Source organism: Saccostrea cucullata, unplaced genomic scaffold (genome assembly GCF_032062105.1).
Source record: "Saccostrea cucullata isolate Sc308-1 unplaced genomic scaffold, CSIRO_AGI_Scuc_v1 ctg1378, whole genome shotgun sequence".
NCBI classification, from domain to species: domain Eukaryota; kingdom Metazoa; phylum Mollusca; class Bivalvia; order Ostreida; family Ostreidae; genus Saccostrea; species Saccostrea cuccullata.
The window spans coordinates 135,413-207,501 of record NW_026922879.1 but is presented as its reverse complement, the minus strand read 5'-3'; the positions used below and the strand labels follow the sequence as shown (position 1 = coordinate 207,501).

General features: G+C 32.5%; 3 long non-coding RNA genes across 4 annotated transcripts; 1 reads left to right on the top strand and 2 right to left on the bottom strand.

Moving 5' to 3' along the window:
* Positions 1 to 16,525: 16,525 nt before the first annotated feature.
* On the bottom strand, positions 16,526 to 19,559 carry LOC134262673 (uncharacterized). Its single transcript, XR_009991060.1, has 6 exons — positions 19,377 to 19,559; positions 19,089 to 19,194; positions 18,734 to 18,861; positions 18,375 to 18,480; positions 18,095 to 18,222; positions 16,526 to 17,358 (listed from the first exon to the last, which is right to left on the bottom strand). It is a non-coding gene; the product is annotated as an uncharacterized LOC134262673 (long non-coding RNA).
* Positions 19,560 to 19,633: 74 nt separating this feature from the next.
* Positions 19,634 to 20,870, top strand: LOC134262666 (uncharacterized). Its single transcript, XR_009991057.1, has 3 exons — positions 19,634 to 19,893; positions 20,339 to 20,432; positions 20,575 to 20,870. It is a non-coding gene; the product is annotated as an uncharacterized LOC134262666 (long non-coding RNA).
* An 18,292-nt stretch (positions 20,871 to 39,162) lies between these two features.
* LOC134262672 (uncharacterized) lies at positions 39,163 to 55,398 on the bottom strand. Of its 2 annotated transcripts, none has more exons than XR_009991058.1 (5): positions 55,112 to 55,398; positions 48,164 to 48,371; positions 41,160 to 41,312; positions 40,856 to 40,918; positions 39,163 to 39,612 (listed from the first exon to the last, which is right to left on the bottom strand). It is a non-coding gene; the product is annotated as an uncharacterized LOC134262672 (long non-coding RNA). The 2 variants fall into 2 exon arrangements; XR_009991059.1 differs by lacking the exon at positions 55,112 to 55,398 and adding an exon at positions 50,376 to 50,621.
* Positions 55,399 to 72,089: the final 16,691 nt, after the last annotated feature.

Sequence of the window (72,089 nt, the reverse complement as noted above, 5' to 3'; positions counted from 1 at the left end):
CACAAAAGATTTTTTTTCTTAGTTCAAGAGGGATATTACCAAATCATGAATAAATTTAAACTTGACCTTTATTTTCTGGTAAAATACCTGCATTTACAATTCATGCCATATACATAACTCCCTACATATAAAATAATAATTTCCTACCGAGTACAGACCCAGCTCATTGATGCCTTCAAAAGCATAGCAGAAACTTTTGAAAAGTAAGCTAACTTTGCCATTATGTAGAAAGCTAGCTAGCATATAACATATTATATTTTATGCTAAGTACCAAATCCAAGATGACCCTCTGAATTACAACTTTGCAGCACACAACTTCACTGTCAAGACTTAACAAACAAGAGAAACAGGGACCACATTGCTCACCTGAACTAGGAAAACAGAAAATTAATCAATATTGAAAAAATATAAATATGACCAATCACAGCTTTGCTGTTCTTGAAGCTTCAAGAAGATATTCCCACTATGTATTCCTAAATAGATCATCAACCCCCCATTATGGTCCCAACCTACCCATGTGGGCCATGAATTGAACAAACCTGTATATACATTAACTAATAATGATTCCACATAAGTTTCATAATTTCAAGCACAGTGGTTCTTGAGAAGACTTTTTAAATATGTCATTTATTTCTAATTTTTCTATGTGAAATATTAATTATCTCCCCATTGAAGAAGGCATGGCGCTTCAGGGGTGTGCGATTACCATCGCCCTAGGCCCGGGGCTACCAATTTTAGAGGTTGGGCTATTGTAAATCTATACTGTGTTAGCCCGTCGCACTAGTAAATCTAAACATATGTAGCAGAGACAATTTATTGCCTCTGTTGGGAATCGAACCCGGGACCACTGACACGCTAGTACAGTGCTCTACCAATTGAGCTAAAGGGTTAACCCACTAGCCCACGCTAGTAGGATGCCATGTATCTTACTCTACCACATATATAGTTATTTAAATTTCGCTTCGATGAAATAATCAAGCAATTTTTTTTTCTTGTTAAAATTTCGGGGAAAAAAATCCATCTCTATTGAATTGACAGCTAGCCAAGAAAGTGTCTTAAATTTCCCCCTCCTGCTAGTGGGGATACAAGGGGCTTAACCCTGGAAATTTTGAAAATAGAGATGCAAAATCCTTCATTCTGGCATTATTTTGGGTAAAAATTCTAAAAATTCTATGATTGTACCTAGGTAAGACATTTTTTCTATTCAAAAAATTCCATATTTATATTCATTTAGGGGTTTTTGAATCACCTTTAAAGTTTATATTTTGACTTACAAAAATAATAATTATGATGGTAAAACATGTTTGAAAATAAAGTGAACAATTATTAGGTATATTGTGTGTAAATTATAATCATTTTCTTGCTCTTAGTGAGTATTTTGTAAAATTTACAGTAGCTCTGCAGAGCTAGTTTAAAGACATTTTTGGTGGCCCGACCCCAGTTTTCAGGTGTCCCGGGCTAGCATTAGTGTCGAACCCTGTAACGTGATTGTTCGTGTAAGATGTCAATAATAACGTTGCAGCCACTGTATTGTTTAAAGTACCTGTGCATTTATACTCAAGTTTATTATTTACCGGTATAATGCAATAAGTATGTAACATATAGGAAGTTAGGTACGGTTATTGACATATTTACATGTATTATGCAATATCCCTGGATATGCGCACATTTGTTGTGTACAGGAGATAACTCTTAGACTATTTCCGCCCTATTTTCCTATCACAATCTGTGTTAAGATTTACGTCTCTTTTGTTTACATTTATGACGACAATCCTGTGTGTTGAATGTACAGAGGCCATTATTTTCATGTATATGTAACGCGCCATTATTAATTTGCTGGGATGTATTATAATGTGTGATTTACTTGAAGTATCTGGTTTTTATCGTATTTTTTCTTTGTATTTGTTGTAGAAAATCGTCAACATCATATTTCTACATCAAACTTCCCATGTCAAAATCAGTTACCTCTGGTCATGCTTCTTAAGAAGGAATTGTCATTCTTACTTCAATGTCTTACTTCAACATAATGCATCATCATTTCTTATTAAGTGCCACCTTACCAGTTATCATCACCCTCATTAATAATCATTGTACGAATTTACAGTGCATTCAGTGTTTACTAAAATACCTACATAATATGCTCTACGGAACCAACTTTGGGGCAAGCGCAGTTATTTACTATTAAAAATCTTAACACAGCTTTTACTTCCACTATACTCAGTTTATTAAACAAAAATAAAAAGAAATCATTTCACAGGCATCGAGATTCCGAACTGTTTGGAAGTTTCCGACAAAATCAGGAATACCCGAGCCGTTTAAGGGGGCCGACTTTAGTTTTATTGTTCGAAAACTACAATAGCGAAACTCTTCATTTTTATACAATATATAATTTACATTATCTACATTGTACATGCAAAGTTTCGGTGAAATCTACCGTCCATGAATTTTTGAGGTACATGTACAATTTCAAAATACAGGTACATTTATTATAGGATTATATATGAAAATGCCAACTTGTAGCACTTAAAAGCAAATTATACAAATACTACAATAAACATTTAATATTTAATGAGTTATACTTTATTATACAATATATGTAAGAAACACAAAATTCTACTGTCTTGTTACCAGAGGGGGCATCTCAAAATGCGAAAAATTAGCAAATTTTACTGTTTTATACAGTAAAACAAAATATAACGTCCACAATAGATTCACGTGAAAAAATAATAAAAATATTGGAGATATTCTCATATTTTTATGTTTTAAATTTCAAGAGCGTATGTTTATTCCTTTTTCTTTAATAATATTTTTATTACCCCTTTCTTAAAGAGGTACAGATTATCATAACGTCAAAAACACACTGCACTGACGTCAACCTACCTATTAATTGCAAAATCGGTTAAAAAATCTGTAATATCAAATTTTGTTACATTTTTATACCTATAATTTCCTAAATTAGTTTAATTCTAATGCTTAAGCGAAAAAAATTCCATTAAAAATGTAAATACGCTTCATTTTACTATGATGCGCGAACTATTGCGCAATGAAAACTATGGTCGGCCCCCTTAAATGACGATAGTATAACGTCAAATAAAAAGTCCCGTTGACTCTGAACGCAAGAAATAGTTTGTGACATGGAGTTTTCATTAAATCGTTGTTTGTAGTTTTTTCCAAGTAAGTTGTTGCTATGTTTTAACCATTATGTTGCTATGCAGCGCAAAGGGTTACTGGGAGTTTAGATTTTTTTTCACATGGTATGATCAAAAAATTTCTTGGAAAAATGTGCATATTTCAACTCGAATTTCCTACGTTCGTGGACAGACTTCTCGGCCCAACGACACCTCAACCCGTGCTGGTTGACACCTTGGCCCCGGCAGGTCGGCTCAAAATCATTGACACCGAATGCATCTCAGCCAAAGGAATAAAATTTACTTTAATTTGTTTAAATTGGTTTAATTCTTATTGTTTACATTTTCAATAATAATGCAGATTTATGTATAATTAATCGCTATACGTTTACTATAAAAATACGATAAAAAGGGCAGATAATTTCAGTATTTTCGAACAATTAAACCACAGCACAACATCTAAATACAATATCCGTTGATTTCGGAGGTAACAGGTCTATTTATTTATTGACTTAGCTGGTAATTTCGATGCAACATTATACATTATTAATATATTTTTTAGCCATCTTTAAAAATTGTTTGGTTGCTCTCTCGCAACTGACTAAAAGAAGTGCATTGTACAGTTGACTTTACTAATAATTATGTGTAAACAAATAGGACTACACAGAAGTTTATGTCCTGGTCTCCCATTATTTTAATAATAGATTTATTAATACTTTATATTATATACCTCTGTGAGATCCGGTAATCTGATTGGTCAATACGAAGTAATTATTTTTTAATAACGACCGCTGAAAGCGAATAATGACACACGAGCTGCCTTGCTTTCACATTCGGTTTAGACAAACATGGAAGTTCGCAAGTGAGGAAAATTAAAAATATGTAGTGAAGAAATCTGGGACTGAGAATATTAAACAATTACAAGGATATCTGTGAACATTTTTCGGGAATACTTAGCACGTATCATTTCATGGTTGAATTTGACCTTTCCACTCGACGAGTTTTGACGCTGTTTCCGCAATTACGGAGACTAAAGAAAATAAAGACTAACGTGCCATTTATGATTGAATAGTATCGTAGAAGAAATAGGTATTTATATTTTGTCAGTGCATATAATTTCCTCTGCAAGTGTAAACGAGTGCGATTCTCAGTCTGGGGGAGGGGGTACTCTGTGTTATTCAGAAATAGATATCTTGCGTAATTATCGTGCTAAGTCAGGTTAAAATTTATTACCAAAACAAGTTCTTCTGAGTAACATTCAATAAATTTTGAAACATTTGCATTCAACTTATTTATGGTTTATACTATCTCTGTAAACATTAGGAAGAAATACATTGTATTGATAAATTTGGGAAAATATCATTTATATAATATAATAAATATGGACTCAGTGCACGGTCAATATGCATTTATAATGACCCAGGCTGACAGATATTGACTTCAGATACATGGAGTATATCGACCGAGGGCGCTAACATCTCTCATCCTTGGTCATTATAAATGCATATTGACCTACATTGATTCCATATTTATATAGTATCTATCATGATTATACTTCGTTAACTAATCAAATATCTATCATTGATATTATTTTTTTTTAATCATCTAAATATATTAATCTTTATTGTTTGTGTATGCATTAATAAATGTAAAAACTAGAAATATATCTATTGGACATGAATGCCCCGCCGAAGGTATATTAGAAAAGCAACATGAAAATTTGTATGTGTATTAAGTTTGATCAGAATATCTTGAATAGTGATGCAGTTGAATTGCTTACATAAGTATGTATCTGCATATGAAGTTTGATACTAATTTCATTACAGTGAAGTCAAGGTCAAAGGAAATGCCTAGGTCAAAAACTGCTGATGCAGTTGAAAAACTTTTGTCAGTATGTTTCACCAAATGAAGTTGAAAAATATAATAAACTGACTTAAACACAAATGGATAATGAAATGGATAAAAGGTCAAATGAAAGGTCAAGGTATAAACTGATGATACACTTGAAATGTTTACTTCAATATCTGTCAGCTTATGACATTTGACACTCATTTAGGAAAAGTGAGGTCAATGTCAAAGCAAAGGTCAAGGTCAAAATGTTGATGCAGTTGCATATCTCTCATCAATATGTATCAATATATAGAGTTTGATAAAAATATCTAGAAATGATGCCTTTAATTAAAACTGACTTTAACACAATTTGATAAAAGTGAAGCCAAGGTCAAATAAAAGTCAAGTTGTTGATGCAGTTGAATTGCACTCATTAATATGTAACAGCATATGAAAGTTGATAAAAATATCTTGAATGGTATCTTTTCATTAAAGCTAAATGACGTCAAAAGTCAATAGAAAGGTCAGGGGCAAAAATGTTGATGAAGTTGAATAGCTCTTAGCAGTATGTATCAACAAGTGAAGTTTGATAACACTATCCTGAATGGTATGTTTAAAACTGACCTAAACATTTATTTAAGAAAACGGAAGTCATAGGAAAGGTCAAGGTTATAAAATGTTGATCCAGGTGCATAGCTCTCATCAGTATCTATCAGCATATGAAGTTTGATGAAAATATCTTGGATAGATTCTTTGAAACTTAGCTTTGAACAGAGCTTAACACAAAGTGTGACATAAAGACGGAAGCTAGACGAACATGACAAACGCTATATTCCCCGGCCATATTCATGCCGGGGAATAAGTTGCACAACCAGCGGTTGTGTATAACAATCAAGAGAGATCGATTTCCGGTTATGCATTTGATGTAAATAATTCCAGTACACAGGTAGTAAATGTACCCGAGTCAGGCAATAATTGATATTTTTATTAACATATAAGAATGTGATTCCATGAGCAATTCATTTTTCTTTAATTTTACACTCTCTTAAAATGAAATGATCGTCGACTAGAGACTATAGTTGATTTGGAGCAAAGGCTTGTATAGCAAAAATACTGATTGGAAAAAAGGATTTGCCAAACTAGATCTCGCGTTTATCTCAACTAACCTTAAAAATCCACCATGAGTGTGCAACAAGTGCATCCTATCCACCAAAACAGGGACTTCGAATTGTGTATAATTTGACAAATATTCGAAGAATATAACATTTCCTATGCATGTGATAGGATTCCTTTTAAATTAAGTTTGCATTGTTTAGCAGACAAAACATAGAATTCTTAAACTTCTTTTCTAAGATAGCTTAATATAATACATTCAGTCTCAGAAACATTGAGGAGAAATTCATATAAAATTATGTAAATCATATATATTAAGTTAGACGGACGGATATCCCGATAACTATATACCCTCCCACTGTTCAAGGGGGTTATGATAAACATTTCAGTAAGAAAATAATGGTACACCAATTTGTATGGAAAACATTTAACTTAACAACAGATAATAGTTTGTTTACAGGGTCGGTGTATTGATCGACCATAAGATATGAAAAATCTTTCGACATGGGTATCTTTATACCATTTTATTATCAAGCTTGAGCAGAGAAAAAAATACTATAAAAATCAAAGGAAAGAACAATTATCTAGAATGTAACACAATCTTCTTAAGACCTTTTGATTTAATTCTGTTAAATTATGGTTGGACACTCACAGTCAAATCTCTCTTTTTATTTCTTTCTCTCTTCTAAATTGCTCTTAAGCGTAATATTTGGTCTGCTTTCCAAAGGACAATAAAATATTAATAGTTTTGCAAACCGATATCATCGTAGTGCATCCAAACATAAAAATAACAAAATTATAGAATATAAAAATGCGACGATTGCCTGCATTGAGAAATACATTTAAATCATTTAAAAGGTCTGTTGTCAATGGTTTTTACAAGCATCAATGATTATTATTAAGCATCTGGCATTGAAAAGTTCCTAAAACGAGTTGAATTGAATTTCTACACTCATAGTTCAAAATATCAAGCTAAACGATTCTCCAAAGACAATAGATATTTAAAATGAAATACATGAAGATAACATACAATATTTAAGCCCAAAAGTCCACGGTATGAATTTGCTGCAGAGCAAAAACGGATCTCTAAAAGATCATATGTGGAACCACGTACTATGGAGAATATAAAATAATGTCACTATCTTACATAAAGACATTTGAAAAACATAAAGACAAATTTACATGTAATTGTACAATGGAAGAAACAATATATGTTTGAAATGAATAGGATAGGAACATTCCTAAATGTACGCTTACCTAAATGGACGACTACAAAACTAAATTTTAGCAAGGCTCAAATTGGTATGTTTTTCAGAACTTATGATTATCATTCATTAGGGTCCATATCAGTGAAATATTCTGGAGAAGGACGTTAAACAGTAAATAGTAGCATTCATTAGGGCCACTTAAGTACGTGTAGTAAATATATGTATAAGCAATTGAAATTATGCAAACTAGATGTATTGTGAGCCATGATCTCACTAAATGATATCCCCACCTACCATATTAATATAATGACAGTGTCGATGTTTTGCTATGGGAAACCAAAAATATATGTTGGGTCAAAAAGCAAAATTAAAGGTGCACAATGGCAATATTAATAAGAACTGAAGTAATGCACATGAAAATAAAACTCTTGAGGCATATATATTATGCCAACTGATCAATTAATCAACTGTGCTATTAACCACTGATATTTATGTTTAATATCAAATTATATACTAATTAATATAATTATATACTAAATTATGTATTAACCCTTATCCTGCTAATCGCGACTCTGAGTCGCGCTGGCTTATCAGATCAATTTTAAATATATTATGCCAACTGATCAGGAAACTAATTTTTTAATCAACTGAAATGCTAGAATATTAGTTGTAACGATTTCACTTATTCCTAACAAACTACGAGATAAGATTTTAAAATAAATCAAACAATGTTTCATATCAAATTATATACTACTTATATTATTATATACTTAATTATGTATTAATTTCAAATGTTTTATGGGCACCATTTTATTGTGGATTAATCAGAAAAGAGTGATGAGGATATTACTTTCGTTACTTCACATTTTCTATTGTTTAATCCATGATGTTTTATCTTTTTAAAGTTTTACTAATCAAGTGACACAACCTATAAAAAGATTGGGAGTAACTGGAATTGTTCGAAACCAAAAGAAATCAAGAACTCAGTTTTGATATATCAGGGAGTATAATCCACACTTGACTTACTTACACAGTCAACCTCTCCTAGACTGAAAACTGTAACTCTTTCTCTGACTGCATCAGAGATGACTTTAAAAAAAAATGATCAATTTGAATCTGTAATATTTTTTTTAAATACCCGTAGATTGGATTGAATAAGCCATGTTTCAGGTTTCTCCCAAATTTTTAAAGGAGTTATGGAATAATCGCTGATTGTTTTCAACACTTTTTCGTTTCAAACGATTAATGTATCTTAACAATGACAAAAATATCAAAGCCATGTCTATTAAGAAGATATTTCTATATATTCGTCTTCATAGTGCTATATTAAAATATAAAGCAACATATTTTGTCAAATGTTTATGCTCCAATGTTCGCGTAGCTAATGCATCTAAATTTTAGAGAGTTTTCCATACCTTTTCTGACATTGGATTCTTTCTTTTCTTAAATAATCCTTGATTATCAGTAACTGCTCCTTCACTAATAACAAAAATAACGATAAACAGAAAGAAGTCTCATACACATAACAGAAATGTCAAAACACTGCGTCTTAGTCTAGCTCGAAAAAGATCAGTGCAATATTAAGGATATTGTTAAAAGTTTACTCTGATCCAATCTTTATTTAAAGCCCAGAGTAATACAATGCACATATCTGATAAAACACTTAAGATGAATTTCTTTTTCAGTGATTTCGCTGAATGCTGCCGTTATTTAGCCCTTTATTCTGACATTTAAATCCTACAATTTGAATTCAGAATAGGGGTTTCAATGGGTCGCTTTCAAAGTATAGAACTCTGAAATACGACGCTTCATGTCGCTTCATGTCGGAAAATTTCATTAAAAATATTTAGTTGTGAAGAGTTATAGTTCATATACCTCATGAGTTATCAAATATTAAAGTCATTTCATCTTCACTCTAGCTCACTTGCAATGAACTCTCTTTATTTGATAAACCGTGTACGTTGAAATGAATTCCCCTTAGATATTGGAACAGACTCTTTGTAAAAATATACTTGTACTTGGTTGGAACGAAATCGGTTGAATTGAAAATCTCTGTTCATTTCTACATTTTGAGGTCCACTGAACACAAAGTGCTTTTACATTTTTTGTCTGACGAACATCCAAATTTAAACATCTAAGAAAGGTCATTTTACAATCGAAACAGTTTATGCACTATAGTTTGGGGTAAACTTTTTAATATAGTATTATGATGTTACAATAAAGATAGTCTTGCTTATTCATGATACTTCATGAGAGATGAAAATCCTTATACTTACAAAGACTCTAGAAAAAAGACATTTAAATATTTGCAAATGTAAGAGCATGTTTACAAAAATTAATTTAATTAAATTCGATGCATAACAGATATTCTTCTTGTGTCTTTTTGGCTAATTTACTTAGAAACGCCCCTATCCAGCCGTAATATTCTGCACATTTTTAAAATATATTTATCTGCTCTTGCTAAAAAGGAGAAGATTTTTTTTTATTTCTTAAAATTTCTATGGTAAATAATTCATTTTATTTCATATTTAATAAAGAGGGAGTTAATGCATATTTCACCAAGAGATCTGTTTGAAATTCAAATTACTTTATACAATATCTTATAAAAAAAATGCACTGCCCATAGACTCCAATGTATAATTCAAGGTGATATTAATCAAACAGTAATCAAAATTTTGTAAATTCCTTCGGTGGAGCGTTTTTATTCGATATCATCTTCAAAAAGCTACCATGATTCAAAATAACAAAATATTCATTTATTTGTAGCCAAGCGACAAGACTTTTATAAGGTTCACCACTTTATTGAGTTATTCAGTAAACCAATAGGCAGCACTGATATATGCAAAGAACAAAGTATAATAATAAACAACAGCTATAAGTATGTATGTACAAAGTGTATATACTGAATGATGGTTGATGATGTAATCTTTAATAAACCTAGTAGTTCATCTACAAAACCTGAGCGTGCACAACTCTTGATCAAACTACTTTACACTAAAGTCATATATAAGCATATATAGTGAGACCTACACTAAATATAACACATGGTATTATTATATAATCACGATAAAGTGTAAACACTATTATGATTAAACTGGTCAACTTAATATGACACAGATACTGACTTCTAAAATATACAACTGTCCTAATACCTATCTTTACTCTTATTATTATTAAGGAATGATATACATAGCCGTTACAAAATAACAGACCTATACATATATTCAGCCAAGAAAAGTAATAGACTTAACCATGTATCAACACCTTTACCATCAAACTGATATATCATATATCAGGGTCACATGTCAGAGTCTACAGAAACAAGTTATTCCCTTATTATTATGAACAAAAATGACATTAAAATATATAGAAATTCACTGAACATTTGCTACATCATAAATTCTTATTCATACAATCTATTCTACATGTTCAATTTACCTTGAATCACTATTCAATGCATACAAATGAAAACAACTTATCGGTAAACAAACAACCAGGAAACACCTATCAGAATTGATGAATTAGTAATTACGGAATACTATGTACAAATTTCACCAGGTCATGTTTATTACACTAAAACTAGAAATAAAGTTGCAACAACCTCATCATTATGCATAACTATAATCAAGAAGCATATCGCATTTTTACCTACGTAATAATTCTATCAATTCTATCGATCTGCATGATCTCCTAAACTAGTGCACATGTAGCGTCTGGCGGGAAATAAGTGCACCGAATACACAACTCATGTACAAATCATGAAATTCTAAGACATGCATAATTATAATGATTTACAGAAATGCACACTAGGTAACAATTAGCAAATATACATAATACACACCTGTATAACGTTTGTACTGCAAAAATACAAAATGCTAAGGTCTGTAGTTCTGGCTGCAGCGTGACAAGTAATGACGTCAGCCTCGGCTCCAAAATATACTAAAAATTACGTTCTGATAAAATTGGAAAGTGATTACATGATGTAAAAATATTAAATTTGCACTTGTCTACACATTAGGTACAAAATATGGTCGGTATACATTGACAACCGGAAGTTGGTCAACTGCGTGATATAAATTTCACCCAGTCTGGCTAATACATATAAAAAAAAACATAAATTAAAAATAAATTAATAAAATAAAGTATCTCCCATCATGTTACATGTACCTCATTATATTTATCCATCCTTAACTAGAATAACAGGTGTATTATGCGGTAGCCTAGTTATCGATTCTTAAAAGAAAAGAGAAAAAAATAGAGAAATTGCAACTACTAGCCATCCGGATTCCTGTCAGTTTGACTTGGGTTGCATCTACAGATTCTTTATACGGTAAATTTGGTCTAATCCTGACTCTGTGTACTACGGATTTTTGTCCATTCCGTCTATAAATTTTAGTCCCATGCAGTACCTTAATAAATTCATCAGAAAAAAATCTATGTTGTCCGAATAAATATATTTCTACTGACTTATTTAACATTAGGATGTGTTTATTGTGTACACCAAGATAGCTGTCTTAATTTAGATGAGTGTAACAATAAGATAAATATATTTCTGTTGACATTTTTAACATTAGGATGTGTTTATTGTCGACACCAAGAAAGCTGTCTTAGACTGGATTGGATTGGAAACCTCTGTTGCTGAGAGAAAGAATGCAATGATTTATGCCCATTTAAGCAGAACTACTTAAGTTTATGATCAATATGGACAAATGACACATCTTGATTTAAACTTAATTATCCCAAACAATCTTTTATTAATTAATGTTATGGTGTATTTTATCCAAAGTTGTAAGTATTTCCTTAAAGGAAAACTAGATCTCATATTTGTTATGATGATGATCATTACCATGAAAGTTCATTCATAAGATTTTGAGGATTAATAAAGTTACACTATGTCTGAATTTTCAGAAATATCTTCAGAAAACTGACCATCCACTTCTGAGTGTCTCCTGTCTGTTTGAAGGAAAACATGACAGACAGATCAGGATGGCTCTCAGCGTCTAGTTACCCGAGGACAAAGGTCGAGGCTTATCTAATCCATAAATATTTGACACCGAGAAATGACAGTTTTTGAGTTAAAAAAAACTTTTAATATGTTGTTTTGATATAATATATAATCGTACTTTAAATGTTTTGATGTAGGTTTTAGCAATACATAATTTTCTATCCAATGACATGGATTTCTTATCCGAAGATAAAGCTATAATCGAGATTTAGCAATATGTATAGTTTTCTTATATATGGATTTATGTTCGGGGGAAAATTACCACCGATTTTTGGAAAAACTCATCTTATTTTCTTTTTATCACTTATCTTTTTTTTCACTTTACGAGGGCTCTCCGTAAAGTTCATAGACAGGCTGAAAATTAAATAAAAGTTGCGCCATTGATCTCCGTATTTGTAATCCTCTACTAAATATGAATAAAAAATGTAAAATTTTATTCAATTTCAAATATTTAGTTACAATTTTGGCGTTAGAATTAGACTTGGAATGGAGACCCGGAGCACCGCGAAATTTTAATTAAAAAATTATTTATCTCCTTATAAAATTCATTCGTATTTTACAAAATTCTGCAGATATCTGAACGAGCTTTACATTATAAGATAGACAAAAGTAATCACCACAAACCTGCAAAATTTAAAAGTTCAAAGTTGTAAAATGGCTGAGCAATCAGAGTTAGAACATATTAGAGAAACACCGACATCTTACGAACGAACGTAACTCTCCCTAACTTCCCGTATCTCGATAGTTTTCTCGGGACCAGCAATTGTACCCAGATAAAGTTTAAAATCGGAAGAAATAAGTATATGTGTAAAATAGAACGGAAAGTTTTTTAACCACTTGTATTTGAGAATTATTCATGTCAACATTTTTGTAATCACTTACAATGTTTTTAAAAAATGAACAAATAGAAGAAAATACACCGTAATACTTTAGACGGATTAGGAAACACGTTTGTCATGCGTCAGTGATTAAACGTATATACAAACTACTTGTAGTGGCCGCCTATGGGAAAAGGTTACTTTTTACAGTTAGCTTGAAAAAAATAATAAATCCGTGCAATCAAGTAAATAGGTAGTGCGCTTTATAGTGTCTTGTATTGAGAGAGAGAGAGAGAGAGAGAGAGAGAGAGATTCTTTTTTAAATTTATCAAAATATCACTTCAAAGAAATAAACGAACATTCATGGTAGACAATATCTTCTTAGATGATGTATTAAATGGCGATCTTAACTAAATTATCTTGGGCTGCTTTTATCTTAAATATTTGTAACAGGCCTGAAGCATGCAATTTCAGTTTTGGGGGGGGGGGGGGGGGGAGGCACAACCAAACATTTTAAGTTTAGAGTCACTACCAAACAATTCCTTGGGAAGCCAAAATGAAAGATTTTTTATTGAGGGGGCGTAAAGACAAATAATGACACCCATCGAATAATGACCGGGGGGTCATTTTTCAACGACAAAAAATGATTCCCACCCGTAGAAAAAAATCTTTTTTTTTGTAGAAAAAGTGTCCTAGGGGTCATTATTTTATATGTTAATCCTATAAAAAATTGACCGCCATTGAAAAATGACCCCCTTTGAAAAATGACCCCCTTTAAAGTGATATAAAATTTAAAGCAGGTGAAACTTATTTTTACATTTTCTGTAACCAGAAAAATACAAAAATTCGTATGAAATAATTAACAGATTTACGTAGTCTTTCAAGGCTAAAAATGTGTTTGAAAAGAGATTTTTTAATTGTTAAGTAAATAAAATTTCTTGTTAATATTCCTCCTTGTAAGGTTTGCTAGAAGAATTATATTAAACTTGTTTTTAGAAATCAAACCATGCAACAATCAGGTTTAAAAACTCTTTAAAAGGAAAAATTAATTTTTCCTTCATTTCAGCTTTTAGCTTGTATAAGTTTGGCAAATCCTATTTGATAATAAAAAAAAGAAGATTACGTTAAATCAAAACAAAACAAAAAAAAAATAAATAAATAGAAAGGAAAATGATAAATAAAACTCTATACCTTTCAATCACTGCTTGAAAAAACACCTTTACAAAACTTTACTTGCAAAGTAAATTTCATTAAAGGTGCTCCAAAAAGCAAGGTCAACTTTGTATTAACTTTACAAAAAGTAAAGGTGAAAAGGTAACCTTTACTTACAAGAAAAGATAATTAAATATAACCTTTCACCTTTAATTCCATATTAAAGTTCATTAAATATACATATTTTATAAAAGTCTTATTTAAATGTTGACTATTGTTTAATACACTTATACTTTGGATTTTCACAGTTAGTTTAAAGAATGTAATCTAGTCAGTACCCAGAATTTTAAGACAAATGCCAAAGATATTTTTTTTTATTATCTTGTATTCATTTCCAGTTGAAATTAGTATTAGAAATGGTCATCTACAGAATTAAACACTCGACTCATCATTATTTGACAGACTACACCTCAAATAATACAACAACTATGTTGTAAGCCAGGTTAGCTTTGTTGGAGCAGCTGGCGTTTATTTTGATACATATCTAACATACATTACATTGAATGTGAAACAATAAAGCACTGGAATGCATTAGTAAAATATTTTACCTCTAATAAATTATACCCCTATCACAGACATTAAAAACCGCCCAGGCAAAAACCATAGATGGTTAACTATGGAAAACCTGTGTCCGTCGCTATGTAAATAATGTCTCAAGGGAGAATGCCAGACGTGCATTCAGTGCAATAGTTAAAAATGCACGAACACCCTATAATATTTGCATGTATGAAAAAATCCAAATTAAAATACCGGGTACATTTCAACAGTTTTGTTATTTCCATTACCAGTATATTTATACAAATATGATATATATATATTATATATAAAGAAAAAAAATGTGTGTGTATTGAAGAGCACTGGCTTAGAATGATTTGAACACTTTACTGAGTACTCATTTCTCATTGGCCTTCCTTTGGCCACGCCCACATATATACAACCAAAAACCATTAATATACGTTCCTCTCATACAATGTGTTCCCGCTCTACTACGAAACACGGGAAAAAAATATTATCTGCACCAGGATTGCCTACAACTCTCTGGATTGGATAGCATAGATTTTTCATATGTACATTGATATTAATGATATATTAATTAATAATATATCAATAGGAAATATTGGCATATTGATAATTGTCATTTTCCAAACAAATATGATCTAAAATATTCTGTATTTTGGCTTCTCATCATATGATGAGTCATATATACAGCACAAACAATATCCAGTTATAACCTTGAATATAAACATTATATTGAGCTATCTTTGACTTTTGTTTTCCTTTACACATTCAGATACATGTGAGACAAAATAAAAAAAATACAGATGATAAGTATAAATTTCACATTTCTGCTTATGAAATGGAGGTCCCATTTCACTTTAAAATATAATACCGGTACAATATTATTTATTCTTTATGGTGCATGTACATATATGAAATAAACTTTGCAGTTTAAATTGAATTAAAAATGTGAAAAAATTACATAAAAGGCTATTTAATTTGCGCTTACATACAGGCTAATAACATCTTCAACTTGTAATGCAAAATGATGCATTTTACATATTCACAAACACAAAAAATGGTGAAAAATCTATTAGAATATATGTGAGGATGCAGTTTGCAAAATGCATGAGATCATGTATGAATCCAGCTTCACCCAGTGAACCTGTCTGTGCTTGACTTAGTTTAGATTATGTTTTTATGTCTGTGGTATATGTTAGTGTGTTTGCATATGTGTCCAGCTTCACAAATTTTCATGTATGTGCTCGACTTCACACGCCTTGGAAAATATGTAATAGGTTGTGGCAGATGCATGTGTATTTGTGTATGTGTCCAGCTTCACACATTTTCATATATGTGCTCGACTTTACACACCTTGGAAAATATGTAATAGGTTGTGGCAGATGCATGTGTATTTGTGTATGTGTCCAGCTTCACACATTTTCATGTATGTGCTCGACTTCACACACCTTGGAAAATATGTAATAGGTTATGGTAGATGCATGTTTGCATGTATCCAGATATGTGTGCTCGATTTACATGTCATCAATGTAAAATATGTAAACATGGTGGTGTAAAACATTCACAAGTGTATGATGCACACAGAGAAAAAAAGTTCTGTGTGTTTTGTTCTGCAAGAGTGATCTAATAAATAAACTACAATTATGTCCTGTTGAGAAATTGACAAACATAATAATTAACATATTCATTTTACATAACTGTACTGAAAATTACACATCCGGTTTAAATTACTGTACTGAAAATTAAATTTGTGCAAAACTCTCTTGCTGAATAACATTCAAAATCATGAATGCTTGCATGTTCATCTATAAATCTCCAAGATATTTCCTAGTTAGTTTGTAGCGCCGCACCGAGCGGTCTTACAACACATTTCATACTGTCAGTTTGCATGAATAAATTAATTTATCCTTGTTCCTCATATCTTGAAAATAGATGCCGAAATTCTAGTCTACAGTTTATTTACACAGCACATCATAAATAGAAACATTCAGGAAAAATAATTCACAAAAAATAAATTCAAGTAAAACAATCATATGTACATATATATCCAAGAATTATTATGTAATAGTCCAAGTAAGTGAGTAACTTTATCTATCTCTAACAGTTCTATCTACTAAGTCTTCTATATTTCCATCTTCCTATCTTATTCTAAAATTCTGTCGCACTATATATATATACTCAAGATCTGTTCCTGACGATCAGGAGTACATTACAAGATCCTTAAGATCAGGAGTCAATACACAGGTCATTACAATCAGCAGGTGGGTTAGATAAGAGGGGGCGATTAATATACAGATAAGATTTATAGCATAAGTGTAGATGATAATGTGTGAACAATTAAGTAATGAAGAGTGATTTACAAATAAAATATTTTAAATCATTACAAGTTTACATATTCTTGATCATATCATTGTTAAGAGTATATATTCTTGATCATGACATCTGTATTGGATTCCCCTCTCTGACATCTTTTCTTGTTCACCAATTAGTTCAACAGTCATCTAGGCACTCAGGTGTTGTAAGTCCTAATAATAATCATTTTCAAAATTATAAAGAAAAACAATACAATTTTTAAAGAGGTTTTCATTACTTCTATTGAAATTAAAGCAGAAGCTTTTCAAGACATAATTAAGTAACTTAAAACATGTATAACTAAACATAATGGAAATTTAGACATTGCGACTCAATGTCAAACATATGATAGTGATACATCTGTAATATCCATGAAACTTACTGAGATACTTAAAATGTTTGTGGCGTGCTTTCACTAAGCTATGCAATATATAAACATTTCTTGATTACATGTTGAAGTCCAAGGCTTAAAAAAAAATAAGTTTGTTTCCTGTAACATTCCCAAAACATCAAGGGTCGGCAGGTCGGATTTTTTTTTTTTTTTTGCTTATGAATGGTGAAACATCCCCAGACTGAAAATACCAGGTGTTATATTTACAGTGGACACCCAACATTACATCAAAAATGGCTGCCTAGCGACAGAAAACAAACTTCAGAAAGTTGTAGGGGGAAACTGTTGTTACAATAATGATTACTCTTTATATTTAAGGTAAATGTAAACTAGGTTGACATATTTTATGTCTCAAATTAAACTACAAGCTATTGTTTTAATTTAATAAATGGAATCAGCTGATTGATCAAACAAAATTTTGCCATTTGTCAGGGAAAAAAAATCCACCCAGGGATAATTTGAATGGGTTGGTCGGGTTACAGGAAACAAACATAATTTTTTTTAGGCCCAATCCTCACCTGACTTGCACATTCATATGGATTGGTTCTATGCTGATAATCCCTTTCAACAATCTTCATCACAACATCTGAAAGTCACCCTTCTTCAAAATTAAATCTGCCGCTCACCTCAAATGTATCTAGACTCCCTGTACAAATGCGTGTAAAATAAAATTTTGAATAAAAAATCATGTAGTGAGTATCCAGCAATGGTGAAAGAAAATTATCTCTAGAATTTTACATTTATATTGAATGAAAAATGCATTGTTCCCTCTACTTAAAAAAACTCAAAAGACATTACCTAAAATGGAAATAAGGTACAACTGTGACTGGTGTCTCAGGCACAACCAATAAACACACGACCTTTCCATCCTTAGCAGCATTCATTAGCTCCACATTCCTTTTTTCTACAAAAAATATACAATGAAAATTTTAAAAAATGAGAGCGAAGAGTGTTACATGTACTTGGGGGAACAGAGGAAGGAATTTTGAAGTCAGATTAACTATATTTCTGCCAGTGTTGGGACGGATAAATTTCCATAATAAAATGAAACAAATTATTCGCAACAAATAAGACATATGTATTACCTTGCAGTCACCATTGCACATAATCATTATGTATAAACATTTCTTGATTACACGTTGAAGTCCAATCCTCACCTGACTTGCACATTCATATGGATTGGTTTTATGCTGATAATCCCTTTCAACAATCTTCATCACAACATCTGAAAGTCACCCTTCTTCAAAATTAAATCTGTCGCTCACCTCAAATGTATATAGACTCCCTGTACAAATGCATGGAAAATAAAATTTTGAATAAAAAATGAATTATCTCTTCACCATACCCGGCCTCTTTAAAAAATGTGAGAAAATGATTTTAATACTTTTCTTTAGAAAAAAATCATGTAGCGAGTATCCAGCAATGGTGAAAAAAATTATCTCTAGAATTTAACATTCATATTGAATGAAAAATGAATTGTTCCCTCTACTTAAAAAACTCAAAAGACATTACCTAAAATGGAAATAAGGTACAACTGTGACTGGTGTCTCAGGCACAACCAATAAACACAAGACCTTCCCATCCTTAGCAGCATGCATTAGCTCCACATTCCTTTTTTCTACAAAAAATATACAATGAATTTTTTTTAAAAATGAGAGCGAAGAGTGTTACATGTACTTGGGGGAACAGAGGAAGGAATTTTGAAGTCAGATTAACTATATTTCTGCCAGTGTTGGGACGGATAAATTTCCATAATAAAATGAAACGAATTATTCGCGACAAATAAGACATATGTATTACCTTGCAGTCACCGTCGCACATAATGTATACATACAACTGACAACATCCCAAATTCCTTTCTTTGTTGTTTACTTGGCGGAATTTTCTTTGCCTTCTAGACTGGTTCCCTGTTCTGGTTCCCATACATTGCCGTGAATAAGTCCTACGTTTATTGGTTTTGTTTACAAGCTTCAATATCTATAAAATCTCCCGCACATTAGGCCTAACAGTCTGTATTGTAAACTACTAAAACATACTTTACACACAATTTTCAGCTCAGTATTATGTTATCCTCTTCATTCAAATAATATGTAAACTCTTCTCGAATGTAAAACGAACGATCTACTCTGATAAGTAACCCAAATATGGCACTATGTATTCGGTTGAATAGCCAATCATTTCAAATCAAGTGGAGCGGGTCTGCATCGCTATTTTGACGAAGTTTGCAACCTGTGGTAATTTTTTGAAACCTCATCTAGATTTAAGGAGATTCTTGTCTTGACAACTGCTCGAACTCCCGGATTGGCATGCACTGCAGGTTTGTTTACGATTTCTAACCGTTTTCACTTTCAGCATAGATCAGTACATTGTGCATAAATGTAGTGAAACAAAACTTCGCTGTATATGTTATTTACTGCCAGAATGTTAGATTAGTATTTTGATAATTTGGGGATTAAATGTTTATGGGTTTCAGTTTTTTTCTGTAAAGGTGTATGTCTCTGGAATATTAATTTAAACAAGACAAAGAAAAACAATTCTGGAGTGGGACTAAAATGAGTAGTTAAAACCGAGCCGGGCCGGGAATTTGAAACTGAAACCGGGTTTTTGCTAATTACTGAGAATATACACAATCAGTTGTCATAAAACTTAGTTACAGATGTATTTATGCCTAGGTTGAGAGTTTCAACTCCGAAATTGACAAATAAGTTTATTTTATTCATAACATTTTGTATTTTAATTGTGTCCATTTTGTTAAAATACAGGTTGAGTGAAATCAGTATGCAGATTGTGAAGGGAAAACATCAAGACGGGGCAAGGAAGATGACAAAACATGATTGAGGATCCCAAAGTTCTTTGGTACAAGCACATTTTTAAAAAATCAAATAATAAGTATCGTGAAATGTTACTTGAACAAACATTTACATTATTAAGTGCTTAACTTACTCGGGAGTCATTATATTGTCAAATGTATTCGTATAAAATGTTTTCTTTTGTATAGGCTCAAGCTACTCAGCCTACCATGAGAAAATTAAAAGATCTGCCATGAAGAAGAGGCGGGTTCTCAAGTTTCATATTATAGATGGCAAGTATTGTTTAGATTTAATTTAAAAGTATTCTTGATAAAGAAAGGGTGTTTGGCTGTTCATGGCTATTAACTGTGATTGCATTGTGTATGAATTTTCAAAATCAATTCATTCTTTGGTGACCGTGTGCTTCAAACTCATAATTTTTGATAAAAATACTGACTATATATTTGTCCAGGTATATAAAATGTTAATCACTGTATGAATTCTATTTTAGCATGATTGTCATCTTCAATTTGAGGGACTCTCACCTAAAGTCCTTTTACCGTACCATATCAGGAAAAAGTTCATGAGCAGAAACACGCTATTTGGGAAAAAGGTACATATATCCTAAACCATAACTTGAGTATGATTCTGTACACATGTACAGCTAAGCTAAACATGTAGCACTATTTTGTTCTTTTTGTAAACTGACTACTGAGTAGTCAGGAAAATCTATCATTTCTTTATGTATCAGGGATTTATTCTTTGATTGTGATAAGTACCCTTAAAAAGTACATAATTCTCTAATTGTAATTTTAGGGATTAGGCTTTTTGTGATAAGGGATACATGACCTAACCCCTTGATTCTTCATATAATATGTCGATAATAAGAGGTCCACTCATCTTATTAAATTAATACAATTTTTATTTTTAAGGTTAAAGGTCATGTATGAACTTTTTATTTATTAATTAGGTTGTGCATTGTTTTTAGTTTTATTAATCATGGTATTGTGAATTCTGATAACAGATGCCTTTGAAAATATTCATACTTATGCATAGCACTGAAAATATACTTATAGATTTTTTTTTTCTTTTAGGAAAAGCATTAGAAGAATTCCTGCATGGAAAGAAAAGTTTTGGACTCTGAAAAGGAAGATGTGACAAATACATTTTGACAGTTATTGATTTCCACTGAAGCCAATATCCACAAGAAAGAGGAACATAGTAGTTTTATGTTGATTCACAACTTTAAATTCAAGAATGTACAGTTGGTTTTATTATAAAACATGTCATGTACGAAAAACATTTTCGTGAAATGTACTCTGTCTTCGATACTTATTTATGTGTATGTGATTTGCAGGATAGGATGTGGGCAACATACATGTATACTGTCAAGAATCTTGATGTTTTTGATCTTATGTTTGTAAAAAAGAAAATAGTAATAAACAAAGTTAAAGTAAACTTTTTGTTACTTTGTATATATTAATTATGATGTCCAGACTTCCGCAGTATAGACTTGGAAGAAAAATCTTATTTATAAATTGCATAAGGCTTTATTCACTAGAATGGAAAACAGAAATTATTAACTTTTGTGGTAATTAAAGATGGTATTTAATTAAATTTAAGATCTGTAATTATCAGATTTAATATATCCTAAATATTGTGTTTAATGGTTGTAAATATTAACTTTACTTTTTTGTAAAGTCAAGACAATGTGGGACATTACATCATATTTAAGTGCATGTAAAGTTAATGTAAAGGTTACCTTTTCCAACTTTGACTTTTTTCAGAAAAGCCAATTAAAGGCATTGTAAATAATAAATTTACATTATCTTTACTTGTTTTGTAAAGCCACATTTTCATGCAGTGAATAATACTAAAAGAGGCTCTAGATAAAATATTGAAATGAAGTTAAGCCTTCACACATGCAAGTACTATCATATCACAATTTACTTTGCCATGATTAAAACATACTTTTTATGTTGTCTGGTGGTATACTTGAAGGTATTTAGGTAAAGTAACAGTTGAAAATTAGTAGAATAGTAAATTATTTTAAGCTTATTTTTAGTCCTTCCTTATAGAAAAATAAAGGTAGGGTGGATTTTTTGTTGTTTTTGTTGATAATCGACTTCCTCCTAAATAAGTAAGGGGATGGGGTGGGTATAACACCTAAAAATATGCTATAAATATGCTATATAAAGCTATTCATTTTCATTTTTGTAACGTTTTCTTTATACAGTATCATAATATGAAAAAACTAATTGAAGACCATTTCTTTTTATGTCCCCGTAATCGAAGATTCGGGGGTATATAAATTTATCGTGACTGTCTGTCTGTCTGTCTGTCTATCTGGCGGTCTGTTTGTTCGCAAAAACTTTAACATTGACCATAACTTTTCATTTATTGGAGCTATGACTTTCATATCTTCTATTTGTATTCCTTGTGATAAGACCGTACTTCGGGTACCACCAAGTTTGTCCTTTTGACCTTTACCTTGGAGTTTAACCCATTTCACACAATATTGCCAATTTTTTAATTTGGCCTTAACTTTTAAACGGTAGATACTTGTACTCTCATACTTCACATATGTATTTTTTGGGCTTTCACTGCATACTAAAAACTTTGACCTTTTGACCTTGACCTTGGAGATTTCCGTAGTTATGAAAAAAATTAACCTTGGCCATAACTTTTGAACGGTAAGGGCTATAAGGTTTTCATACTTCACATATGTAATCCTTGTTACATTAAGCCTTTCTTAAGAAACCATTCACTTTGACCCTCTGACCTTTGAGTTTGACCTACCTTTCAAAAACTTATCCTTAGCCATTACTTTTGAACAGGTGGTGCGATGGCTTTCCTATTTTGCAATTGTATTTCTTGTCAGAAGACCCTACTTTGGGTACCAATATATTTAAATTGCATTTAAGAAAAGTTTAATCTTCGCTCTGTTTCACAAATACATCTTTTTATATTATAAGAGGAGTTGCGGATAAGAGATGGATACCCCAATGCGTAACAGACGGATGGTGTACATTTTGGCCAATATGCTTCTTTATCTATTTTTTTTTTTTTTTTGCCCCTTAAAAATTTCACCTTTAATCCACAGGGAGTCATTTTTCTACGTGGGTCATTTTTCTTCACGTGGGTTCTGCAAATTTTTATGGTGGTGCCACTTTTTCTACGGGCAAAAGGGTCATTTTTCGACGTCGAATAATGACCGGGGGTCATTTTTCGCTGTCGAAAAATGACCCCCGGTCATTATTCGATGGGGGTCATTATTCGTCTTTACAGGGGCACAAGTATACAGTAGATAAGTTTTCTATAATATTACATTGTTTATTTATCGCTATCATTAGGGTGGGTGGGGGGGGGGCGGGGGGGCTTATCCCCAACCCAACAACCCCGTTCCTATGTACATGTATACTACAATCTGTTTATGTGGATTATAAAAAAAACTGAAAATATGCATTTGAGTAGGGTGGTGCATTTTTTTTTAGTAAAGTTCTTTTCTTTGTCTTCAATTTATGCTCCAATAAGTCATTATTTGTTAACCATGCATTAATCGTCAACATATAACATTAGAAGATACAATTTATACTTTTGACCACCGAAAGTTAAATATACATGATATAAAAACTATAACCGAAATTATAACTTGCTTCATCTGTAAGGAAAAATATATATTCACCATCTTGTTGTAAAACAAAAACAAAAAAAAAGATTCTAGAATACTGACAAAAAGATGCCGGTCTTTAAAAAGGGTGAATAATATGAAAACGTAGTTGTCACTTAGTTGTCATGGCATCCTTCAAAAGTATGTGCACACATATGCTTATCACAAGTGCTTGTAGACCAAACAACTTCCCCACCCCCAATATTCATACCAGGTCCTGAGATATTCATATTTTGTCTTCTGTCATAGACTATCCGTCTAGTAATTTACAATGTATTTCATATGATACATAGAATTTACTTTTTATTTTAAAAAAATCATGCCCGTATAGTATCATAAAATCACCTACATGTATATTTTTTTTAACTGCAGGTATCAATATTGAATGTTGTAAATTGTAAACGTTATTAATGAAAGAAAGCCAAAAAGTGATCTTTGGACCCGGATTAATATATATTGGGTTGGGTGACGGAGGGGGGAGGGGAGGAGGAGGGGGCATAGGTCCTATGATGGCATGATATACGCTCTCATGTATCTTATATTATGTCAAAACCTAATTCAATAAACCTTTATTTTTGCGCCAACCCACCCCCCACCCCCCCCATCCCCCCCCACCCCCAAAAAATTATTTATTTCAGCCTGCCCGTTCGTCTTATAATTCTGTCCGTCTGTTACACTTTTGTTTCAAGCAATATCTCGCGAAGCCTTTGAGCTTTTACAATGAAATTAAATCATTAGCTTTGGGTCTTTGGTGTTAAGGGGGGGGGGGGGGGGGGGGGGTTGGAGAATTATATGAAGAGTGTTAAGATATATGTTTGTAAGAAGAAGCTTAATCAACCGACAAATAACGAACTGGCATCCATATAATACCTGTATATTAAAGCCAAATAAATTTTATTTTTCGCAGCATATAGTATTTCGAACAATAATTTCTTTTAAGTTTTTGCAATTTAATTTTAGACCATAATTCCTTATTGTCCCGACCGGCCATCGTAAAGTACCACCCACCCATACTAGATCCGCACATAGTATTACTAGTATTTTTTTTATTTCATACCACAGAATGATATTTTAAAAATTTTCCTTTCATTTCCCTTCTCGAACCCCTTTGCTCGTTTAAATGTCCATTGAAATGTATTGTAGTGTCACGGTAGCGACTACGACAAGACGTGGCTTTGAGGTATCTTGTGGGGATTTTATCTGTAAAAAATCCCAATAAAATTGAAGAATTCAATAATGCAACCGTGAATACAATAGAGTACAATGACTGATCCCCATTTTTGGTTACGTTCGTTCGTAAGATGTCGGTGTTTCTCTATTAAGACGGATCGGAATTGTTCTAAAAAAGGACGTTTTCAGAATAAGAGGAGCAACGAGCAGTGATAAAATTCTGCGTAGACAACACCAACAGGGACAATACATTCTGTAAACAATCGGGAAAGCATAGTAAAAGAAGCCGTTCATTAGGACTTAAGTGGCATATAATATTTTTGGACAGAAGAAAAAGTTTACAGAATGACATACATGTGTGAAGGAAAACCATCCCTCCGAGATTGCAGTGCTGTAAAAAAAAAATGAAGAATCTGGGGGGATAAGGCGAGTCATATGCCCACACGGATTTTGTCGCTCTGTAAGCATTTCGGAAATTTCACAGATGTACGATTTACTTTAACATTTAAACTTTGTGCTGCGTTGTCCAAATGACAATATCTATTTTTTAAACCTTGCGGTTATCGTTACAGTATTTTTTACCTTGATGCTTTTCATATTGCATGTTAGTTGTTCTATCAAATATGTTTTCAGGGTTTGGGAGATAGTACGCTTTACCTTTCCTTTTAACTGTTTTTGCATACAGAACAGTCATATCGCGATGGTCTACCCATGACTGTTTACATTTCAATCATGTAATGTAGTCTTGAACTGAATGCATACAAACTATTATATACACATGTACATGCAGCTTGAAAACTTGTTTATTAAAGGAAATATATTAATTGACCGTAAATAAATTCATCATCTTATCTTTTCATTCTGTTTTAGTGAAAAAAAATTATCAACCTGAACTTAAAAAAAAAAAACGTGATTCGAACCCTCGCGACAAATAACTGGGTGTCTCAACACCGCCGCTCTGACTACTGAGCCACGAAGTCGCACATATATTGGCCTTTAAATATCTAATAGTTCTGTATGTATGGCAAACGCTCAATTGGACTTGGAGTTTTTGAGAATATGTTGCGAAATTTAAGAAGGAAAACTAACTTTTTTATATAGAGTGGGTCTTCGTACCATTTTTTTTTAAACAGAGATACATCCTTCCCTACCCTTTCAATACTTGTTTACAAAAAAATGGTACGAAGACCCACTCTATATAAAAAACACAGTTTTAACATTCGATTTCTATCATTTTTACGGTTACTAAAGCGTGTTACCATTTTGACGGGTTAATTACAATTTCTATATCATTTGATTCAGGTTTTATCTTTTCTGTATGCATATGGTTATAAATAACTCCCAAATTTAACAAAAAGTGGAATTTGCAATAATTTTTTAAATCGATATTTTACCTGCCCGTGCGTAGGCATATGACTCGCCTAATCCACCCAGATTCTTTGTTAGGTGACTTTTCCGTATTTCCGTAAATAACATCTTTTTTTCGCAGACAGAGGTTGGAAGATTGCAGGCTATAAGACAGGCATTGTTAAATATTATTTTACGTATGAAATTTTAAACCTGAACATTTTGAGCACATTTTTTGGATTGGTTAAAGCGACATTAGAAATGTATTGAGTTAAACGGTGACTATGTTGATAAAATTTACATGTATTCGTATTAAGCTTTTGACGTTAGATAACGTCAAGAATTTTCGTTTTAGTGCTCTGGGTATCATGAGTGTGTGTCTTTTTTGTATCTGATAAAAATATAACTATTTGTACTTTGCTCATGTTGAACACATATTAATAACATGAAACATGAATTTAATGAAAATAATAGTTTCATATGTTTTATCATGGTTTGTCAGTAATTATCAATGTTGTCCACGAACTTTACGGACAACCCTCGTCTATGCTTAATTTATATATTTTTCATATATACATACAATTATCGATGTTACTTATGTAAATTATATGGTTTTTGGGGTTTGTGATTATATTTGGAATTCTTTTTCATTCCTTTTTTTCTAGTTTTATAGTGCTATTTTCTTGTGCAATAATGCTGCATATCGCAGATCATCCTTATACAGTGAAACCTCTCCAAACCGGCCCCCTGGAAACCGGTTCTCCCTGAACATCGGCCAAATTTATAAGTCCTGGCAAAATTCTTAACATTTCGTTACACATTAACTCTCATAAAACCGGCCACCCCTGAAAACCGGACACCGGCCACTTTTCCAAGAACAAAAGTTAAGAAACAGGAAATTTCCCCTCATCATACCGGCCACTTAATTTAACTGTCATTGGCCAGAGGGGTTATAATGACCGGCCGGAGGTGTGAAAAATATCCTACCCACGAGAAGTCAGAGGTGTGAAAAACTGAATATGGCCTCAATAGGTTTTCTATTGTTTAGCAGTCTTGAAAGGGGCAGTCATCGTGCCAGACTACGTAAATGGCCGGTCTAAGCTGTGTACATATGATTAACTTCAATTAATCTTGAATTAATAAATTGTCAAGCAACTAATCAAGTTAAATCACAGAATGAATCAACAAATTATCGCATGCCATATTGCATCATTCTTTTAAATACACATAAGCGGCCTTCAAATTGGGCACTGTTAAAAAATGCTAAGAAAAAAAAAATCAAAATAAAATGTTTACCAAAACATAAATTTCACAATGAGAATAACAGAAGTGTTGCTCAGAAATGTTTTAATTATTTACTTTTAACTTAAATACAAACAATTTTTTAAATGACGTAAGCGATACACAGATACACATGCTGTATACTGTATAGAGTTAAGTTAAGGTAAAGGGTCTATTTCTTCGCATATGGTTAATAAAGTAACTTTTCATGTTTTTTTTCTGTTCTTATTTTTCAATTTCTTTTCATGAAAATCAACATGTATGTCGAATTTATCCTCACTAATATGAATTTCCATTTTTTTAGACCTTAAGAATACATAACGTGTCTGCCGATAATTAATAACATGTAGAAACCAATTATATATTTTCCCTAGCATATGTCACATTGTTCTGCATTTCTTCAGTATGTTAGATTCTCCGGAAACCGGCCACCCCTCTAGTCCGGCCATTTTATTCAGTCCGGTAGCTGGCCGCTTTAGAGAAGTTTTACTGTATACAAATAAAAGTTACAGCATTCGATGTTTTATATTTATTGAAGCAGTCCACATGTTGTAAATAAGAAATTGACATATATGTATACAAAGAGAAAGACCTGCTTGTCATATGACAATGTAGCTGGAGAACTGTAACACTATGTTTTTATATGTTTTTATCAGTCTTTGACCTTTCCGTTATGAAAGTAATATGCAATTTACGATGCAAAATTTTCTGCACACAATTGGGAATAATTTCGTCATTTTCTAGCAATAGTCAATTAACTTATTCAGTCAATAATTCTAAATTAATTCTTTAACGAATCTGTATGCTTTATTTCCCTCCCAATTCCTCAGACTCATCTCTTTGTCTGCTTGTTGTGATGTTTTTGTAGGATGACAGAAAATGCAAAACGGTCTGTAAAGATAAAAAGGTCTTGAGGTGTGTAAAATAAAGTTGGTTAAAATATATGCATAGATTTAGGGAGGGAAATATATATGATTGACCAGTCCTGGAAAGTGGAGAAATCCTCGCCATAATTTCAGTTACAGGATCTGTAGCGTTATTGTCAAAGACTTGAACAAAAAGCCATAACGCTACACTTCTGTTGCTAATTAAAGTGAAAACTGTACTTTAAAAACCAAATTTTAAAATTAATTACAGCAAAAAAGAAAGATGGCAATGAAAAATCATTAAAAGTACACATACAAACAAGAGGCCCATAGGCCACATTGCTCACCTGAAAAACTTGGCACTTGTTCTCAAACAGAGTTTTCTCTTATATTACTCACTGCCCAACCTACTCTCAGGGCCGTGATTTGACAATTTTTAATCACTACACTGGAAATATAAAAACCTTACCATCAACTGATCAAAAGTTAGGGTCGAGGTTGATTTCTTTGAATATTGGATCAAACTCTAATTTCAATGTCATGAGTTCAAAACAGTTGGCACCCGAAAAAAAAGTCTTTTCACAAGAAATATAAACGCCCTAGATTTAAACTATTTGGAATCTAGGTCAAGAGGTCAATCATATCGGTTCAAAAAGAAGCGTATTGTGAAGTACACTTGAAAAATCTGAAAGATTTAACGCAAAAACTTCAAAAGCTATAACTAAAATTAAGGTTTCTGTATATGAACAGACAGACTGATTCACAAAAAACTAAATGCCCCATGCAAAATGAAGGATATGGAGATAACTAGCAGTATTCAATATCAAAGTCCATAAAACAATACAAAATAGGAGAAGAGTAAACATGCATTGACCTCAAAAACATCAGAGGTGGGATCAGGTGCCATAGGGGAGTAGCATCCACTCCTGACCGGTCACACCCGCCGTGTGCTCCTTGTCATGATCAGAAAATAACGGAAAAATCCGTCTTTATTCAGCGTATAAATAATGACCAACAATTGGTATGAAAAACGTCAGTCAACATTTGACTCAATGATAAATTGCATTTGCTGACAAGGTCATCGTATCGACCACAGAACTTTCGAAATGATAACTTTAAAGTTTAACAAGACTGTTGATATTCTTGTTTCATGAATTTGCTCGTCAATAATTTACCTCGTTTTAGAAATTTGTCATACGTAGAGCATGATCTTGGAGTACCGAATCAACTGAGATATAAAAATAGCACTTCTGATTTACTCTCAAAATACCGAGTCACAGTTTTGCAAAATACTGTATATCGAATCACCCAATTCCTCTTTGAAAAAAAATATGTACACCTAGAAAAGGGTGGAGAGATCAATCAAAGTGCTTATAAATCTTAACACGAAGAAATGGTCAAGCCAGACTCCAAAAAAGTTTGCAAGCAACTTTGAATCGGCAGAAACTTTGAAGAAATTCACTGTGAAAAAGTTGGATGAAATATCAAATTACTGGAATGTTCACAAAAGGCGGAACCAAGTTATTCTAAAAACAGGAGGGGTTCTTAAATCAGATCTGGTCAACCAACTTTCTAACGTCCTTTCTGATGGGACAACAATTGAAAATAATAATAACATCCTTTATTTATACAGGATGGCACAATTAGTTAACAACTAGTTCACATTGTGGTCCTGAAAAGATTTGTACAGACAGAAGATTATGTACAGAAACATATAAATATAGAGCGAATAGAATATAAAAATCAATATTTACAGATGGTTTGTCTAAGCTGCGACTTAAAAAAAAAACATCAGAAGTATGATCTATGTGATTAACATTTTAGTTTGTAGACTGGAAATAATTTCTTATATATGCTGATTTAAAACTTTGCAATGATGGACAATTCTTTAAAATTTCTGGCAATTTATTCCATAGCTGGGAACCGTAAATTGTAAAAGATCTTCTAAAATATTCTGTTTTTGCCCTCCGAATATACAATGAATTGCTTTGACTCAATCTTGTAGATCTGTTGTTTATTTCATGTACAAACTTAAAAACATCTAAATAATCTGGAGTTAATCCATCTAAGACTTTAAAAACAAGGTTGACTGTTCTATACGTAAAATAATCATCAATTGGCATCCATCTCAGTTGTTGAAACATTTCCGATGTAGGTGTATAAAATGTAGTATTTAAAATCACTCTTGCAGCTCGCTTTTGAAGTTTACATAGTTTGCTAAGACCTTCTTTGTTTTTCAAATTCCCCCAAACAGTACAACAATAACTGAAATAGGGGAAAACAATTGTATTAAAAAAATTAACAATAACTCAGAGGACATGAATGATCTTAATCTTGACAAAACACCTATTTTAGAAGCAAGTTTTTTCGTTAAATTTTCATTTTATCAAGATGATTAGACACAGAAGAAAAGGACGTGTCCTGTTACTGAAAGACATAGTAAGGCGTGCTATTATGATGAAGAAATATCCAAAGCAAGTGTTAAACATTGCATTTTGTCAGTTCATTTGGTCTGACCGGTTTTAATTATGGTACAACACCGCTCATGTCCTTCCTGAAATAAAGATAATGGGTATAGAAGATACACTGATCCCATACTACGTACCAGATTTTAATCAGGAAGGTGAATTTGAGGTTTTTGCCTACGATAAGACGGATTTAGGTAGCAATCTGAGAAAAGCAGTCTGTGTTGATAAAGTAGATGGAATTTTAAAAAAAGCATGGAAGAAAGTCTCAAATTCAAACCCAAATATTTTAAGACCTACTTTATTGGAAGTATCAGAGGAGGGACAGATTGTGGACCAAATGAAGGAAGCTCTGGCAAGAAATATGTTTAGCAAGTATGTTGAATCTGTCATGTTGCAGAATCATGATATCAATGAGGTAAACTTTTGCAACGTTATAAGGGAGGCTATGTATATTGCAGACGATCAACCAGGCATAAGTGCTTTAGAAAGATGTAGATATCGCATGGCACTTATTAAATGGCTTGATGAGGGAGTAAACTTTGGTGAATTTCCTCCGTACGGGGCAAGAATTAAAGGGTGGTCATATATACTTTATCATTGTTTATGAAGGCCTCAGAACCAGTAGGGAAGCTACGAAGCTACGTTATACCTTTATGTCATTCCCAAGAAAGGTACCTACTGCGTTACAATGCAAGAGATGGATCCCTATAGCTAGGGGCAGGGAATATTGTCAACGAGTGGAGTGGAAAAATACATAACAGATTTTACAATGGTAACGGCGATGAAAATGAAGGATGGTAAGTATGTACACGATTATTTAGAAATTATATGACATGATTATGTTCATAAACAGACATGAATGAAAACCTTTGTATGATTTTATTGCTTTGATCAATTGCTACAAAACAATAAAAAAATGACATAATAAACTGCAGAACTTGAACTGTTTCCAAAAAGCAAGGATTTATGGATTTACATTGTCATAAATATAATGTTTTCTTTTCCTCGAATCGGGTCTTTTTTGTCAAAACTAAGACTTTCACAGCCTACCCAATGCAGCAAATTCCTTCTCTTCCTGAGCAATCATCCATATTTGATCAGAGTGGAACATGCAGACGCCGAGCTACTAATCTGATTAGTTGCATACAACCAAAGTTAGTTGTCATACATACACACACACATTCTCACTCACCCAGGCATACGCTCTTCGTACGCACCCTCCTTTACACAAGTCCTCACACACACACACACACACACCCTCCCTCACACACACACACACACACACCTACGTGTACAACAGTAATTCTCACTACACGAGGTTTTACACCTGAAAGTCACTACACTATGTTCTAGCAATGTTAACAAGATAACCAAACCATAACTGTGATTCTATGGGCCTTAGAATACCCAAATGAGATTTTTAAATATGAATATTCAAATAACGAAGAAAAGATTTTTCACCTGAAATTCACTACATTTGGTCACGTGATTTTGCTCAATCACACACCGGAAGTTGACAAGTCACTACACGGCTTTACCAGGACACACACGGGAAACTCAACACATAAACACTCATATAAGATATTATACAAGAAAATCACTACATTCAGCTAATTTTGAATGTCTTTCATGTAAAAACACAAATTCCTTTCAGCAAAAGACAAGATAGGTTAGCTTAAGACCCCTTTTGGCCACTAGTTTAGGTTATCTTTAGGAATGGTGCAACAGTTGATAAGAAAAAATGTTCTTATCCATGCCACAAAATGAGTATTTAACTTTCACACTTTTAAGTTATGGGATAAACAGAGCTCGCAGGAAGGTCAGAGAATACCGGTATGTTAATTTCCGAATTTTCTCTTTGTTAGCAAATTCACATCAATTAATTTCGTTTTAGAAAACCATAGAGCACCAGCTTACCTATCTACCGAATTTATGTATTTTATATACATGTTCTAGTATCAGATGCATCAGGTGTATGAAAATATCAGAAAGACAAGCGTTTGCTCTCTGTTTCAAAAAGTGAGAAATGTATCATATTTGACAAAATTCTATCATAATTGAAAAAAATTCTGAACAATATCCTACTTCTGAACGCTCTTATGCTCCATGTGTATGCTTTGAATCAAAACTAGTGTTGGTTTTACAGCAAGCATCATTTTAACTTCTTAACTAAAACCTTTTTTTTTTTACAATTTTAAGTCCGTTCTTATTTTTGCATTAAGGACATATGCAACGTCCCTTACCTACTGATAATTTTCTAAGATATTCTTAATTTAATATTATAGTGTCATCAGATGTTCATAGACAAAAATTCAGCATGCATTACCAGGGGTTTTGGAAAGAAATTAGTTAATGAAAATTTTTGGATAATTCAAAGAAAAATATATAAAAAATACTTAACATATATTCTAGATGTTTCTTTTATCCAAAATTGTTATAAAAGAAGTGTACAACACCATATATAGAAGTTAAAATATAACAGTCACACAGTTCCTTAAAGATATGGAAATCTTCAACTCAATGGAAAAGGACAACAAAATTCAAACTACGTCGCATATGACCTTAAATAAGGGGCCAGATTTGGTCGTTATTATTCCTTTTCCTTTGTCGAAAAGACAAGCCAATGTAGAACACGAAAAAAATGAAAATAGCCAAAGTATATCCGATAATGTTTTAAGATAAAACAAATTTGCCTTAACATCTTTATTTTGATTAATACAAACCATATGAAATGAGAAGAATAAATTAACAGGCACACAAAAGAATTAACGACAAAGGACGTAACATCGTTTTTAAAGGGGTAAGGGGCATACAATTTGATACACGAAAAACTATATATACGTTACAAAGAAAATGAGGAATATATGTATTTTTTAGGGGTGGGTTGGCTTTTGTGCCCCCTCCAAATGAAAAAAAGCAATTTATATTACAATGACTACATTTAAATGCATAAAAGGCAGTTGGAGGGATGGGCATTTCACAGTAAATTTAAAATATTACAGTTACTTTTATGTAGTGTGTAAAAAGGATGGGGCAAGCTAACACCCCACACCCAAAACAAATAAAAATTGTAAAATACAAACGGAAAAATTATAGAATACAAATGGAAAAATATATATGGCACGCCAAATTCACAACAATGAGCAAATCATAGTTTCACAATCGATAAACTAGATTTATCGGTTGTAAACTATAGTGTACGGACTGTAAACTATACAACGTTAATCTATATTTTACATCTATAAATTATAGTTATCGCGTTAATCTATTTTTCACAACCGTAAACTATACTTTACACCGAAAAACTTTTCCGATTGCAAAACATAGATTATCTGATAAAATCAGTTTCACGATTTGTAAACTATAGTTTGCAAACCGTAAACTATAGTTAACGATCTGATAAATATAGTTTCACGATTTGCAAAACTATGATTAACAACTCTTTACTATAGTTTACGATTGTAAACTATAGTTTACAAACGTGAATCTATGTTTATCAACAAAGTCTATTGTTAACGCTTATTACAGACAGATAAACTTATATTAGTATTCGTAAACTATAATTAACGACCGTTAAATATAGTTGTACAGATGAAAACTATACTTAACGAATCGTTAACTATAGATTACGGTTTGTAAACTATAGTTTACAGTCGATAAACCTAGTTTATCAATTGTGAAACTAGGTTTATCTCATTTTTGTGAATTTGGGGTGCCATAAATACAGATTGCAAATAAAAATAAACAATACAAATGGAGAAGATCGAACATTGCAACGTTTGACAGGCTATAATAATGCTACTGAACTCTTCTACAATGTACCAAGAAATTAAATTCCAGTGGAACAATATTTTCCTCAAATCAAAAAGATTTGACCCCTCGAAAAATGTTATTTCATAGTATTCACCAGGTATTCGAATGAAAACTTTGTAATATCGAACAGGTAATGTAAACCGACTTTTATTCGGGCGGGAGAACTTTTTGCAAGGTTCGTGAGAGCCTCGTCATTGCGAATATTTCTCACTGCGAACCGCTCCATAACGTTTGTCTTTTAACAGCATATCCAAAAAGGCCGTTGACGGCCAGTTCTTGGTCTGTCATCCGTGTTTTTAGCTGGTGGAGACGTACGTTTAACGGCTGCAAAGCCGATTGATGTTCCTCACCTCCTGTTTCGTAGCTCCGGTTATCAAAATAGCGTTGTGTTCATCTTTGTTACATGTAAGGCGTGGCGTTGCAGCATCAACGTCGCAATCAAATCTTAAATATGGGTTTAATAAGAGTGTTTATTGTTTCTCTAAATCCAAAATATCAATGAAAATAGACCCCCAATGTAGAAGAAATAATGAAAAACATTTCATATTTTCATAAACAGGATTCATCAAGGGGAATAATTCAACACTTGGGTTTATAACAAAAAAAAGGGGGTAAGGATAATCCTGTCCACGCGAGCACCTGTCGGCCTGGAGGGCTATTAACAACAATTATAAGGAATTTTTGTCGTAGAATACAGTAGTAAGTGATATAATATGTTAGGAACACACGGTAATTTATATTTTGAGATGGATGTTTACAAACATGGAACCGCACAACTTTTGTACTTAATAAATATATACAGATTTTACAATGGGTGGCGCTGTAGCTCTCCGGTTTGTCAATATGTTTTTCGAAGAGCTACAGTCCTGCAGCTAGGTCTTCTTTTTTCATAGCTATTTCACCCATTAAAGAAAAACAGAGTTTATTTTAATAGCATAAAAACAAAAAAAGAGGCTTGGTGGACTAAAAAAGGAGTCCTGCATTTCAGATATTTCACTTATATAGGAGACCTGTAAATATTTTTGTCCGTTTTTATTACGGTATCAAAAAGAAAAACTGATTGGGTGGACATGATAACGCAACAAAAGAAATGGACAGGACAAAAACAATATACGCCTCGTCCTCTGTTTTTTTCAGATATTTCAATATAGTATATGTATTCTACAAATATTTTTTATAGTAAAAAAAAAAAGGGAATGAGTTTATTTTCCTAGCATTAAACTAGAAAAAGTGTAAGAAAAAAATTCCGACCTCTGTATTTTATCATTTGATTAAAGAAAGGAAAGAAACAAAACTAATTGTAAGTTTTTATTATCGTAGAATAAAATGAACTAGAGCGAGTATAATATGATTGATCTTAAAACGCAGTATAATAAAACAAAAAGTCCACCCATATTTGAGGTATCTTTCTTTCATTTGGTTATATATCGAGCTTACTATAAATTTTGGCATCATCGTCTTCATTTCATAATCAAGGTAAGATCATTCCGAAGCCGATGTTTTAAGGATTCAATGTCTAGTTAGTAGAGTATACCAGGGCATCAACGATAGTTGGAAACAAGAGATAATTTAAATAACGTGTTATTCTTTATATTTCCATTTCATTGTGGAAAAAAAATGTAAATTTATATTTTAAAAGCGTTATCTACCGGGTAATAGATTTAAACATCATTAGGCCTCCCATGCATGTCAAATTTTGAAATTCCCGATCATGACAAGGGGCACACGGTAGGTGTAACCAGCTGCTCACTTTTCCATGACATATGACCCGACTTTTGATGTTTTGGAGGTCCGTGTTTGCTCTGCTTGTTCGTTATCTCCATATATTTCGTCAATCGTTTCTCCATATCTAAACATTCTTTTATCTCTATTCTTAATTTTCGTTTTCTACATTCTGATGATTCCTAAATAATGAAAAAAATCATTTTAACAATAAATTTAGAATGAATACATGCGTAAATGTGTATACTAAACCGACGGCGGACCATATTTTATGGAGTCAGGCTGTATTAGAACCCCCCTCCCCAGCATTAATAAAAGGGTAGTAAACCCCGAACCTTTCAATATTGTACGACATGGTCAATGCATTACGAAGTGTCTGTTGATCTAAAACATTTTTTTGAAAAATATACGTTCGAATATGCATACTTTGCCGGCATTGACGGGTCCATAAGTGGAGAGGGGCTTCCGAGGGTCGGACATCCCTTTTATTTTTGCATAGAGAGCGGGAGAGTGAAAGAGACAGAGAGAAAAATGTTTTTATGTAACATATTAGATACTGTTATGTCTAATATTTTAAATAAAATAAGTATATATTATTAAATATCTGCCTTTTATGCTTACAAGATACAGAAGTGTTTCCCCGTATTGATTTACCCCGTGTACCTTCACTATCCCGACCTCAGTCCCTGACTTCTCACAGGTTTCCCTTTCAAATCAGTGGAATTTTCGCCGAGTTTATCTATATGCCATTTAAACCATCTCTATAAAAAATCATGAAAGGGGGTATGCAGAAGAGAATATTTCTCTCCTTATATATCATGCGGATATTTTAATCAATAAAGAGAATTGTGTAAATGGTATGAGGAGAGAAGGGTGCTCTCTTTTTAGTCTGAGAATAATCTTATGCTGTAGTTTTAATGCGTAGGTTTTGATTTGGACTGATGATCTGATTGCTCTCCACACCCATTGTTGCCAGGTCAAAATATCCAATTAATTAAAAGCATTCAAATGAAAATGTTTCTAAAGGTTGGACCCCCATCCCACCCCTTGAAATAAAAATTAAAGTTTATGCGTTATTTGTGTTTATTCTTTGCTTGTCAAATATTTTTGGACGTTCCTCCCTTTGAAAACCACTGCTATGGGCTTATGGGTACCTGTTGTGCGATTATATGTATGAGTATCGGGGCGCCAAACCTGGACCCCCCCCCCTTTTTTTTTCAAGAATTGCTGGATCCGGCGTTCATGGAATAACTTATGGTTAATATTATGCAGATAACATTGTTATTATTCAGAATGTGCTTATGAATATATATTGTAAATTACTAAAGCTAGTTAATAGGAAATGTATAAAAGTATCCTTTTCAATAAAAGGGTCCTATGTAAAACGAAATTAAACTACAACATTGAAAGATTTTAGCTGTTCGTTGTATTGTCTAAAAAATAAACTGATAATGATAATTACTAAGGGAAATGTAATTCATAGGCGTCGGAACCGGGGGGTTGAGGGGCTTAGCCCCTCACCTCCCACCACTATTTTTTGCAAAGATAGCCGTTATATAGGCATTGAAAAATGGGATTTTCCTTTATTTGTTGGTTTAGCTCCCCCCTTTCACTTAGCCACCCCACTTTCAATTTGCTTCCAACGCCTATGTAATCCCTATTATTCTTGCAAACTAACTGATCATGAGATTACTTTCATGGGGAACGTCCACCTCATCGTTTTTCTTATGCATAACTTTTCTATCGTCGTTCCTTTTATTTCCAATTCACCATTTAAAATTCCCATTACTCAAAATGTTGATCTCTAAATGCAAAAAATCAAATTTTCATGAGTATAGGTCATACAGAACCCTTCAATTATAACAGCCCCATGAGGATCCGGGTTAGAATAGGTCCTCAGTACCCCTTGCTTGTCGTAAAAGGTGACTAAATGGGGCGGTCCTTCGGATGAGACCGTATAAACCCAGGCCCCGTGTCACAGCAGGTGTAGCACGATAAAGATCCCTCCCTGCTCAAAGGCCGTAAGCGCTGAGCATAGGCCTAGATTTGCAGCCCTTCACCGGCAATGGTGACGTCTACATAACAGTGAAATATTCTGGAGAGAGACGTTAAACAGTATACAATCAATCAATCAATTCTCACATCCCTTTCCTCAATTTATTTACACTTTAAAAGACCAAACTAGGTTTGTTTGCAAGAAACAATTTAATTGCATCAACTATGTTAGAAAAAAATTACGCTTTCATGAAATAAGATAACAGCCAAGTGTTACTTAGATAATTCATGTTGTTACATTGTTGTATATCCTGTTGTATACAAAATATAGAAATTAATTCACACAAAAGAAAGTTTCTTTTTTTTCCTTTAAAACTTTTACAAGGACATCACTCAGTATTTGTGTCATGTATAGAAGTATTTTATCACTACGTATTTCATTTTGTGTCCTATATATAGCTGTAGCTAAGTTCATTAAACCACATAATACATTGTCCATAAGTTAAGAAGTTAAAAAATATACACTATGAATAAAGTTGACAGACTGACAAAAAATTTAATACTATCAAAAAATTTAATACTATCTTGTTAAAAACCATCTTAGTTAAAAATGCAATAAAAAGTCTTTTTGTTTGACTACCAATATTGCCCAAGTTTAATTAGTTTCTCAGGTTGTGACTGTTTCAAACCAACTGAATAATATCAGTACATTGTATTTTTGAAATGTTTTCCTTTAAGTAGCAGTCTTATTTTACAGCATATTTGATTTGCTTCAAAGGAAACCCCTTCAATGATGCTTTCTATATTGCAGTAAGTGTATCTGTCTAGGAGTTCTTCCAGAAAATATAATACTCTTGAAGTGTTTCTTCTGGTACTCTTTTTCCTCAATCAAGCACTGGTGTCCTAAAGATACTCCTGAATAAAATGAATAAGAAATACATGTATGAGATGCCAGTCTTTAGAAATACATGTTTAAGAACAAGTAACTATTAAATAATGAAGATCACTCAATATCAAAATTTTGTTAAATAATGAAATTTGGTCATGGTAAACTGAACATTACTATGGAACATTAGAATCTCAACTTGGAAAAAATTGGGGATATCTAGGAGTTCAAGATATAATATTTCGTCAAACCCACTCTCCAATCATTTGAATGAGTCGCAAAGCATGACATTCTACTACATGTTTACAATTCAATAGCGACAAGTCAATGTGGTTTTCATTGGTTAACTGCGCAATATATATTTTGTCACCAGAAAAATAGTATGCAGTTTTCTTTTATATATTATACATCATTTTCATTATCAAACAATATAAAAATTGACTGCAAATGAGTTTCCAAGGGTCAATTAAAGTTGGTATTTGTTTACAACAAAACTGTTTCATAATGATTGACACTTAAACAGTAAAACTCCGTTAAAACAAAGTCACTGGGACCCATGAAATTACTTTGCTATTATAAAATATTACTTCGTAATTCGTTATATCAAAATTAAGAACTCGATAAATTTATATAGCTGGGAATCCAAAATAAGTTTGCTATATCTGTGAATTCGCAATATTCATGTTCGTACTAAATGAATTTTGCTGTAGTAACCCATGATACATTGTGACTCATTCTCTGTTTGTCAAATCTAATTAAAATTAGATGTTAGATCTGCTCGCATACTCGCTAACACTAACATCCCATAAGGGTCAAACATCCCATAGAGGGTCATGTCAGAGGTCAAATAAGGAACGGCTCTGGACTTATTCGCTTCAACAATATACAATGATTTTGCAGGCGAGTATTTGATTGGTTGATAGAATTTGACCTTAATGTGACCCTGAATGGGATGTTGTTAGATTTTAGTGTAAGGAGTATGCGAGTGGATCTAACATCTTATTTTAATTAGATTGCTATTGGTAAAGTTACATATAACTTATTTACATTCAAATATATATGCTGACATCAGAAAATCTAGTGGTCCCAATCTATTTAAGATTAACTAATTAATATCAAGCACTAGGGACCTTCAGTAAACTTTAATATGTGAAACATTCAAGAATATTTAAGATATCATAAGTTTATAAATTAAACTTTAAAAATTTGCCAGTACTTGATTGGAACAAATGCCAAATGAGAATATGATCTACAACTGGTGAAAAAAATTACCTCATGGTGTGAATTTGATCTTGCCATTTTTACTTTCTGTTTCATGAGGCAGAGGACTACAACCTGATAAGATACATGTAACAATATAAACTTCTGAAGACAAAACATCACTGTCCATAAAATGGATATACATGTAAAGTCCGATAATTTTACAAAGCTGTGGAAGACTAATTATTTCTGTCTCTGATAACATCTAATACCATATAATTCAATCTTCAAATATTAAAACAGCTGCTTAAGAAAAACCAAAATTTCAATATTGGAAAAAAATACCTTTTTCAGGGGAAAAAATGAAAATAAATACCTTTGTCAGGAAGATCAATCTCATCAAAGTCCATTCCCCTATACTTCTGAATGGTGCCACTGTCTACATACTATGGAGAAGCTTTGAAACTTTTGCATGGCCTCGATTGTTCGGAAGTTGGTGAAATTCTCTATTAACCCTTACGTTGTGGCCCTGAAAAGTAGAGAAATCATGAAAATAAATTCTCAAATGAAAAAAAAATCAAAATTTCAAAATTATGCTTCAAAGATAAATAATACAAACAAACTGTTTTCAGAAACCAGCTATATTTCTCATAGATTTACAATTCAATTGGTAACACATTGGTTTCACATATTTTTTACTAGATTTCTCAGTGAAGTTAATCATTTAATGCCAGTAAGATTTAACTTTCCATCGATTTTACATATATTAAAAGAGAATAACTGCTTTTTTGATTACAAAAACTTGGTTTAACAACAAGCTCCTTGTCATTTTATAATACAAGCGTTTTTGGCATTACCCAACATCACTTGAAATCAAACACTTGAAATCTTTCCCTTTTAGTGCTTCAAAAAATTGAAAAAAAGACAGGTCATAACGAAAACTAATTGCTAAATTCCAAATGAACTAATTTCCGATTTCTGTATTTTCATAAAAGCAAAATAATAGACTTATTTTCAACTAAAAATGCGTACAAAATACGGCGAAATCATAAGTGTAAACAGGTTTCTAATTTACTCTGAAAAGAAAACTCACTACATGTGTTTAAATAATTTACTCTGGAAAGGAAACTCCCTATATGTGTGTAAATAATTAAGTCTGGAATGGAAACTCACTACATGTGTGTAAATAATTTACTCTGGTAGGAAAACTCACTACATGTGTGTAAATAATTTACTCTGGAATGGAAACTCACTACATGTGTGTAAATAATATACTCTGGTAGGAAAACTCACTACATGTGTTTAAATAATTTAGTCTGGAAGGGAAACTCACTACATGTGTGTAAATAATTTACTCTGGTAAGGAAACTCACTACATGTGTGTGATAAATGTACAATGACCATAAAACTCACTACAAGTGTGTAAATAATTTACTCTGGAATGGAAACTCACTACACGTGTGTAAATAATTTACTCTGGTAGGAAAACTCACTACATGTTTTTAAATAATTAACCTTATTTAGTCTGGAACTGAAACTCACTACATCATGTACATGTGTGTAAATAATTTAATCTGGTAGGAAAACTCACTACATATGTTTAAATAATTTACTCTGGAAAGGAAACTCACTACATGTGTTTACATAATCTAGTCTGGAATGGAAACTCACTACATGTGTGTGATAAATGTACAATGACCATAAAACTCACTACATGTGTGTAAATTATTTACTCTGGTAAGGAAACTCACTACATGTGTTAAAATAATTTACTCTGGTAAGGAAACTCACTACATGTGTTTACATATATAATCTACTCACGAAAGGAAACTCACTACATATGTGACATGGGTGATAACATATCCATAAATTTCACTCTGATACTTTTTCTTCTTAGTAATTTCCATACTTTCTGATGCTGTATTGTGCTAGCTGTGTATTACCAGTTCTTACTTTCATACTGATTCCAATTGTTGATTATATTAATTATTTATAAATTTGCAAATTTAATTTCTATTACAAAGTGTTTTCCCTTAGAACCAGCTACCCGCAAATTTGACCGCTTCAATGTACAAAAATGCCGCTTTGAAATAAAAAAATTGTTGTTAGATCCTCAGAGATTTTGTTCATAAACCTAAGCCCCTAGCCTGTTACAGCTTATCTCTAACCCTCTACTTTAAAATAAAGGGAAAAACACTGTAATACAAATATAAACTTGAATATTTTTTTTCTGCAGGAAAGAATTCATGTGAGTGATGTGAGAAAAACAAAATGTTAGACTATTAGACTATATGTGTATATTAAATTAAAGTATTCAAAATTAAGCACAATCAATGAGTATGTGGAGTTGTTGATGTAGTCAGGAATTAGTACTTCACATGAATGTTAAATATATTGTATGTATATCCTATCATCCTATATTAGCAGTATTCATAAATTAATACATAGTTGTTCATGCCAAAGCTGACAAGAAGCCCACTTTTTAAGTACACATACAGACTGAGTATGATATTCTAAAATTATGTTATTAAGGGGATGAAGGACCTTTAGCTGAAAAAATACCTGTCATTTAATTTTTTTCATATTTTGCATATATATCTTATTTAGTATGTCCTACATACTATAAAGCAGACATATCAATAGGTTTCTAGACTTATTTCTGAGATATTGAGTGACAAATACCATACACCACAGTGTCTGAGGGTAGTTTTTATTCTCCGTGATTCTGGGTCCATTACTCGGTCGATAATTGAAATTTTTCACCATAGATAAAAAATATACCAGCGGAAGTGTGTCTTTTAAAATATTTTAGAGTATGAATAGGGTTAAAAATTCAAAAAAGCAAGATTATTTTGTAACACCACATTTACGACTTTTTTAGGACAACTTAAACCATAAAAAAATTAATTTGCAAAAAATCCTATCATTCAATATTTGAAAATTTACGTCGAAGTTCAAGGTCGTCATTGTATTGATTAATTGTAAAAATATCGATTGGTGAAGCTGAGCTCAATATAATCAGTGCTCCAAGTTGCGACTAAAACGGTCGCATTTGCGACCCAAAAGTTGGTTTTGCGACTAGAAATTAAAACTAAGTCGCATTTTCGCGACTGAGAAAATTTGGGCTGGCAACGTCCATCTTTTTATGATCGGGATCGAGATTTACGTTTTCAAGATTCTCTATCAAGACAACGTTTGAAGATAAATACTTTAACACACTTGACAAAGCGTCGTATGGAATTAGATCACGTAATGTTATGACAGCATGCTGTAATAGTTAAGTTAGATAGAACCAGAAACGTATATACATAATGTTTCTGAGAGAATGGCATCCAAACATCGTAAACTTTCTTGAGTTTCTCTGAATTTGTTATTAGAGCATTTGGTCAATGGCTTGCATATCACAATTAAGTGTTTTGGCGGCACTGATAACGACTGAGTTTAGGTTTAGATAGATACGTAATAGTAAGTAAACAGGTAGGCCTAAACATGATAAACAATTGGCAAAGTCCTGTCTTAACAATTGTCAAAGTTTTATTATATTTTGATGAAACTCTTCTGTGTACATGTTCTTCTGTGTACATGTACTATACAAAGGGTGGTTGTATTAAATAAAAAAATATCCTTCAACTAGCAAAAGATTTCTAGTCACAGTAATTAATAATCTTTGATTTAAATAAAAACATTACACATGTGGAAGTTAGTTCATTGTTTTAATAGTGTTATTTACATGTTTTAATCATGGCGAGTGAAAAATTTGTTTATGGCGACCAGAATTTCTGAAATGGCGACCAAAAAAAATTTTAGGTCGCCATTTAGCGACCTAAAAGTAAGTGCGACTTGGAGCACTGATATTGCACGGGGCAAAGTTAAACGAGTCATGATCATGAGAAAAACGTGTCATGTTTACATTTCTCGAGTACGGGAAAACCCAACTATGACGTCACACATTCCTGAAATAAGCGAAATAAGACAAACCCACAGAACTTTTCCGTCAACAACCATGTAAAAATATTTTTTGCGTTCTGAAATTTACAAAATACCCTACCATGTACATATTACGGCCCGTTTTTATGATTTTATTCTACCCGTTTTTACTGTGTATGATCTTACTGAACCAAGAGATCCACTATGACGTCAAAGACGCACTGGACGCGCAGAGTAGGGAAACGACAGAGTGGATTAATCTATTCCGTAATTTGATAAAATTTGCAAGAAATTTCGAATGTTTTCAGATATTTTTATACTAGATGGTAAACGCAAACAAACAGTCAAAAAATTATACAAGTACTGTGGTTTCAATCTCGTTTCGTACATATTTTATCAGAGATTATGACGTAATTCAACTGAGTCACGTGACCATATATCCTTCATCCCCTTAAAAGCAACTTTGGTCATCCCAACAAAACAGCATCAGGTTTGATATGGTTAAAATGGCATCAAACAAATAGAGATTAATTAATCATTTAATCTATAGAAAATAATATTGCAATTTTCAGGTAAGTTTGGACTTTCAGTAAGGTGTGGTATTCTTGAAATTATATAATTAGCATCTGAAATTTACACAGCTTTCATTCACTGTTGAAATATAATTGTAGTAACATGGGATAGAAATTGGTGCAAATGTCAACCAGTGTACTGATTAACCAATAACATTGTCTTGCCCGACAGAGGTGGAGCTAACTAAGTCGTCTAAAAGTTGTCAAAAAAAATTTTTAGTTCCTTACTCATATGTTATTAATTTATTCACCAATCGGAATCTATTTACCACTAGACAGACACTAATTACCTATAGCGCTGAAAGTCCAAGTTAAACTGAAAATCATCCTAATACAACATACCCGGTAACATACTGACAAAATAGCAAAGTGCCAGCCCAGGGACCACAAAATGTTGATTCTTTATAAACATGAGTATAAAGTTTAAAGAGACGCACAGTTATTTTCAATTTGCACGTTTCCAGATTATCTCCCTAGATGCGTTTTTTATTGATGATGGGGAGTTTCACTGCCACGTAAACAGACAGGTGGGACAGATATTTATAAATTCATAATATTGGATACATTGCATCATGAATATACTAGTCTATCATAAATACACGATTGTCAGGATGCATAACTGAATTAATGTAAGGCTTCATTTTTTAAAACAACAAGAGGCCCAGGGGCCACAGCGCTCACCTGAGCACATCAGCTAGGAAAAAGCACATATCATGATTTGGACGAACTAGATTCTACACAACCTGAGGATAATTCTACATAATATTACTAATCAGCGCTTTGAAGTACTTGAAAAGAAGATTTTAAAAGGTTTCCCTATATACTCCTATGAGAATTTTTGGTCGGACATTTTGGCCCCACCCTACCCCCGGGGGTCATAATTTGAACAAACTTGAATCTACTTTATCTGAGGATGATTTCACAAAAAGTTTCATCTTTCCTGTCTCAATGGTTCTTGAGAAGAAGATATTTACATGTAGTGAGTTTCCTTACCAGAGTAAATTATTTAAACACATGTAGTGGGTTTTCTTTCAAGAGTAAATTATTTTCACACATTACTTTAAACACATGTAGTGAGTTTTCTTTCCAGAGTAAATTATTTTCACACATGTAATGTAACTGGAAAGAAAAAAAGAAAGGAAATAGTCCTGGTCTTGGGGAACTGGAATCTAGCTAACTCTCTCAATGATGTATGTTTTAACTGGTTTATTATACCACTAAAAATAGAGTATTACCAATCCGGACCAATGCAGGGGGATAGGTCCATTAACATATTAGACCAATACAAAAATAAAATATTATTAACAGAGGAATACAGATAACTGGGGAATAACCGTAGCTTCCGAAGCAGGGATTAGTTCATTTGACTAAAGGCACAGGGACTTAGTCCATTCACAGAGATTTCTAGGGAATTATTCATGCACATTTTACTGCTTAACTTATATATGGGAAAAAATCAGTAGACTGAGGTATAATAAATCAGTATAACTTGGACTGATATTTGATTCATCCTTATAAATTAAAGGTTTATTTAAATTCCTAACACTTTACTCTGAATTCCCTGTATTAAAGTTTTAATATTTTTCATTAATACACAACAAAATTGCCACTTTTCTTAAGTATTAATTCATTCCTTATAATCTAATTTTCAATCATTAAATATAGAAAACAATAAAATTTCTCCCTTAGAAATATCTTCAAATTGTTCATATTTTAAACGTAACGTCAAGCAGATTGATAAATTTTGACGCAAGTATTTGTGATGAAGGCACCCCAGGTTATACCATGATCAAATGACGCAAAATTAAATCATCAAAAAATATCCATAGGACAGAATGCCCCAGCCAGGGATTATAAGTAATTCAATGTGAGAATTTGTATTGATAAAGTATATGAAATTTCTTGAATAGTTTCTTATGCAATAGCTGTCCACACGTCGAGTTTAATTTGCAGTAAATTAGTGCGACGTAAACTAATGCGAATCAAACTAATGCGAATTAAATTGCGTTCACACGACAACTTAAGCAAACTAATGCAAATTAAAATAATGTACTTCTACAATCAGGCGTCAGTAAGGCTATTATGACTTCATTTTCAACTCATGTCAAGTTATGCAGAAGCAGATGCATTTTACATAATGTTACTGTGTCTGTACACACATTTTAGTAATTTAACACAATTTTCATTACTCAAAAATAGCACAAGTACTTAAAGCTGACCACTGACATGCGGTAATTGACCTAATTTTGCCATTACGCATGCCTCAAAATTTAAATCTAATTAGCTTTGCTAAGCATTCACACATAGCTAATGCAAAGTAATTTAATGCGCAGTAAATTGATTTGAATTAAGCTAATTCGCATAAAACTCCGTGTGAATGCAGTTAAAATTTAATTCACAGTTACTTATATTTAATTTGAATTAAACTCTCCATGTGTACAGGGCATTAAAAACTGAGTTTCAATAAATAGTCAACTCAATGGGAAGATCAATATATTACATGACACAGTTGATAAATTCTCACCCAAAAATGTTTTTGTGTATCACTTTCAGATTACATGAATATCTAGGATAGTTATTGTGAAACGAATCAAACAAACACAACTTTGAGAAAAGTTATGTCAAGGTTAAAGAAAGCTTGGAAAGGTCAAGGTTAATTTTTTTTTTTAAGTTGTAGAGCTTTCCTCAATATGTATCAACATAAGAATGTTTATAAAAATATCAGAGTTTCTTTAAAAATGCAGTGTGAAGGCCAGAAGGACTAAAGACAGGCATGAAAAACACCATATGCCCTGCCTAATCTATATGGCTATGGTAGGGCATAAAAATAATAACATTTACACAAAGCCTAACTACTGAATACCTTATCAATCTAAAGTACCTTTTATTCTCCACCACAAATTCTTGGTTTGGTCTCCATAATCATTAAGTAATTCTTCCTTCGGGAGGATTACTTTCAAAGCAAATGGACAAAGCCTTGGCTTATTCTGCATTATTTTAAGCGTCATTTTTTTGCCATTAATTTCCATTCTGTCTCAATTATTCAAGGACTAGTATTGACATATGTCACCTTTGTCCTACTGGCATCTCTACAAAAAAGGCAAAAACAAATTAAAATGTAGATATATCAAATGGCTGAAGTACATGCAGACACACTGTATCCAAAAAAATATTAGAATGAATGGATAAAAATCAAGTCAACCTTAGTAAAAAGATGATCATAATCTCCATTTCTGATGCTATGTATGCATGATTGCTCTACATGTGCATGTATTATTATAACAGATTTTAGCTAAAACATACAGTATATCTAAATAATTCTCTACTGGTTGCTTTGGATTTATATGATATGCAATCTTGTTTATTGTATTTTTTTTTTGCCTCAGACTAATAAAACATCCAAATACTTCTCAGTAAAATGAACCTTTTTAAGGAATCACTGTGTAGTTAGTATACAGTACACCAGGACATGGCACATTATGCAAATTATCCCACATTTCCCACTATCGTTGATGTCCCTGGAATACTAAAAAGACAGTGATTGGTTATGTTTCCATCTCATTATGAAATAAAATTATAGATTAAGATTTTTAAAATGTAGACTAATAGATTAAAATTAATCAAGGCCTCCCATGTCAATTTCAATAGTTCTTGCCCACTGACTTCAAACACAAAAATAGCTGTACAAGATTTACTACATGCATATTTGGCTTACTTAGCGTCAGACACAAAGACAGATGCACATGAGATTTACGTGCATATAAGGCCTTCTTAGCCTTGACTTATCGATTTGCGTAATTTGCATTCAGGCAGAATTATAAAGAAATCAACTCCACTAACTTGCCAAATGTTATCACAGAAAAAAACAAATACGAGGGCTGTTAAAAAATTATGCAGACAGAAAAAATATTTGACGATGTGATCGGGCAAAATGTAACACATAATATTAAAGAATCTTTTCTTATATGGTCTTCAAAATTTCATATCAAAATGTTGTAAATTGAAATCAATTTTGGTTGATTTATCAGTACATATTTAATTAATAATTAAGTCATGGTGAAGCAGCATGAATGAATGGGAAATTGAATGAACGGGAAATTCCTATGAAAAATCAACAACTTTATATTTTGTTGGATTTAAACCTTTTAAATTTATTTAAGGTAAGAAAGGAAAGTTTTATAGTGATAGAAAATTAAAGGGATGTCCACAGGAAAAAGTTGATTCAGAAGTGGGCAGCTAATTCATTTCAGCCCATATTGATTGACACAAGTGGTCAAAGTTGGGGCAAAAAATCAATAATCACGTTATATGGGATTGATACGATATGTCATAGTGGATACCAGACCAAAATTTTAGTCCCTAGTCAACGACAACTCGCTGAGATTACAAATGTGCAGCAGATACACTTGGATTTTTAAACCCAAATCATTGATCTATGTTTAATACCTGAGAGGGCAACCAGCTATAAATACTTTGAGTACAAAATCTTAAAAGGAGATGTATATTGTAGAGCATTTCGGTGATTTTGTTGGGCATTTCAGTGTTTTTAGGGGCATTTCAGTAATTATGAGGCATTCTGGTGATTCGTGTTACCCATAATTTGATGAGTGCATGATTTTTACATGCATTACTTTAAGAGGAATTCAAAGTTGAATTTTATCACTGCACCAAGGTGCGACTTTTTGTAAATGCTGAGGTTAAAAAAAATTACACATTTAAAAAATTGATAAAATAGATAAATCGATCTATTCTGAATAGTTTCATTTAAAGTTATATGAGTTATATGGCTAAATCAAGCTACAAATTGTGTCTGATCACGTCACCTGCATAACATTTCCGTGTTTCCCAATCTCAAAACAAGTAAAGAAGGCAATACAGAACAAACTGTGTTCTTTGTTAAGTGCATAAAAAAAATGAGTGAAACAGGCACTGTAGGCCTAAAGTTTAAGCATAAATTGACGGTTCTCCGAAAAATTGACACCTACAGCTGACATAGCTCGAATTTTCTCAACTACATCACAATCTATTCATAGTGTGAAACTTCAAGCATCTTTTAAATTCCCTTCAAAAGTAAAATTACCAGATTTTCATACCTAACAGCTTAGATATGCTTGGAAAAACTGCTCTTTGTACTCAGTAATCAGTCGTTCTTTGTTCAGTTGTTTTAACCCACCTTTGCTTTGCTGGTTCCTGTCAACTTCCGGTGACCAGCATCACTATTCGGTCATTTGTAAACAATTGATGGGAGAGGTATTTATTTTGGCCATTTTAACAACCAGAGACCATATATCCATCTGTCTACATATGGAAGTTGTACATTTTTCGTTATTTTTTAAAATTTGACCTGTAGGGCATTGGAGGATCCAGAATATATTTTATTTGAGGTTAAAACTTAAATAAGTAGTTAAGGGCCTGCCTGATGCAATATCTAACAACAACAAAATACTTATTTTTTAAAACTACTATTTCCTATGTTGTCTTTGCTCGAAGGAAGCAATTTCAGATTTTTTTTAGGGGGGGGGGGGCTATAAACTAACAAAAATATCTTGACAAGCAATAAAATATGTCATCAGACTTTTTATTGAGCAGCTCAGTTGAGGGGGCACAACATATACATGTAGTAGCTATAAGTTTTCAATAGTATTCTGTATATCAAAAAATTATTGTGGTGAGGGGACCACCCCCTGTGCCCCACAACTAAGGATAGTATCTACTATATGTCCCAATACATTGTCACAGTGACATTTATACATCATATGGTATTTGCTTTTTTTACTAGATGCATTTTTACATCACACTATTTTACATTAGGCTCAAGCTGTATGTTCATAATTTCTACTTAAGCCGGCTTGCTCAATGCAATCTGAAATCTTGAGTTACAACTTAATAGCTTCAGCCTCTGAGGGTGTATAGAATTCATCTATGGAGAAAATCAGTGTACACCATTGATTGAATTGCAGTGGATTAACTGATAGTATTTACATTTTCGCTAGAATTACAAGTCTTAGAAAAAAAATCCATGTCATTTTTCCTCAGAAATAAAAAAAAATCATGATCCAGAAATAATTAATATAACTTTTAAATATTTCCAGGTCACATTTTACGTTCAAATTTAAAATTCCCAAATATTACATTTAGAAGAGGAAATCACCATTATTAATACTTTGATAATTCATGGAGTCTGTACCTTCATGCAGTAAGTCATCTAGAACAGGAGTGGAGAAAATGTGATGGACCAGACTTGGATTTGAAGCCCGGCCCCCTGAATCTCCAGTCAGGTGCTCTACAGACTGAGCTATCTGGCCACAAGTGATTTAACCCATCTGACCGCCATATTCCCCCCTCATTAAAGAACTTTTGACCCCGAAGACGTTAACCCTAGCTCTTCCCTATCAGGACTTTCATCTGTAATTTCCTGGGCATGGCACAGCACCAACAATGTAACAGGAAAGGAGAAAATTTATGACTTGATCGTCAATCAAACTTACGATCCTTGCATCATTAGTCAGGTGCTCTATCGAGCTACCTGGCTACCAGTAATTGGACCATTTTGACCGCCATGCACTATTCCGTACCCCTAGTAACGCTGTTGCAAAGGAAATGTTAAGGTCATATTGTATTGTATATATAAGAAATGAATTTAGTTTTTGAAGATTCATGATGAGGTTATGAACTAGTGTCTACGACACTTCACGCCGGCACATATTTTATGAAGCGCGTTAGCTTTCATTTTCTATTAAAAAATTTCTGATGAAAGTCCAGGCCTTGGAGAACTTGCTTTATGAAATTGCAGTGTTCTTGAATTTTAATGTAAACAGGTATGATTGAGTACTTTCAGTGAAGAAAAATAATATCAGCGCATTCTCTGATCTAAAAAATAAAACACGTCTTTCAAAGCTGAACACGATTCATAAAAGGAACGTATCCGCCATATTCGCTTCAGATTCTCGCTACTCTGCAGACCCCTATAAATAGGGGAGAACTTAGTCACTGTTCAGTCTAATCAGTCGACACCGGTGTAGACGGACGTATATTATATAGGACTTGGTAGCAAGAATAATAACGTAATTCTTGGTCTAAATTGCAGGAAAGTAAGATACCAAATAAATTTACAATTATAGTTGTACAGGTCAGTGCGCAGTATACAAACAATCAAGATATAGGAAACTGCAATAAAATGTAAACAAAGGTAATGCAAGATAACCAGCACGAACACAGGTGGCCATTCCACACCGACACCCGTGACAATAAAGCAGTCAGGTGTAACAAATGCGACGAGTATACCCTAGTGTTGATGTATCGTAGATAATGATATTGAAAATGGTATATGCCGATTTACAAGTCGTGTTCAGCTTTAATCCCCAGAAACCAGTTCTATCACTAAACAGTAGTTGCATCAATCTTATTAAAATAAGATGTTAGATCCGCTCACATGTTCACTACACTAACATCTAACAACATCCCATAGAGGGTCACAACATTCCCATAGATGGTCACGTCAGAGGTCAAATTCGGAACAGCTCTAGACTTATTCGCTTCAACAATATAAGTTGATTTTGCAGGCGACAATTTGATTTTGATTGGTTGATAAAATTTGGCCTCTGACATGACCCTTATTGGGATGTTGTTGGATGTTAGATGTGAATGTACATGATGTAGTGAGTATGTGAGCAGATCTAACATCTAAATTTAATTAGATCATAGTTGCATATTTCAGATTTGAGGTTGCGCTCTATATTCAATAACGAAAAATAGTTTTAAAAATTGGCTATTTGTAGACTTCTCCAGAATATTAGGAAATTGAAGCATTTCGTGGTGTCATAAAAATGCATTGAATAGCCAGAAAATTAGGTCATTTTTTTTATAGATATATGCAGTCACCAAAGATCTAAGTGATGTTTAATGCATTGTTAACAAAAACTAAGCAGTTTCAGTTTTTAAGAAATTTACAGGGCCAAATAAGGCAAAAGCGAACCTTGTTCTTTGCTGACTCTGAGTCAGATGGTAGAGCATCTGCTTTAGAGTCTCAGTCTAAAGAGTTGATCTTGCAGGTTTGAATCCCACTGTGGGACATTGAAATCAGTCCTTCAAATGAGACCGTATAAACCGAGGTCCTCTGTTGCAGTAGATGCCAGCACGAAAAAGATCCCTCCATGCTCAATGTCCTTGAGTGTTCAGTATAGGTTAAAATTTGCAGCCCTACACTGACAAGTGAGTGAAAAAGAGCTACATTAAACAACGAACAAATAATGAAAAAAAACATTGTTATCTCTAACTTTGTACAATTGATTGATTGTATATTGTTTAACGTCCCTCTTGAGAATTTTCCACTCATATGGAGACGACACCACTTGTCGATGGAGAGCTGTAAATTTTGTCCCAGGCTCGGCACTCAGGGCCATTTAGCAGGGAGGGATCTCTATGTCCCACAGTGGGATTCAAACCTGCAATGTAAGGATTGACTCCTTACTTTGTGACTCTAGAGCAGACTCTCTAACCACTGCACCAAGTGGGCATCTTGTAGGATTGAGAAAGAAGCTCAAAATATCCAACGAGTCAAGATACTGAAGGTAAAATACTTAAAGAATATGGATTCAGGCATCGTTGCAAGCCACAGGTTTTGTGTCCATTCTATTTTTGTGGGAATAGAATGATAGAATGGACACAAAATGTGTGGCATTGGCGTTGGAAGCAAATTGAAAGTGGGGGGGGGGGATAAGTGTTAAAAAAAAATTATACCATTAAAAAAAAACCTGATAAGCAAAAAAAAAAAAAAAAGGAAAACTGTCCCAATCACGTAAATCTTATTTCTTGGGGGGGGGGGGGTTCTAACTTTAGTACAAAATTTTTTTTCCAAACACTACACTTTCTCCATTTTTAACCTTTACTGTGATGTGTCTCTGCAAGTTGGGGGGGGGGCTAAACCTATAAAACATTGTACAATGTCTATACTAAGTGTATTTTTGGAAAAAAAAGTGGAGGGGGGGGGGGCTAAGCCCCCCTAGCCTCCCGGTTCTGATGCCTATATGTGTGACTTTCAATGATGAGATTCAGGATACCAAGGGGTAAAAAGTTAAAGCAGTGCATGTAGCTCTCTGGTCTGTCAATTTTTTTTTCAGAGAGCTACTGTTCTGCAGTTAATATAAGATGTAAGGGGAGACTTCACTGTAAAAAAAAAAAGTCACTTGTTTTTAAATCCCAAATCAGACTCCAAATTTGTTCTACTTCTTTAAAGAGAGCACATTTCTCATTGTATTCCGTATACACGGTAAAGTTTTTACACTGTTTATTATTTTTTTTAGAAAGGGAAAGTCATTAACTTTTGTTATTCTTGATCAGGAAATTAGGACTACCCTCATTCTACTATTATAACAGTATCTCAATGCCTTTTTAAGACCGTAATGTTTAGTGAACAACAGACAGACTTATAATTGTTAATTTACGTGTTTGTAATTTCATTGGCTTTAACAAACGAAATCAGAATGTCGGAAAATCGAGGAAATTCAGTCAATATGAATGAATGTATTGTAACATAAATAAAAAACGATATCTAAGTTCAAAATAGTAAAATATTACTTATATTACAATATTTTCAAATTAAATCATTTCAATTATTCGATAAAATATCTTCAAACACAGTGTAACTTTACTCACAAACTTAATCAATGTTAACTGAATACCTAGCAAAATAATCTGTTTGACACATTTCAGAAATTTTCATCGGTACACAGTTTTTTAGACAACTAAATACTAATAAAATATGCTAAAAACAATTAATTCGCCTTTTAAACTATGTAAATATCATCAAAAGTTGTTGCCAATAACTTACTTGTACTGTTGATGTCCATTTTCACGGAAGTTATTCGTGCGCATGCGCAAAAAAATCCATCAGGGGAAAGTGTGTAAACGCCATGGTGCAGCATGAAATTCTGTGTGAAAAAAATCTCGTTCATACCGGAAACTCACACTATAAACAATTTTGTATTTTCTGGGTAAAACACGGTCAGAAATTCCGTTTTCAACGCTTCAGAAAACTCACTACACGAGTGTAAGTAGTGACTTTTCAAAATGTAGTGACTCGTTGGTGTGTTACCTACTTCGTGTAGTGAGTTTTGGGGTCTTACACACACACCCACACACACACACACACACACACACACACACACACACACACACACACACACACACACACACACACACACACACACACACACACACACACACACACACACACACACACGTGTGAAGGGTGTCAAACGGGGACAGGGGTTAAAGACTGTCAAAGTGGGGACTTCTTTATTTTTGATATTTCATTGACTTTTGACTTAATATATTAATCACCATGTAATCCTGATGACAAATATAATGAGAACATATCAATATCTTTAATTTTAAGCTAAGCACATTTCACAGCACAAACGGGGACCTATTTCACACTCATTAATATTCACACACCAGTTCTTGTTTTATTGTATCTAAACGGGGACATTTTCCAAAGCGAATAAAATCCTCTCTTTTGTGCCTTTTATTCACTCATTACAACCGTCTCATCACTGATTAAGACCCATGTCTTCATAGGCACTTGAATGCTTACTATTTTAAATCAAATATGGAAATTACGAACAGTTATTGCATGATGAAAATATATTTTAAATTTTTCTTCTCAAATAAAGTCTAGGAATCTGTCTTAAATTTATCAATTTGGCATCACTGACCTCTTTGTCGCAGTGACATGATTAATGGAATTTAAATATGGTGATTGCAACATAGTTTGCAAAATTCAAAGCTACTTGTTTTGTCTCAGAATTAGAGTATTGAACAAGAAAAAATATTGTCATTTGACATACTTACAACTATAAAAAATATAACACAAGATCAGAAGGGGGGCGCTGATAATACCACTCCAAAAAATGACCAATTTCAAACTAAAAAGAAAAATTTATATTGACCTATTGATAATGTTCAGCTATTGAATATAATCGATAAACACTTAAAATCAAATCAATGCATTTACGTATACGCTTCATTACAGTCGACGACGACTTCTTTAAAATATTTACATTACATTGCATCTTTGATCGGGTACTTTTATTTAAAAAAAAACATTAACTAAAAAATCTTTAAAAGCAAAGACAATTATTCATTTTTTGTTTTACGCAGAAAACCTATGATCCGGAAGTATTATACCTGTGCAGTATTTTTAATGGCACCAAATGTTTATGAAACTAAAGTCAAATAATTTTATTTTTTATAAGAAATATACAAATGAACTAAATTAACAGAAATCAAAAAAAAAAAAAAAAAGCAGGAGTTAAATATGTTTTCCATAACCGTTGCTTAAATTATAAAAGAAAATTTACATGACATTTCAGTTGCGACTGCTGCAAATAGGGTACTTTAAACCAATTAACTTTTTGCAAAATCATCTGATTGCTTGAGATATGTATACTGTACTATACTGTAAGGGCGGGTTCGAGCACCCTCGTCCTCATTGTAAAAAAAATTATTTCAGAAAGTAGACACTTTTGTTGTAGAGTTGCATTCCCCCATAGCCAACCCCCAACTGCCCCACAGGGAATCGTACTCTAGAGCAGAATTTCCCTCCGAGGGGAATTCACACACACCAGAACCAAATTAGTCCTTGAAGTTCTATCTTTCTCAGAGTAGGATACCCCATCCCTTGTCATATAGAGAGTAAATATAAACCACAGCCGCATTTATAATAAAATAAACCACAAAAAGATTTTTGAATGGTAAATTAGTGTTTTTCAACTTATGTACATTTAGGAAGTATATATTTCAATTCATCAACCAAAATGTTTAGCTTTCAAAAGAAACGCAAATCTCCCCAGAATAGATGTATTAACACCTCTAGTGGCTCAGCGGTAGATGTATTTTTAATGTTCTTTTTGACAAGGCTGTTTAAAGATTTTTTTCATAGAAAGTCCCTTATTTATGCATACTTTTTACTACTTATATTTTGCTTGAATCCAATGAACGGAAGAATTGTTTGAGTTCGTAGCATCTGAAAACGAATTAATTATTTAATAAATAGTTAGTTATCTCCTTTTATTTCATACGTCTACTGATTTTTTCCTCTATAAAATTTACGCAGTAAAATGTGAATAATTCCCTAGAAATCTTTGCGAATGGACTAAACCCCGTGAGACACATCTGCGTTTCGAATCATCTGAGAGATGTAAACCCAGTATGTAGATTATAAGGGTATGCAGGAGCATTGCTAAGTTTATCATAAAGCATTTAACAAGATATTGTCAACTAATGTCACGATTCCTTTTTCAAACTGTTAAACGGCATGTTATTTGATGTCTTTCTATAAAGTATAATAATCCACTCGTCAAGTGCATGTATCATATTGTTGAAAAAAAAATCCTACCGTTCAACACTTGAAATTGTCAATAGACAGTGGAAAAGTTTAAGCTCTAAGTTTAATCCTGAACGTTCAAAAGGTAGCTCTGCTTTTATAATAAAAGAATTAAATACGAAGTTCATGTCCTTCACATCTTTCCCTGAATAATATACAATTTGTTTTAGAAAAATCTTTCGGCCAATCAAAATCTCTATGCAGGAATATGTTAAATTGAATATAATTTGTTAGATATGTTGACGTTGCGACCGTTATGGCGAGCACAGGTATTTCTTTTGGTATGATTTAGGTCGGGCCTGTCAAACTGCACGTGCCATTTGATGCGTCTAGACTTTGACGTCACATGACGTCGTGTGTAAGTCACATTACCAAAAAAGAAGCCTGAACAGTGCTAAAAGTAAATGAACGTTTCGTTATCTATTTATCTTCAATATTTATCCATTAAATCAGGGCGTGTTAACTTTTACTTGAACTTTTGCTGCAAAAGTATAATGTGTCAGTCTAACAAGTCTATATGTTGTTACTGGACTACATCAGCTTGAATACGTTTAATCTAAAATCTTCGAATTCACTCTTCTGTCTTGAAATCGTGATTAACCAAAATTGTGATCATTATATAAAGAGAATGATCGCATCTATATAAGTACTCTAGTATTTATGCACAGAGGCCAGTAATATACTGTTTTTAATTTTACGTAATCACTATATATATACAAAAAAGGAAAGGGAAACAACGTCACCCCGAATTTACACAGGGTCGATTTTAAATATTTCGTATTTCATAGAAAAAAGAATGTAGCCAATTAAATTATAACTAGAAATCATACTACAATAAATATTCTTTAATAAAACAGAAACCTCGTTACTTTTTATAGAGTTTAAGTTGGGTATTACGAACTCGATATCCCGTTGTGCGAGTCGATGTACTTTAAGTCGTCCACTAAAACGAGACAAAATTTGCATATTTTCTTCAGTTTTGAAGTCTTTCCGGAGATGGAAAACATAAAGTAAAGATCCAGCGTTCACGAAAATCATCTTTTCCTTTTGTTAATTGCAATTAAAAGGAACATCTCCGATTTGAATAAATACGGTAGCTTTTTTCGTTCACAGAGAGGCTCGAGCCCAGAACAGACGACATTTTGGAAAAACCCATGATTGGTAAAAGGCGGAGCGTGATTGGTCAGATCTGTTCTAGAAAAGCACCATTGACCAATCACATCTCGCGTTAAATATTGGATGCAATGTTTAGCGAAATTAGTGGACGACTCAAACTACATCACTTGCATGACATGATATCGGATCTGCAAAACACGACTTACACGATTCTTAAATGACCGCGATGGTATTTTTATTATAGTGATTATATCTGAATGATCCCAGACGTTATTTCACTAACTGCAAGGTATTTTATTGAAAACACGAGTCATTTCCAAGATCGACCCTGTGTAAATTCGAGCTGACCTTTCTCTTTTTGTAAACATACAGTGATTACGTAAAATCAAATACAGTATGTTACAGGCCTCTGTGTATCTATGTTGTTAGGGATAAGTGGCCTCATGTCATTCCGAAATTCGTCTCATAAACTGAACATTTTATGGTTTCGATTTATGATCGAGAAAGTAATCAAAGGCCAGGCGTTAACATTTTCATCCATATATGGTAAATTCGGTTTACAATTTTCGACAATTGTATCGCCTTTTTTGTGGGTTCTCCCCCTGTGTGCAACCATTTTCATGTGGACTATGTTTCACAAAGGAAAACTTTTGGGCACAGCACAAATCTTTTTGATTCTGGTTATGTGTAACGATGTTCTGTTACGATGTTCATGGGCATTCGAGACGGACTCCTAGATTACATGGACATGAATTATGGATTCATAGAATACAAGATCTGCAGATTCATGATTGTATCCTGTGTTGTTTTGAAAGTACTTCATGGAACGTCAAATCATCTCAAGTGTCTTTCATCGTTAACCCAGGCCCTTTTATTTTTCTTTCCCATAAAATTTAAATACTACTACGGCCGATTTAAGGTATTAATTTGCATTTGGTTTTTTATTCATTTCATAGTGTGTAGTTTACAATTTATTACTCCAATTGGTTCGTCGTTGACCCCCGCTAGAACTATACAGGAGTTCTCACCGGGGAAGCCCTTAAAAATCATAGATGCCTGTAAATTAGATTTTGGTGAAGCTGGAACCTGGGACTTCTTTTACCAAACGGACTCTCTGGGGTTTTTCAGCAATTTGGTTTATTTCTATATTATACCCATTTTTATCAATAGTGGCAGTGTTATTGCTCTCTATTTTATCATGAAAAACCAAATAAAAGTTCTTGACGTGTTAACGAACGGTGGATCTACCAATAAAGTTAAATATCTTCGATTGCTAAAAGTCAATATTCTGTTAGGAACCTCTTTCATTATGTCGCAGATTCCACTAGTTATACTCATGTTTTATCTTCATCTCAACATGGACTTTATGGATGACAGCTATGTTTATTCCTCCATATTTCTTTTCTTCATGTTCATCTACTTAACATTTACACTTAGCAAACCAGTCGAAATTTTTATTTATGCCAGTCAAAGTAAATCCTTTAGAGATCAACTGCCAAAATGTGTATGTTCAAAGTGATTGTGAACTTCTTTCACTTCAAAGATTATCTGCCAAAATGTCTGGGTTCAAAGTTTTTTTTTTTTTTTTTGCAAAAGCCTAAAGCAGGTTTTGACACTTAATTGCAATAAGCATACAAACGGATTGTAATATTCATATGTTCAAAGGTAAGATTATATTGCTTTGTATCAATTTCTGATTTTGTTTAAAATCTTAATTGAAGAATAATAATATGTGTTTTACTTTGTTAAAGGTAATATTTTATCTATCAATTTATATTTATTGATATGCTTAGAACTGTGCGAATGCTCTGTGTTTTGATTTAAAAGCTGCACTTGTACTTCTCTTCAAGATAGATTATTCTGCTTTGTTTTAATTGGAATTCTCTTATTGTAAACAGTAATTTCCTTTTTCTTGAGAATTGTAATTTTAATTATATGTGTATTATAGAATTTACATTAGAACTTTTTTCGGTGTAGTTTTGGAAGGGTTGGAGTCTAGTATTGGAATTTCTTTTTATTGTTTAGAGTAAGCATTACGCCTTTTGTAGTTACGTTGTAATCAGTGTTTCAGATGCAAGTTCTTACTTCGTAGTGTTGTTAAAGAAATAAATCGTATACCGTCTATCATTCTATATTATTGATTTTTTTTCATTGTTAATGTATTTTCCCCAATAAAGATCTTATTCCATATTTTTAAATTACTATCATGGATAAATTTCCTGACATTAGTTAAAAGTGCTAAGACACAGATTTGAACTTAATATTTTCTCAAAAGTTCTATTTTATACAACCACTTATATATTGCAATAGCATTTCACACGAAAATATAATTTATGTTAAAATTTTACTGGCAGACCAAGGCAACATAGCAGCTCAGTTTGTTTCCAAAATTCATAACAGAAGACATGTTAAGTGTAAAAATCTTGTCATTATTTAAATGACCAAAAATGAAATCCATTTATAAAAACAATTACCAAAGAATTTGGTTGGGGACATAACAGAATCCTGGAAAGCTTGACCAGAAATGCAATTCAATAATTGATTACAAAACAGTGGTCTCCCAGCCGCAATATTGTTACAACATACAGATGTGATAATGCGGTAAAATACAACATCAAATTGATTGGAAACAAAAGTGGTGCATAAAAAGCGCCATCAACCCAACGGGTTGAAGCACCACTCAAGATGTTGCCTTGGTAAAATCTCACATATGATATGAAATGTTAAATTGTTAAAAAAAAATGGTTGGTATTTGAAGCTAATGAACATCATACACATACAAACAGATTATTTACTCAAAACGCTTGGGGGCAAAACTTGATCTGTAAGAAAAAATGAAGGATTTTAATTAGTGTTGGCAAATCGGACGATTTTTAGTAACCGGTTACTCGCTTCATCTTCCGATCGAGTACCCGGTTACTCGGATGATTTTTGGTAAAAGTATAAAAATCTATTATTTTATCTTATTCTTTACTTAACGGTAGTAGTACAAATATACTGTATAGGGACATTATATTTACAATACACACATACAAAATCGTCAAAGATTTACGATTTTAAAATAAAGAAAATTAATAGGGAATTCGACACACAAAGACAAATAAATACGTTACCTCCAATCACCACTTTTTGCTTTCTTTTTCAGCCCCCGAAATATGTCGCAATCAAGGAGAATAATTATTTACATACTCCATAATTAATAGTTAATATGTGGAGTGTCCAATAAATCGCTGGTTTCCGAATAATTTATGCTTAGGTGGTTAAACAGATTTTGTTCTTTTGTTACAACTCCAAACTTATTATGTCTGCGGCGGCATCTCGTTAAATTATCAAATGAGGTAATTATAACTCAGGCCTTCAAAATATGTATACTCCAAGCAATCAAAGCTATCAATTATATAAACTGTGAAAACCAATCAAAACAATTTGATTCACTACAACCATGCACTAGATCAAGTCTAACGGTACCTAAATATAGGGAAATGTGTAAGTTAGTATACATTTATAAATAATACATTCATTTTCTATGCCTTGACTATGTAGAATTTATTTTATCCGAGTAACCGAATAGCAGTTTTACTAACCGATACTCGCAACGTTCGACGATTAACCGGTTAACCGGGTACTCGTTGCCAACACTAATTTTAATACACCTAACATATAAGAGTCTTCTTGTTTGTAAACACTATTGGTATTACTCATATATCATGGCCTTGCATAAGAAAGCCAACACAAAATTCTGAACAGGAAGTAACAAGTGATGGAAATCAGCAACTTAATTATAAATGGTGGTAAAACTTGCCCTAATGTATATAAAATTAAGTAAACAATTCTGAAAGATAACAAGGCATACAAATTGTGAATCATTTAAAACTTACCTTGATACATTCACATAATTGAGAGTTCAAGGAATGAACCAGCTGAAAATCAAGGGAATCTATACAATTAGATGTAAACAGGCTGACAACTTCTATGCCTACTAAGATTTAAGATGAAAAATATGTATAAAGGTAAACCTGAATGCGACATATGAATGCATTGCAACACATAAAAATTTTGGGACATAGACACCCAATTCTGACCCAATTCAGAAATATACAGTGTAACCTTCTCACATTATTTGACAGACTAAACCTCAAATAATACAACACTCCTCAAATAATACAACACTTCTGCTGTAAACCAAGCTAGCTTAGTATGATCAGCTTGCATTTCTTTAATAACAAACTGTAACCAACTGACATACATTAATGTGTATGTGATCAATGAAGTGATGTACTTTTTGTTAACTATATATGTTATATGCTATGCAATATATCCCTATCAAAGACATTAAAAACCGCCCAGGAAAAAAACCATAGACGAGTAACTATGGAAAACCTGTGTCCGTCGCTATGTAAATAATGTCTCAAGGGAGAATGCCGGACGTGCATTTAGTGCAGTGCTCGGTATGAATTACACATAGATGTACATGTACAATGAACCAAAACAAAAAAATACAATATTGTTGTTTATATCATATATTACAATATTATCATTTATATTATATATGTAAACACATTCATTTAAGTATTGATATAAGCAAAACACGACCAGGTTCTGAGAAGCACTGGCTTAGAATGCTCCAACACCTCACAAATAACTGCTTTCTCATTGGCCTTCCTTTGGCCTTGCCTACCAAAAACAGGTATTTCCAATAAAATATATTTCTATCATACAATGTTTTCCCGCTATTCTACCACATGCAGGAAAGTTCTAATATGGAAATGGTAACAGGCAGACAAATACAGAAATGGTAACAGGCAGACAAATTCTGACCCTGCTAGAGAATATAAAATACAGAAATGATAACAGACAGAAAAAAATTTTGAATCTGCTAAAGTGTAGTCAATTAAACTCGGGTTAGACAATAAATGTATTCTTTGGGATGGTGAGTCAGCAGCAGCTTTGAGAGTCTGTAAACTGGCATTTTGTAGAGCTTGCTGGAACCATAAAGAATTACACAATTTCGGGTAGGGGTTGTTGCCAAGACATGGGAGCAGACTGATACAATTTTCAAAATTCTTTGTCACCTCCAAATAAAGTGTTCAGGACTGACGGAATATTTAAGTTGTCTGCAGAATTAGCTGCTGGGGAGCCCTCAATGGTTGCTTGTGTTTGTGAGGCTGAATCGCTATGTCGGCAGATAGCTGGACTTGCCTGTGCTGGTGACTTTCTCCATATAGGGCAGCATTGTATTGTGTGGGGCTGATAAAGTTTCTGGGATTTCATAAACGAAGGAATTGAGGAAATTCGGATTAAGGGAAAACGATCGTTTTGGAAGTCAGTAAGTCTGGTTGTACGGCAAGTTGCACAGTTGGACAGATCAAAACAATGGATCTTACAAAATTTACCTGCTGCCGCGCACAACGATCATTTGATTATTAAAAGGGAAACACTTGCTTTTTTGTTCACAAAAATTTCGCGGCAGCACTCCGAGTAAACAAGAAGTATATAAATAGGAAGCCTTGCGCGGCAATCTGATTGGCTGAAAACAGCTAAGGCATTGACAGAATTTATGGACGCGGTAAAACTGGGTCACTGGAAGAACCGGGTTTACAAATTAAAGGTTTTTGTAAAATTACAAAAAGATAAACACATTGACATCCACAAAAATACATACATGAAATTTTTAACATAAATCGATTTATTTGAAAATAAACCTTATTTTAAGAAAGTTCTTTTAAGCTGGAAGTTATTTGAATTCTAAGCAACCCCTTTGACTGGTCACACCCGCCGTGTGCTCCTTGTCATGTTCGGAAAATATCGAAAGCAAGAGGCCCACGCGCCTTATTGGTCACCTGAGTATCATGTATCAACTTTCCAACCAAAGCCTTGAAATTCGCAAGTTTGATTGAAGCACTCTTAAGAGCTTGCTCATTATAACAATATACTATATATAATATAATATAAGCTAGTTTATGTAATACTCAGAAGCAGAGGAGAAGATTTTTAAAGAATTAATGCATTTTCACTATATAATCAATAGATCCCCGCCCTAACATTAGAAACCCTGACCCTGGGGCCATAAAATTCACAATTATGAAAGATGCACCCTTGTCAATCATAACTATATACTTAGTTTGTTTAATACTCAGGATTAGTGGAGAAGATTTTCAAAGAAATAATACACTTTTGCTATATGATCAATAAGTCTCTCACTATAACACCATAACCATTGACCTAGGCGCCATGAAATTCACAATTTTCAAATAGGCACTCTTGGTTACCATGACTGTGTACTTGGTTTGTTTGTTTAATAACCAGGAGCAGAAGAGAAGATTATCGAAGATATAATGCACTTTTACTATATGATCAATAGAGGCCCACCCTAACACCAAAACCCCTGACCCATGGGCAATGAATTTTACAATTTTGGTAGGACTCAATGCTGATTACTATTCATATATTTGTTCACATTGTCACATCAACAATTGTCTATATTGATAACATAACAATGCTCCGATAAAATAACTGACCTTCTTTGTAAGTAGTTGATTAGTAAGATATGAAAATGTTAATATAATTATTGCTCTTTAAAATTAACCATCTTGACTAATCAATAAAAAAGAAGATAATTATATTAGGAGTTACGACTAGTTTAATGAAAAGTTGTAATCCCACATGTAGTTGTTTTAAACACAAAATAGTGGCGTATTTGATAATTTTAGTAAAACAGAGTATATAAGTGTTTCTATATATATCATCAAAGAAGAAGGTGCAGTTTCTATACAAATAAAGCCCTATATTTTTCTAAAATATGAAAGTGAAATAAGAAACCAAATCCATTCTCTCTGAATCATAGGAATTCTCTGCAGTAAGAATACACAAATGGTTTTTTCATACAACCTTCAAAATGGTAATTGTGACTTCATTATCTTGTGTATTTTCCCGTATTATCTGAAAAAGTTGCAGAAGACATCAATTTTCAGTGGAATTTTCTTTAAGAAAACATACTATGCCACCACTGCCCGGAAAGATTTTGAGATATGTGATTTTTCATAGCAGTTTACAAAATATATCAAAAAAAATTAAAGTGGGCAACGTTTGCAGACACTATTTTCTAAAGGAAAATTAGCAGAGGAATGAGTCATTTTGAAGCGTTTCTGCATTAAACTTAAAAATGCACCAAATCAATGACGTCATATTTCCAGAAAAGCTGTCTTTCATACCATATTCTATAATGATTTATCATATTAATCTATTCAACTATTGTTACAGACAATTTCATAACTTTTTAAGAAAATTAAATTTTAGGGCACAATAAAGTTCAAACCGTACCTTCTTCTTACAGATTTGTTTAATTTTATACATAATACTTTTATAACAATTTCTCCCGCTAATTACATCTTGCATTACATTCCAGTAAGTAGTAAAATTCATCTCTAATTTGATAATTATTGTACAGATAACACACTCCTTCATGTCTTTCAACAATATTCCAACTACCCTCCTCTACGGGAAGATGATGATAACTTGTTCTAATTTTTTTTAAACGTTTCCGATATTGTTTTGGTAAAACAGATAAATTATGTATTATGGCCATGAAGTGGCATTATTCGTCGTCTTTATACCATTTTGGTATAAACTGGTCTTTGAGCATTTGGTTTAATTTAGAAGCAAGCCATTTAACACTTGGGGAATTTTGATCATTCCAAAAATTACACAGACCTGTTGTGTTAATAATATTATGCATATGAGACGATCCGGGAAAAGATATTCCGATACAAGTCTTGTTTTATGGTCATGTTCCGATAGGTGGCGTTATTTGACACAGAGTTTATAAATACAAGCGCAGCAGCAAATTCAATTCAATTGAGAAGTTGATGCAGAAGCGACAAGTCAAAGGACCAGGGGTAGTTTTTTGTTTATGTTAATAAATAAATATTCAAAGCTTTAGACGTGACAGAACAATTTGTTTTTCCTGGCTTTTGATATTGATGTTATTGGAAAAGTGACAGTTAGAGCCAGTAACAGCTGAACTGTATGGACTGTATTGTAAGAGCCAGCATTGAAGATAGCATTGAAGAAAATAGCTGTAGGAGCCATAAAAGCCTATTATGAGCCAGCAACAATTTAATTTTTCTGTACATAATTGATGAAAGACAAGTAACACAGGATACACGATACGATAGGATACACGCACGATTAGGATACACGCACGATAGGACAGGATACACGCACGATTAAACGCAAAACACGATACACGCAAAACACGAAAAACGCAAAACACGATAGACCTGATAAACGATCTTCACGATAGGATAAACGCAAAACCTGATAGGATTGTTTCAAAATGCGGAACGTTTTCTGACAAGACGAAAAGATTATTTTAAATTAAATTCAAAGATTAAAGATTATTTAAATTAAATTATATTTTAATTAAAATACTTGCAGAGCTTCAAATTTAAACCATAAAGTACATTAAATTATTATAAAAAAGAACTACAGGTATCCTTTAATAGTTAAATAGATCTCTGTGGTAATTTTACAATTTTTTTATTTATATAAAAAAATTGACAGTGATTAAATGGATTATTATGAAATGGAGACTGCATTTTTTTTTTTTACATTTCTTCTCAAAGGTGTAAATTTTGAATCTCTATAAACAAATTTATTATTTATGAAAAAATATACATTTTAATTTTATATCTAATAAATTTATCTACAAGTACAAAGTTATTTCACGGAAGAAATTTACGCAATAAATTATATTTTTGTATTTAATGTCTAAAGCTTACAATCTGCGATGTATCCAAAATTCGCAATTAAATATTAGTATCTTAGAAAAAAAAATACAAGTAGAAGACCGGCCGAAAGAAAGGTTCAAAGAAAACGGCTTTACCAAAATTAATAAATTTAACAAAATAGATCTATCAAGACCTAAACAGTTCAAGAAAATTAATTTCCTGAGAAATCATAATTGTTAAAATAATGGCGCTCTGCATTAATACATGTAAACTGTGTCATGAGAATATAATCAAAACTGCACATGTACGTTTACGCTAGTTTTACATGTAAACATTTATATATCAGATACTTAAAACCTCGTATTTATTAACGAACATTGAATTGTTAAATACTTTTTCTTTACAATACAAAACAGAAAAATAATTTATGAATATTAAAAGAGTAAAATGCGACTTTTCCGACTAAATAATTATACATCATAGCTATTAAAATCTCTGTGTACTGTTTCTAATAATAACAAAAATAGGTTTAATTCGGCAAATGAATTATTAAACGTTAAAAATTATTTTAGACTTACCCGGTAATCTCATATGAGGCATATGTGTAGGGCATCAAAGTAACCAATTTACCGTGAAAAAAAATAATGCGAGCTAATTTTCATAGTTTAGAATGTTTTAGAACTATTTCATCCGTTTCAACGATCAATGAAACTGTGTCATGTATTACGTAAAAACCCGATTATCCGAAAGTGCAACCAAAAGTGGATTTCTTTTTAGTTCATTAAAAATCTTATTTACATAAACATAATGGAAACATTGATTTAAAATCATATGAGAGTTCATTTCATTAAATTGGTTTATTTGAATTTTTATTTAACATTAAAGCATTATATTCTTTTAATCCATAAATTGTACAATTATTTGATATATTTTGAATTAAATCTTTGATAAGTTTGTTCAAACAAGTTAGGAAGAAAATTTCGAAAATAAGTAGATGCGTTTCATTTGAACCAGGTAGTATTCGAGGTTACTAACTGATCCAGATGAGAAATCAGTACAGATATGTTGACCGTGATCACACACGAGCCGAGGTGTCAGTTAGGGGAGAAGGGAGATGGGGTGGTTGACCGCACAGGAAGACACTGTGCTAATTAGAGAGCTTTGTCAGTTTTCTGGTTAAACTTCGATTTATTTTGATTTTTGGCATCCCGATGGATTGTATTTTCAGTTTATTTCCACGCCGAAAAGATAAGCTGTTAAAAAACATCATGTTTTTCCCTGCATATATCATTTTTATGTTATCTAATGCCAGATAAAAATTAGTGAAAAACTTTTATTTTATAGCAACAGCCATGGTGTGATAAATTGGGTAGAATATTTTCATGCATTATTTTATAATTTTTATTATTTTTTATTTATTTAGACATATATCAAAGAATTTATAATTAGATGTTAAAATCATCTGGATCAATGTCTTATGTTCTATCATATTTGTAACATCAAGACTTTTAATAATTGTGCATACATGCAGATCAGAGGCGTAAACATATTACTAACGTTATCAGACGATAAACAAGGTAAAAACAGAATATTGCATAAAAAAGATACATATCAATATCCTTCTTGCTTTATGTGTAGCGAAAATTTTCTCCGGTAACTCTGATTCATTTAATAAAAGTATTACGTATTGTCGTTTTGACAAAATAAATCATACAATTCGATAAATTATTTTTTTTGTAAAAATAGACCAGGTGATCGATTATCTGTATAATTTCATTTCCGCAAAATGTAAAATTTTGAAATCACTCTCTGCTTTATGATATAATTATTTTATTTATTTATTTAATTATTTATTAATAAATTAATTCATTCATTCATGAAATACGCTATTTTTTTTCTTCTACGCTCTTAATATTTCTTATATTGATAAAAGAAAGGATAAATTTTTTTCTTTTTTCGGTTATTAATAAATATTATTTTTATTGACAAAACGCTTTAGCTCTGTTTCTTTGAACAATTTGTTTTTTACACGATAAACGCAAAACACGATACACGATATTGATAAACGTTACACGATAAACGCAAAACACGATAATTGGAAAACACGTGAAAACGCAAAACCTGATAAACGCACGATATAGGATACAGCTGAACTGTATGGATACTAGCATTGTAAAGAATAACGATGCAGTAGTCATTTATTTAAACAATGAGCATTATTTTTTTGAAAGATATAGCCTATAACTGCTGTAGCAAACAAATTGAGTAACGCACGTTTATGAAAAATTGTTTGCACAGCATCACTTTAATTTTTCTGTACATGTTTTATGAAAGAATTTCAAGTAAATCCATTGATGTTTAAACTTGGTTTTAATTAATATTTTTCGAATTGAAATTGAAAAATAATCTTGAATTATTAAATATAAAGGCAATGCTCAATTAAGATACAAATAAAATCATTAAAAACTGGAAACACTAGTACTTTATATAAAATCTAAAAATACATAAATTATCTTATATATCCATATATTGTCTTTAATAATCATCAGAAATGCAAATAAGATACTACATTTTAGCATCCAGAAAAATCCAATCTCTTTATGACTCGCCTATATGTCGGACATAGAGTTTTAGACCAATATTTAAATCCTAAAATACCGACTTATAGGCGAGTATATACGGTATATTTACAATTTTAAACTTTCTACCTTAACTGCAAATGTGATTTCTATTCAAAACATATTAATTATCCTTCGTGTAAGCTACAGCTAATGGATCAGCCAACGTTACAGCTTCTGGTCAATTTGAGCCTGATTTTTTTTATTCTGGCTTGTGACGCTGTACTTCCTGGGCGTTCAACAATTATGACGTCAAACTAAAACGCATGCTTTAACCTCTTGGCACCCCTGTCTGTATTATTGTATTTTGAATGCAATGATTTCCATTCATTTTATATGGAAAAAACATATGTAATGTAAATGTTTGTATATATTGCTCAATCATATATTTGTATATATTTAACCTGCCAGGTCCTCAGAAAGTTAACTGAGGGGATTCAGCCACCTTAGCTATTTATAAATATCTACATGTATTATTAGGATTCACGCTACCTATACAAGATATCTATGATTTATTTTAATTAATGTTTATACACCTGTATTTCACAGGTGCAAAAAAATAAATCTATATATATTAACGAATGACATCTTTCTGGGGAAAACTGCTACATTGAAATGAGAATAAGTTGTGTAGAATTATTTTCAAATCCCAATATTTTGTAGCCATATAACAAAACAATAACAATCAAAAGGTAAATTACTTGTATTATATGAATGTTTCATGTTTTATAATTGAATATTTTAATTTGACACTTGTTGTAAATGCCTTGGTGTTTGGCAAGATTAGCTAAAAAGTATAAAATTGTTTTTCTAAGTATAACACAACTGACATATACAATAATGTTGATAAAGATGTTTATAATGTTTATATGCAATATGCAATACATTATTTATTTGTTATACTATATCTAAGTCTTTCATAATAATATTATCTTAATGAATAACGAGTGTCCGAGAGCACCATAATCCCTGTATTTGTCTTAAGAACCAAGTCATTTAAATGTGATACTTCAATTAAATCGGATTATGGATTTAATACTAAAAATACCAAAGTCTGACCATTCCATAGACGGGATTACTGGATAACTCTTATCCATTAGGAGACTGGGATATCGGATCATCTTATTTGTCCGATTTTCATCTATTCAAACATCTCTATTTCTGGCTAAAAGACGATCATCCTAATCCATTAAGACTTATTATAGTTAGAAGTAGATCTATAACTTATCCTGCCTTTCCTTGACCACTCTAACTTTGAGTCCAAATCATCCCTCAAGCGGTCAAATAGGATCAGTGAGATAAAAACTCTGACCAGCAGTTTGCTTGGACACTTGTAACTACACACAAACACCTTGGAAACTGGACACTGCTATATAAAGGAGGTGCAGGCTGGAGAAAGATAGATAGAGACAGAAAGGAACTGAGAATGTTACTAGATCACTAACTTTGACGCCTTCCCTGAACTCGGATAGATAAGTGACTTGAAACACTATCAAAAACACTATACGATCATTATTAACGTTCTACGAACTTTGTGACTTTATTATTTGTGAACTTCGTGATAGTATGTAATCAAATTAAAATCTCTTTAAATTACATCAGCTTGTCTATTATTCTAGCTCAGCTCTGTTACATAAGCAATATAAGCTGCAAATTTAATGTGTAAATATTAGGGATGTCAAAATTGTCAGTAATTGATATTCGAATAATCAACAGAAATAAATACAACTTGCATTATAAAGTATATATCTTCACTCTCCTGTCAAGCAGAATAGGTTTTATGCCATTTTTTTTTTAAATAAGAACTCATGTAGAGCTTGGTAAATTCACCTCAATTATTTTCTTTTCTAATTATCAAATATATGAAGAGTATACATCTAAAATGTAAGTTTTTTTTAATTCAAAAGATTCTTTAGTATATTTCAGATTAATTGATCGTCTTACTAAAGTATGCATTAA